The sequence below is a fragment of the Primulina eburnea genome, chromosome 2 (genome assembly GCF_022965805.1).
Source record: "Primulina eburnea isolate SZY01 chromosome 2, ASM2296580v1, whole genome shotgun sequence".
Classification (NCBI taxonomy): Eukaryota; Viridiplantae; Streptophyta; class Magnoliopsida; order Lamiales; family Gesneriaceae; genus Primulina; species Primulina eburnea.
The window spans coordinates 37,095,855-37,167,943 of record NC_133102.1 but is presented as its reverse complement, the minus strand read 5'-3'; the positions used below and the strand labels follow the sequence as shown (position 1 = coordinate 37,167,943).

Genomic DNA, 72,089 nt, shown 5'->3' with positions numbered 1-72,089 from the left:
GCTGCTGAAGAAATCTACGTCAGTAACCATCGGTTGAGATCGCGTGGTGGGGCTGTGAGGAGCAGTCTGTAAAATACGGTTGATATAACCCGGTGGTACTTGATCGAGCAAAACTTGCACAGTGAATAGTCCCAAAATTTATTTTATAAATGAAAGCTCGATTTAAATATCGCAAGTGCACGATAGTCAAGTTATAATAAGCGTAAGTGAATACGAGTATTGTTCCACAAGGACTGCGTTACACTATTTTTATTTTCAAGTAAAATTTCTTTAGCAACGACAAAATGAGTTGATGATTAAACTAATGTAAATTAAACGACTAAAATAATTAAAATGCAAAGAAAACGTATTCAAGAAAGCAATGATTAATTTGGATTAAATCAATTAAGAAATGAATTTGTTGGGAATTAGCAGTTCACCTACCACTCGTGTTTAAATAATTACACTCGACTTTTACTCGTGCATTCGACGGAATTCCCTAGACTAATTAATATACTCTGTCGAGCTATATTAATACTAATCATAAACATGCAGTACTCAAGTGTCCTCAATTATTTAACAGTTCAAGATTGCATTACATTCTATGGAATCCACTAGCTTTCATCCGGGTGAACTATCACTATCGATACGTACCCAATTCCGTATATCTTCTAAAATTGTAAATCCGTGGTTTATACTATTTGATCCTATTGTTAATTCTATCGAAATCATCAACAACATGAAATAATCAAAGGAAGTTATCTAGGCTTCGATTGAAACAAGAAAGAACAGTAGCATAAACAAATCACTAATAAAAACGTCGAGAAATAATGTTAAACACCGAGTACGGGGTAGGATCCCCTCAAATCCCAACAAATCTAGAGTTTAGCTACTGAAATTCATGATAAAAACCAACAATCAATGTAAGAAATAAAATACTGAATAATGAAAATACTAAAGATGACGATGGACGACGGCCACGACGCGTGGAAATCTCGAGGTCTTCGAAATCTCCTTTTTCTAGCCTCTCCTCCAAGAAAAATGATGAAAAATATGATAAGTCCTCCTAAAAAGGCTGTTGATCTCGTGTATTAGGTTTAGGTGTCGGATAGAGTCCATAAAAAGTTGGAAACAAATCTTCCCGAATCTCGCTTCTCACTAGGGCGGTATATTTTGACCGCCCTAGCGAGAGGTCCTCGCATAAATTTCCTCGAGCATGTCCCTGGTTTCGCTGGGGCGGTCACTTTTGACCGCCCTAGCGAGACACTTGCACATAAAATCCTCGGCCAGACCAAAATTCTCGCTGGGGCTGTCACTTTTGACTGCCCTAGCGAATCCTCTTCGTTATTTTGACAACTTTTCTCCCACTTTTTGGTTCAATTCCTACAAAATAACCACAAAATACACGAGATCAATCACATGCTAGATAATGCTAAAAAATGCAAAATTAAACTAAAACAAACTAATATGATGCATGAATGCGACTCAAAACCAACACTAAAAACACGTAAAAACGAGTCCTATCAGTACTCTGGTCGAAGAGGTATAAGATTTTAGTATAAGATTTTATTTTATTTTACGGAAGCATGATGGGCCATTATTTAAAAAGAAAAAATCAATTATTTTAAATAAAGAATTAAGGATATTTTGGGAAATGGGGAGTAAAAAGAAAGATGGTGGGGCTTTGGGTACTGAACAACAATTTCCCCATGTTCTAACCCTAAACTAAAATATTCAAAAAAGCAATGGCGGCAGCTTCCCAGCCTCCAGCCATGCTCTTTATCGATCATTAATTAGATGGGATTTTCGGTTTCTTTCTCTTGAAATCGTTCAAATCCTTCGCCAGATCTTCTCTGTTTGGACAATTTAATCCCAAATTCTAAGTTGTTTTCTTTTTTGGATTTGAGTATGATTAATTACGTATACTACTAAAGATTCACATCGCTTAATCCAAATCCTTCTTTGTTCTTATTCTACTTGTGTATGAGAATTTAAATATTGGCTTTCATTATAGGCAAAAGCTTGTGTGAGACGGTTTACGGGTCGTATTTGTGAGACGGATCTCTTATTTGGATCATCCATGAAAAAGTATTACCTTTTATTCTAAGAGTATTACTTTTTATTGTGAATATGAGTAGGGTTGACTTGTCTCACAGATTAAGATCCATGAGACGGTCTCACATAAGATCCACTCTTATATGTTGTTCTTGAATCTAGAAGATATAAAATAATATGAGAACATTTTATTACATTTCATTAACCAAATATATATAGACACACACACTCACACAAACAATTGGAGATTTAATAATAATTACTAATTGGTTATCAATATATGATAGAGAAGATCAAGGAGAGATTATGGGAGGAGGAATTGCATTGGATGTTATTTTCTTTTATCATATCCCCTCAAGATGGAGTTCCGTGAGTAGAGTCCAATCTTGTCACGAAGAAGTAAAAATCGAGCATGCAAAATATGCTTTGTCAGTGCATTGACAAGTTGATCAGAAGAAGGGACATGAGTAACTCAGAGAAGGATGCTCAGCGTATTTGTATTTGTAATTGTACTCCTTTTTACATTATTTAATGAAATTATTTTCATTAAAAAAAAGGATAAAGTGATAGTCAAGGGCAACATGCCTCGTGCTAGAATGGAACACTGGATTAGAACAAAAGTTTATTGCACCAACATTGTCACAATAGATCAAATGTTGTTGTGGCAGAAATACACCAAGCTCGGTTAGTAGAGAACGTATCCATCTGACTTCGGTAGCAGTAATGGCAATTGATTTATATTCCGCTTCGGTAGAGGAACGAGCAACACTGCGCTACTTCTTGGAGCTCCAGGAAATTGAATTGCGACAAAGGTAAACAATGAATGCACCAATATAGGTAAAGTCATCTTTGTTGCCCGCCAAATCAGCATCAAAGAGTGCATGAAGTGTGACAGGAGAGTGCCGATGAAGGACAATACCATGATCTGGAGTACCAATAAGATAACAAAGAAACCTCTTAACGGCACACAAGTGCTCGGTGGTTGTATAGTGCATAAAATGAGATAAATTTTTCATCAAGCAAGAAATATTAGGGGGAGTAAGAGACAATTACTGAAGAATTCCTACTACAATGCAATACTCTGAAGGATCATAGCGATATGTGTCGGCAGTAAGTGTGAGAGTAGGAGAGGTGGCTAGCGGAGTAGCCCTAATCATATTGGTTTGGGTCAAGATATCTTGAATAAGTTTCCGCTGCGATAAGAAAAGCCCATGTTTGTGAGGGATAAATTCACTGTGAGAAAATAGTGTAAGGCGCCAAGATCCTTGATTGAGAAGCAATGAGAGTGAGAGGTTATGAAGTCTTGAATGGCTAAGTCATTGTTTTCGGTAACAATGATATCGTCAACATAAACCAAAAGATATATAGTGCAACTGCCACTGTTGTAGATAAAAAAAGAGGCGTTTGGTGAAGAATTGCAAAAACCAACAGAGACTATGTGCTATCGTTGTTGGAGTAGGTGTACATCGAGCTAAGTGTTGGCTGAGTGTTCACAATGAAACTCTATGTATAAACAGTCTTTATTTTAATAATATTTGAAATTATTGTTTTGGCACTTCTTTATCTGTATACCCATGCAAGTTGCATAGATAAAGTCCTTGAATATACAAATAGTAGAAAGAATATGAGATGCTCATATGATGAGTATCATGAAACTCATATTTGCAATACTGTATATTCTAAACAGTTCCTAGTCGATTTAGCCGCCGCTAAGAAGGATATAGGCCGCTCGAGTTCGAGACTAGTATCTGCGATGTGAGTACCATGTTTCATTGGTAGGGGACATTGTGATGTCCGAACATGCAGATAGGTGCTCCTTGTAGAGTGCACTGAACAACCCTCCATAAAGGACATTCCAAGTGGTTCTCACTTATCGAGTGGAAACGTCCTAGTTTATGGTTGCACACCATTATTCCTTATGACCCGGGACAACATTGAGACTCTATATGCTAGCATTGCACTTTGACTTGTTTACTGACTCTCATGGGGTCATCAGGTGGCAAGGTTGGGTATTTTGTCGAAACATATAGGAGTCGATGCATTGTAGTCGGGGATTCACCGCTTACCTTCAGGTATGGATATCCTATGTGATCTCATGTGTATGTAGTTTGAAATCTCTGATCAGAGTATGGTGGTAATTAAGAAAGGGGTTTCTTAGATTACACTATCGATGCAACTACGACATGACACATAATATCGATTCATTGACAACTCTCGATATACCAATGGTTGTCGAATCGATCGGGATATATGAGTTGAAGGGACCGTACTGTACGCTGACCATAATTGAATGGTTCTTGCAGGCACTATCATTTGATACCTAGGGAATCATATAAGCAATGCTGCTAGGCGTTTAACATGATTGGTTGGGTACTATCAGACTTGAGTTCTGACGTTCTTGTTATCAAGGAATTAATAATTAAGAATGGAGCAATTGGGGTATGATCATATAAGGACATGTTTAGTCCGAATCACAGGGAGATGTGAACCCACGGCTAGTTGTATCAATGAACCATTGAGGATCACACAAGTGCTAACTTTCTAGATCCCATTGAGAAGTAAAATAGTTCAATGTGTTGAACGGCTTGTAAAAGAGTCTGTAAGTGTAAATAAAAGAGAAGTATGACTTCTATAAAGAGAATGTAACTTTTAATTTGAGGAAGTGTTCCTAGATTAAAAGCTGGCCAAACGAATAATGTATTTGAAAATTGTGATTTTCATAAACATTATTATGGAATAAATTAATTTAATTAAAGTGTTGAATTAATTAAACACTAGTGGACCTAGTAGAGTCCTAATAATTAAATTAATTCAAGTGTTGAATTAATTAAACAACATTGGGCTTTGTAGAGCCCAATTAGAAATAATTATTAAACTAGTGAGCTTAAGTAAATCAAGTAAATGTTAAATGGTCTCAAATATGTTTGAGACATTTAACTAAAAGTCAATGGGCCTTGTAATTGTTACAAACCCAAGTAAAATATATGCTTGGAAGGTGAAGGGTTGGAGACAACTTTTTAATTAATGGCATGACATGCAAATGCAACTTTTTGATTCAATTTTTTCCACAACCAAGAAAAACACTTCATTCTCTCGACACAAGCATGTTTGGAGAAATTTTGAGCTTCATTCTCCAATTTTTCTTCTTCATTTGGTTGAGGAAAAATATACTCTTCTCAAAGAAAAATGCTCTAATTTTTCTAGTGCAAAATTAGAGTTGATCTACCTTGTTAGTGGTGGACCTAATTTGAAGAAAGTAGTCCAAAAGCAAGGTGAAGCTTGTAGATTGTCTACCTTCAAGAGCTAAGTTGTTTACAACTTAGTTGGAGCCATAATCAATCCTTGTGATTGATAGGTAAAAATTCTAAACACCCTATGTATGACATATTTTGTGTTTTCGTATTTGCTACACATTATAGGCTTAAGGTGTTCGATTTTCTTGTTGGAAAACAATTTTTGAAACTTCCGTTGCGCATTAGGGCACTTTAATTGATCCCATTTCAATCGTAACTCATAATATCAAGCACGAAGCGCTTTATTGAGATCATAAATGGCCTTTCGGAGTTTTCAAACAAAGTGAGGGGAATCTCTTTCAACAAAACCTGGTGGTTGAGTCATATAGACATCCTTAGATAGAGTACCCTACAATAATGCATTATTAACATCAAGCTGGCGAAGTGACTACCCTCGACTTGTTGCAAGATTGAGAATGACATACAAAGGTGGGCTTGACAATGGGACTAAAGGTGTCATGATAGTCAAAACCAAGGCATTGATGAAAACTTTTGCAACTAAGAGCACTTTGTACCTGTGAATAGATCCATCAGATAAACGTTTAGTTCAAACTGCCACTTACAGCCGAAAAGATTTTACAAAGGGTTCGGTGGTGCAAGTTTCCATGTTCGATTATGAACCAAGGGCATCAGATTGCTGATGTTCTAGTATCATGGTGTTGGATTTGGTGGTGGGATTGGAAATGTCAATTGTCGTTGAGGAAGAGATCAAGGATTCAGTGGTCATTGCTGTTGTTGGAGTGTTGGTGGCCGGGAGAAAGAATGCATTTGGACATCATCTAGATATGGTTTGGGAGGATGAATGTTTGTGAGACAAGTGAAGAGACTGAACGGGAAATATGGTCCCGACATGTCGTGATGTGTAGATGCGGCCAAACAATGGTTAAAGATACAAATATGCACTTTGTGCGGTGGAGCATCCAACAAAGACACAAGGTAAGGAACAAGGGGTTAACTTATGGGTAGTATAGAGTCAAAGCTATGGGTAGCTAAGACACCTAAAGCTTAGAAGTTTACTGTAATTAGGGGGTTGGCCTAAGAGTTTGACGTATGGAGATACTAGTTGAAGAGTTGGAGTTGGGATACGGTTGATGAGGTAAACATCAGTTTTGAAAGAATTGGACCAATAAGTTAATGGCATTGAGGTATGCCAAAGGACAGAAATGTCAATTTCCACAATATGACGATTTCGACATTCCTAATATCCGTTTTCCTCAAGTGTATGTGGGAGGGGTCGTAAAGTAAGAAATTCAATGAAGTGATAAACATATGCAAGAGCTTGATACTCACCTCCATTGTCAGAATATAAGGTGACAATTTTTTTTTTTAATTGAGTTTCAACTAAAGCTTTGAATCGCACAAAATATCATGAACATTGGATTTTTGTTTGAGTGGATTAATCCATATATATTTTGTAAAATGATCGACAAAATTAACATAGTATTTAAATCCATCAATTGAGTGGACAGGAAAAGTCCAAGCATCAGAGAAGAAAAGTTCAAGTGGTGAGTGTGAGACAAGAGATGAAACAGAAAAGGGTAATCTGTGACTTTTACTAGATTAACAAGAGTTACAATTAAAATTAGATGACTTGAATAGTTCGAGATTAAAACTAGACACAATATGCTTATAAATAGATAAGGATGGATGTCCTAATCTGTGATGCCAGAATGTATAAAAGGAGTAAGTACTGGAGAATGCAATTATTGGGGATGGTTTTGATGAAGAAACCGGTCACTCGTACACTCCATCTTTATCTTGACTGTGCAAGAGAGTTGTTCATATGGTGAAATCCTTTACACAAAAAGATGAGGGTAAGAACTCAACAAAAGTGTTATATTGATGACATAATTCAAAAACTGAAATACAATTTTTTTTTATCATGTTAGGAACACAGAGAACATTGTTTAACTTGAAGAGGTTAGAGGGTGAAAGGATAAATGTAGAACCGGTATGATTTATAGGGAAATCCGTGCCATCGCCGATCATAATGTCGTCAGCCACATCATAAGGAGTGTGGAGATGAAGATTTTCTAGATCCGGTGTGACATGATGAGAGGCCCCACTATAAAGAAACCAATTAGATGGTGTGTTGTGAGTTGTTGTATGGGCTTGAGGTTGCCAAGGAGATGGTGCCCGTGGTTGCAATTGTGGAGGAGCACGAGGAATCGATGGTGGTGTAGCAGTTGGATAAGATTTCTTGAAGATATTAAATTCCATAATTGTGTTACCGGGACACCGAAACCATTGGCAGCGACCAAGAAAAGATCGAGATTGTGAGCGACCATTTCGAGAGCTATAGAAGGCATCTGCTGGTGGTTGTGTGGGTGCACGAGATCCCAACACAGTAGGAGTTTGTTGATGATGAGAGCCATAATTTCCCGATATTGGTCGTTTTGTAGTGGGATTAGGATGCAGAAATCGGAAAGGAAGAGGAATGCTCTAGTTGGAATATGATTTCTTTGTTGATCAATATATCATGTAGTTCATTGAAGGATATTGGAGTGCACACCCATTAACCACATCAATAATACATTGGCATTCACTGCATAGGCCATCGAGAATCTTTTCCAACACGAGCTTTAATGAATTGCATATATTCTGAGATGGTCTTGGTGCCTTTGGTCGTTAACTTGATTTTTCCTTGATTTGCTTGATGTGGCCTCAAGATGGTCGTGCATAAGTGTTGGAAAGGTCTTCCCATCGCTCTTTGGATGTACTTCATTGAGAGATCAAAGGAATGAGAGATGGAGTGAGAGACCCAACAAGTGCTCCAAAAATAAGTTTATCTTGTCGAAGCCATAATTGAAATTTTGGGTTGGTGATTTACGATTGTTGGTAGTGACAGTGGAGGGTAGGGGATGAATTGACCCATCTATGAATTTTTAGAGATTATAGCAAAAAAATAGGGTTTCAACTTGAAGTTTTCACGACAAATAGTTGGTAGAAGTAGTTTGAATAAAATGTTTGGTGTTGATGATGATGAGAGCTTTTGTGGGCTCCGATGGTAGGGTTATGATTGATAATTCTCGTCAGCTATGCTATATTGATATGGAAGTGGAGATGGAATTACAGAATTTGGACCGACTCTTGATGCCATAAAAGATATAAAATAATATGAGATATTTTATTGCATTCATTAACCAAGTATGAATACATATATATGCACGTTTTCAGAATCCTTCATGGCACAATTGGAGATTTAATAAAAATTACTAATCGGCTATCAATATACAATATAGAAGATCAATGAAAGATTATGGAAGGAGGATTTGCATTGGATATTGAGTTTCTTTATCTCATGTTTGGTGATATGTTTTATGTTCCCATTTCTTCAAAATAATTATGATGATTGGGTGATAGAAATTGCTTTACCTTCTGTTAATAGTCTACCATTTTTTGTTTGCTTTGTGTGTTATATTGAGCATGAGTATATGACACTAGTCATATATATATTTTATTGTTGTGTAGAAGCCTTGGAATGAAAAAAAATGTCCACTTAATAGTCCGCAGGTCCAACCAAGTTTGGATTTGCCAGGTTTTGGTGGTGGGGCAAAGCTAGTCCAAAAAAAGGGCAAGGTGGCGGTGGCTTCTAGGTCTCAGATCTCTTTTTTTTTTTTTGGCAGGGCTTGTTCTGGGTCTGGTTAGATCTGTATTTTTTTGGCACGACTTGTTCCCGGTTTGGTCAGATCTGTCCTGTTACCATCCCTATTATTTCATTTGTTGATTTTTATTTATTTTTAATATGACTAGCAAGAAGCACGTACGATGCACGTGAATATTAATTATTTAATAAAAATTAAAATTTTTTTTTTAAAAAAAAATTAATTTGAATCATTTTTTTATTTATATTGTGTTGGTAGAATAAGATTTACAAAACACGCATTTAGTAAAACACATTTTTCCTATTTTTAGTTTAGTATAAATAGTTCCTTTTCTTCTTTTGGATACAATTTTGGAAGCTCATTTCTCGCTGTAAGCCGAACAATGAAACCTCTCCATTTTCTGAAGTCTTAACATATTGGTTTAGTCTTTTGTCATATTAGACGAAAAAATTAATTAAGAACTTATATACCTTACTTTCAAAAAAAAAATTCAAATTAAAATTCAAGCAATTGATTTTATGTTATATAATAAATTATAATGAGCATAATATATAGAACAAATTGAACTGAAATAAATTTTGAAAATATATATATCTAAGCACCACGTATAAGTTATAATAACCTAAAAATCAACCACATTATGGATTTTATAAATATATAAATAATAATTTATATAAGTGAAGCACACTAAAGACAAATAATTATCAATTTAAAATATTTTAAATAACTCATCAAAATATGATCAAACTAATTAAACAATAATATTGATAACAACATATAATCTATAATATTTAATTTAAATATTATTTAATTTCATACAGAACTTTTTTATCTTTTGCTTTAGAATTATATATTATAGATAAATTAATTTTCATATATATTAGTTAATAAATAATTTTTTTAAAAGTATATAATATATATTTTTCATTAAGCCATCAATTACAATTATATATATATATATATATATATATATATATATATATTAATTATGTATTTGTATGTGTTTCGTGATTGTATATTGTTGGGATCAGAAAAGAATTTAGATGAGGTGAATAAACTCTTTTAAAAATATATGTTATTAAAATTTGTGTTCAATCGTTTTTAGGCTATTGAAAGATTTTCTCAAACGGTTAGAATATGAACCACGTGAAAAGTGTGGAAGACGATTCAATATTTCTAATGATATTTTCAACGGTTGAAATGTAAAAACCTGTGAAAAGTAAAGACACAAGAATTTTATGGATGTTCGGAGAAAAACGCTCATACTCCATTCTTCCTCTGTAGGAAGGATTCCACTAAAACAATTGTCTGATATATATTTATTTTAAAAAAAATTTCTATTAAAATATTTAATTTTTTATTATAGCTAACTCTCTTAATTTTTCTATCAGATTCATATTTTATGATATTATTAGTATATTAACATTCATGATTATTGATATAAATTATATTAAATAATTTATTAAATTATTTACTTTCAATTCTTAGTTAAAAAATTATAAATATATTATTATTAAATTTCATACTATTATATACTTATCATGTTATTGTACTATGATATATATAATTATTTTTTTCTTATATTTTCTTGTAATACTATGATTTATTATTTAATTAGAAACTACACTAAAATATAATTACAAAATTGCATTAAAATCAGAAAATAACATGTAGAAAGAAAATTAAAAGAATAAAATATTTAAAGTTAGTAAAAAGACGAAATAGTAGAAAATTTACAATGAAAAACATTGTTATTCTTTTTACACTTTTATAAGTATAATAGTTAAATATATATTCTTTTAATTTTTTTATGATTTTTTAAACTAAAAAATATATTCTTTTAATATTTTTTCTAAGAATTATGTAGCAAGAAAATGTTATTAATATATTTTTATTATCAAATATCAATTCAATTTTTATGTAACATTATTTTCAAAATTTCTTATGTTGAAATTTTCTATGAAAAAATTAAAAAATACTATTATGATCTTCATGTATTTAATGATTGTGTAGAAAATTTTTCATGCAATTAATCTAACAACACACAATTTATGAGAATAGTAGAAAATTTTACAATGAAAAAATTTGTTATTTTTTTTACACTTTATAACTATAATATTTAAATATATATTCTTTTAATGTTTTTAATAAAAAAATATTTTTTATTAAAAAAAGCTATTCTTTTAATATTTTTTTGTAAGAATTATATATGAAAAAAATATTATTTCTCTAATGTATTTTTTATTATCAAATATCTATTCAATTTTTATGTAATATAATTTTCAAAATTTCTTATTTACAATTTTCTATTAAAGATTTTTTAAATTGCAAAATTATAATAACTGATTTTAGAATTGAAACTAAGAAAAGATTTAGTCTGATTTTGCTTCTACTGTTCTTGAGAACCATAGTCAGGTTTAGCTTTAAACATTTAATGTCTAAATATTAATCCATCTTAGTAGATATTTTAAATATCACCAAATTTCTGTGTAATGAATTTATAAATTTGTTGTATATATAATTTTTTTTAAAAGTGCTACTAAAATCTTTACTTTTCTTACTATAGTCAAACACTCCAAATTTTTCTAAGAGCTTCATATTTTATAAAAATTAAAAAAATAAAACATTTAAATGTTGTATAAAGATCAATTATTTGATAAATTTAATATAGGAGTTACATTTTATTATTGAAATGATATAAATTACTACAATCAATGTATGTTGTAATGACAATAACATTTGTTACAATTTTACAAATATATCCTTACATGATTTTTTGAATTGAAATGATATAAATTACTACAATCAATGTATGTTGTAATGACAATAACATTTGTTACAATTTTACAAATATATCCTTACATGATTTTTTGAATTCAAAATAATAAAGAAGACATTTGTGTCTTTTCACAATTGGAAAACAAATGAGTGATCCACACTTTTATAGGTACTAGCAAGAAGCACGTGCGATGCACGTAAATATTAATTATTTAATAAAAATTAAATTTTGATTTTTTTTAAAAAATAATTTGATTCATTTTTTTATTTATATTGATTTAGTCTTTTGTCATATTAGACGAATAAATTAATTAAGAACTTATATACTTTACTTTCAAAATTGTTTCTCAAATTGAAATTCAAGTCGTTAATTTTATGTTATATAATAAATTATAATTAGCATAATATATAGAATGAATTGAACTGAAACAAATTTTGAAAATATATATATCTAAGAACCACGTATAAGGTATAATAACCTAAAAATCAACCAGATTATGGATTTTATAAATGCATAAATCATAATTTATATAAGTGAAGCACACTAAGGACAAATAATTGTCAATTTAAAATATTTATGACTAACTCGTCAAAATATTATCAAAACTAATGAAATAATAATAATTGATAATAAAATATAACCTATAATACTCAAAATTTGCTTTTAAAATTTGTTTTCAATCATTTTTACACGGTTGAAAGATTTTCTCAAACGGTTATAAATATAAAAATATATATATTTATAAGTGCGACTAAAATATTTAAACTTCTTATTATAGCTAACTATTTTAATTTTTCTATCAGATTCGTATTTTATGATATTATTAGTATATTAAAATTCATAATTATTGATATAAATTCTAATAAATAATTTATTAAATTCTTTCCTTTCAATTTTTAGTTAAAAAATAATAAAATATATTAGTATTAAATTTCATATTATTATATTATTATATACTTATCATGTTATTGTACTATTGCATATATAATTATTTTTTTCTTATATCTTCATGTGATACTATAATTTATTACTTAATTAGAAACTACACTAAAATATAATTACAAAATTGCATTAAAATAATAAAATAACATGTAGAAAGAAAATTAAAAGGATAAAATATTTAAACTTAGTATAAAAATGGATTATTTGAGAAAGTTAATTTAGGAATTACATTTTATTCTTGAAGTGATATAAATTATTACAATCAATGTATATTGTAGTGATAATTCATTAGCAATTGTTAGACTATTAATTATATATGATGTGGAATAATTAGGCTACTAATTAATTATATATTAGGTGGAATAAATAAAAAAAATTGATATTTTCTTTTTACACTTACAACAATTAGAAATTTACAAATATATCTTTATTGAATTTTTGGATTTGTATTGATGAGAATGTCATTTTTATCTTTTGACAATTGAAAAAATTGTCAATTATCTACACTTACGTAGGTTTATAGATAAAAAAAATATATTTTTATTATCAAACATATATTCATTTTTAATGCATAGATTTCCCATAAATTATGTAGAAAATTTCCATGCAATTAATCTAACAACACACAATTTAAGGGGATGGTAGAAAATTTACAATGAAAAAATTTGTTATTATTTTTACACTTTTATAAGTATAATAGTTAAATATATATTCTTTTAATATTTTTAATGATTTTTTAAAATTAAAAAAAGCTATTGTTTTAATATTTTTTCTAAGAATTATGTATCAAGAAAATATTATTTCTCTAATGTATTTTTATTATAAAATATTTATTCAATTTTTATGTAATATTATTTTCAAAGATTCTTATGCTGCAATTTTTTATTAAAAAATAAAAACACTATTTTAATCCTTATGTATTTAGTGATTGTGTAATTTTCATGCAATTAATCTAACAATACACAATTTATGAGAATAGTAGAAAATTTACAAGGAAAATTTTGTTATTCTTTTTGTACTTTTATAAGTATAATAGTTAAATATATATTCTTTTTAATATTTTTTGTAAGAATTATGTATGAAGAAAATATTATTTTTCTAATATATTTTTTATTATTGAATATCGATTCAATTTTTATGTAATATTATTTTCAAAATTTCTTATTTTACAATTTTCTATTAAAAAAATAAAAACACTATGATCCTCATGTGTTTAATGAGTTCAAAAAAATAAATACCTCAATTAAATACATAATCAATACATTACAAATCCATTATCCCAAATTTGTCTCTAAATTTTATATATTTTTTCCACCAATGTCCATGCAATTAATACAAACCATGCATAGTTTTTGGGCAATGTAGTAAAATCACAATCAAAAAATTTTGCCCATCATCCACACTTTTATAGGTACTAGCAAGAAGCACGTGCGATGCACGTAAATATTAATTATTTAATAAAAATTAAAATTTGATTTTTTTTAAAAATAATTTGATTCATTTTTTTATTTATATTAATTTAGTCTTTTGTCATATTAGACGAATAAATTAATTAAGAACTTATATACTTTACTTTCAAAATTGTTTCTCAAATTGAAATTCAAGTCGTTAATTTTATGTTATATAATAAATTATAATTAGCATAATATATAGAATGAATTGAACTGAAACAAATTTTGAAAATATATATATCTAAGAACCACGTATAAGGTATAATAACCTAAAAATCAACCAGATTATGGATTTTATAAATACATAAATCATAATTTATATAAGTGAATCACACTAAGGACAAATAATTGTCAATTTAAAATATTTATGACTAACTCGTCAAAATATTATCAAAACTAATGAAATAATAATAATTGATAATAAAATATAATCTATAATACTCAAAATTTGCTTTTAAAATTTGTTTTCAATCATTTTTACACGGTTGAAAGATTTTCTCAAACGATTATAAATATTAACCACGTGAAAAGTGTGAAAGACGGTTCAATATTTCTAATGATATTTTCAACCAGTTGACAATCTAAACAGCAAGATATAGTTTGAAGAGTTAGTCTCATGTGAGACCGTCTCATGGATCTTAATCCGTGAGACGGGTCAACCCTACCCATATTCAAATAAAAAGTAATATTTTTAGTATAAAAAGTAATACTTTTTCATGGATGATCCAAATAAGGGATCCGTCTCACAAATACGACCCGTGAGACCGTTTCATACAAGTTTTTGCCTAGTTTGAAATGTAAAAACTTGTGAATAGTAAAGACACGGGAATTTTATGGATGTAAAACACTCACACGTCACTCCTTCCTCTGTAAAAAGGATTCCACTAAAAGACTTTGTCTTATATATATATATATATATATATATATATATATATATATATATATATATATATATATATATATATATATATATATATATAAGTATATATATTTATAAGTGCGACTAAAATATTTAAACTTCTTATTATAACTAACTATTTTAATTTTTCTATCAGATTCGTATTTTATGATATTATTAGTATATTAAAATTCATAATTATTGATATAAATTCTAATAAATAATTTATTAAATTCTTTACTTTCAATTCTTAGTTAAAAAATAATAATATATATTAGTATTAAATTTCATATTATTATATTATTATATACTTATCATGTTATTGTACTATTGCATATATAATTATTTTTTTCTTATATCTTCATGTGATACTATAATTTATTACTTAATTAGAAACTACACTAAAATATAATTACAAAATTGCATTAAAATAATAAAATAACATGTAGAAAGAAAATTAAAAGGATAAAATATTTAAACTTAGTATAAAGATGGATTATTTGAGAAAGTTAATTTAGGAATTCATTTTATTCTTGAAGTGATATAAATTATTACAATCAATGTATATTGTAGTGATAATTCATTAGCAATTGTTAGACTATTAATTATATATGATGCGGAATAATTAGGCTACTAATTAATTATATATTAGGTAGAATAAATAAAAAAAATTGATATTTTCTTTTTACACTTACAACAATTAGAAATTTACAAATATATCTTTATTGAGTTTTTGGATTTGTATTGATGAGGATGTCATTTTTATCTTTTGACAATTGAAAAAATTGTCAATTATCTACACTTACGTAGGTTTATAGATAAAAAAAAAAAATATTTTTATTATCAAACATATATTCATTTTTAATGCATAGATTTCCCATAAATTATGTAGAAAATTTCCATGCAATTAATCTAACAACACACAATTTAAGGAGATGGTAGAAAATTTACAATGAAAAACTTTGTTATTATTTTTACACTTTTATAAGTATAATAGTCAAATATATATTCTTTTAATATTTTTAATGATTTTTTAAAATTAAAAAAAACTATTGTTTTAATATTTTTTCTAAGAATTATGTATCAAGAAAATATTATTTCTCTAATGTATTTTTATTATAAAATATTTATTCAATTTTTATGTAACATTATTTTCAAAGATTCTTATGTTGCAATTTTTTATTAAAAAATAAAAACACTATTTTAATCCTTATGTATTTAATGATTGTGTAATTTTCATGCAATTAATCTAACAATACACAATTTATGAGAATAGTAGAAAATTTACAAGGAAAATTTTGTTATTCTTTTTGTACTTTTATAAGTATAATAGTTAAATATATATTCTTTTTAATATTTTTTGTTAGAATTATGTATGAAGAAAATATTATTTTTCTAATATATTTTTTATTATCGAATATCGATTCAATTTTTATGTAATATTATTTTCAAAATTTCTTATTTTACAATTTTCTATTAAAAAAATAAAAACACTATGATCCTCATGTGTTTAATGAGTTCAAAAAAATAAATACCTCAATTAAATACATAATCAATACATCACAAATCCATTATCCCAAATTTGTCCCTAAATTTTATATATTTTTTCCACCAATGCCCATGCAATTAATACAAACAATGCATAGTTTTTGGGCAATGTAGTAAAATCACAATCAAAAAACTTTGCCCATCATCCACACTTTTATAGGTATATAGATATAGATATAGATTACTTCTCAACATTCTTTCAACTACCTACTGAGGGTTAACTGACTTCTCCTTGGTTCCTTAAGAAGTGGTTGACAACATGAAACTTCAATTCTCTGCGACTGATGAAATCATAAAAACTTCTGGGAAGAAGAAATAGCTAAAACTGAAATATCAACCACTGCTAATGTCATATCTAAGCCAATCCTGACAAAGGCAGGATCGTTTGATGCGTACACTACTGAGAAATTTTTGGTGATGATAGCAAGGGATGAAGATCAACTGGTCAGTTATCCTATTCCAAATTTTGAAAGCCATGATTCAAACTGACAAATAGTCAATTGGCTTCGCAATCCCACTCAGTAGGTTGTTCGAAGACTCAGGAGCCCTATTGAGTAATTCAGTAACACTGCACAAATACAAAGCCATGTTAGCACCCAACATTCTCTCTCTCAGACTAAGGGTCAAGCGTTGGATGTTTCTTCAACTGAAGTTACATTCGTCAAGAAAGAGAAAGCTATAGAGCTGTCCATTGGAAAGAAACTAACTGAAAAGAAGAGTAGCTAGATCATTAGACCTACTCCCAAGGGAAATTGATTATGCAATCCTGTGATTCTGAAGCAACTACTCCTTACTCTATACCAAAGAAAGCCATGACTACCGAGGCCAGACCAACACCTACACCGGTTAAGGCCAAGACAATTTCTCAGCTGCCAATGGCTCCTCCTACTGAAATTACTTCTGCCCAGCAGTCAGCGAAAAAGTTGAAGCTCATAGCTGTGGTAGATCCTTGAAGAAAAATCAGCATGCCATCAGCTCTCCTTCCTCCTATACCAGCTAAAGGAATAGTCATCCGAGATACAATTCAGTCAGTTCGGTCTGGGTTACTTTCCTCCTAGTCCTCAGCTGTTGACAAAGGAAAAGCCAAGGAAACTGAACCTGTTTTCTCAATAACTCATTCGGGTATTCAGACTCAAATAGAACTATTGATGGATGAGGTCAATGAATTTATCGAGGAAAAATATTAAATTCTTTGATGAATGGATAGACTTTCGAATAATCACCTTTGCATCCAAAATGAAAAAGAAAGAAGTACTGAAGCGATTCATAGCTCTTGAAAAGACTGTTCTCAAACAAGTAAAGACAATTATTATCACAGAAGCACTTCAATGATGCGGGTATCTTCTTGATTTGCCGAGGATTCAAAATCTCTCCATATTTGTGCCGAACAGATATCCAACTATGATCCTCGATTCCCAACTTATTTTGACGATTTAGCAGTAATCAATAAACTGGACATGGATCTGGTCTCTCTATTGATGAAATCAAATTTTGTGAGAATGATAATAAGTTATTTGAATCGGTGACTTCTAAGAGTCAGAAATTAGGCAGCTCGTCAGGCCAGTTAGCTCCTAAAAGGCCGACTAAAACTGATTCCCACTAACTCCCTCCATTTAAACCATCAATTAGTACCTCATCTCCATCCATGATGAACATATCCCTAACCAATGTAGATGAAGTGCACAACAACAGCTTGAAGATACAGACAACGGTATTCTGCTCATTTCACTTCTTTCTGTTTGCACCTCAAAGCAACCTGATACAACTGATCATGTTGAGGACATCACCTCACCAAAGGATATTATGCTATTAGAGTTTGCTGAAATTTCGTTTATTAGAGAGATCACTCAAGATATAGTTGAGATAACAATGAATGAGCACAACAAGCCAGCATCTGTAGAACTTCTTAGTCAACCACTAGAATAATCGACTGATTTGGCAGTTGCAATGGTTGATCAGGCAGTACCCCCTGCTAGCAACGCTCTTGAATTAGATGGTTCGATCGGTTCGTCTTCAAAATAACTGCCTCCGATCAAACCATCCTCCCCTGATCTGGACCTTACTGATGAAACAATATTAGATCACATCAGCTCCAGCTTGATTGCTATCTTCTCTTCTATTACAACTATGAAACGTTGTATTCTCAACATTGAAGAAGCTATGGAGTGCTTTAAAAATAAGATGCTAAAAGATGTGTTGAGTTTCTCTAGAAGCTTAATTGATATATTTAGCCAGCTGGATCAGATAAAAAGGCACAGGCAGCAACTGCTACTCATTTTGGTGGGCAAATTCAAGCCAACAAGTTTCAGCTTTGCACCATAGAGGAAGTTCAGGCCAATTTCAACTCTAAGCTTGACATAGTTAGCTCTCGACTAACCTCTATTCTCACTCATCTCATGTCTCCGACTGTTGTTGACAAAAATGGGGAAGACAAATAGAAGAAATCAACTAGCTCTAGTCAGTTTAGAAGATGATTTGTTCTTGTTCATTTAAGTCAGTTTGTTATTCAAACAGTTTGACAGTTAGTTTTGAAGGTAAATGAACAAATTGAATTCAGTACTTCTTCTACTTTGTTTTTGAAATAATTTTGTCAACCACAAAAAAGGGAACTTGTTGGAACATTTAGTTTTGGTGATTGGTAAAAATATCCTAACTAAATTCAAGCAAGAAACTGAAATCAGTAACCTAACAGATCGCTAGCCCAAACTGATATCCAGTGTTAGAATCAACTTACCAAACTGATTAAGGATCTACTGATTTAACTCAACCGACAAGCTATCACTTTAAACAAGATTAGTTCAAGGACCATACCGATCAGTTATTAACGATCAGAACCTAAAGTAATACAGCTTTTTTGTTGCTACCGATCGGTGTTAAGGATCAGAATGACAGTCTCTGACAGAAGTCAATTGATATTAGAAAGGACGATGACTCATGATAAAGTACACCTGCAGCCATGAATGGATATCTTTTATACAAGTTGCCGTTGAAGATTGAGACTATACATAGGATCAGTTGAATTAGCCAAAAAAAAGATCTTCAACTAAAAGAAAGTCAACTCTCTGTGCAAAAATATTACAAGAAGTCAGATTAAAGAAGAAACACACACTTATTCTAATCATATCAAGGATCATATTCGTGCACATAATTTTTTGTTTAGTTCGTATAAGCTATGAGCAAGGAACTCTACTGCTCTAAACATTTCAGTTTTAGTTTTACTAAGTGTTTCGGTTAGGCAGTGTTAAGTCATACTGAAGTGGGTAATTTCAAATCATTTATAATTATAAAAGTATTTTATTACAAACCTTCCTTGAGGAAGAAGATGTGACGTAAGAGTATTGAAGTATCCGAACATCCATAAACATTTATATATTCATTTATCATTTAGTGTATTTTCTCTTAATCACACAACTGAATAGTAATTTGTTCAAATAAGTTTCAGTAAACCAACTTCCGCACAGTTCACACTGATTGACTTGCTGAGAACTCTACTGACAAAAATAAAGTTTCAGCATTGTCAACACGATCGAATCAACTCAATAAAAATTTATTCACACCCTCTAAATTTCTAATATCGATCCTAACATATCATCTTGCTGATCAAATCCTATCATGCTTAGGCCTTGTGTGATACATGGCATGTACGACTCAATAATATTTGTTACTGCATTATCTTTGATTGTCACACATTTAAAATATAACTCTATGCACTGCATATTGGAAATATGACCCAACATAAATTATAATGTATCATCATCAAGAGCAACATGTTCTTCTACTAAATGCGATTTGTCCATTCCATATATGAATATTTGGTTGAAATGTTCAACCTAGATTCCATGTCATCGATGTCTAACTTCCGATGAGCTATTTCAATCAATTCAATAATGTCGTTGATCTAGATATATGAATTAACTGCACACCTTTAATACTATAATTGAATGTTCAATATCTTATGATAACCTTATCACCAATATATAAAATTATAGAAACAATGTTCATGCCTGCATTTAATTATATCAACAAATAAAATAAAAATTTAAATTAAAACATGCTGAGTATTACAATTAAAAATAAAATCCACAGATTTTAAAAAAAATATGATATTATCAACATATATTGATATAATATATGTGTTATATATATATAACAAATATGTTATTTTTTTAAAGGAAAACATAAATATTATTAAGATCTAAGAAATTACAGTTTTCATTCAAAATATCAAAAATAAAATCTAGAAGAGTATTCCAGATTGAGGGACGAGAATGAAAACAAGATACCCTAGCAAGATTGTGGGCAACCTTGTTTACTTGTCTACATTTCTTATTGATTTAATAGAGAGCAGAAGATCTAAAAACCAATAATTCATTCCTTTGGCTAACAACAGAAAGCCCGGACCTATATTTTACATAATATATTTATTGTTACATACATTACATTAGTTGATATCCTTATATATAATAGTATAATGTACGTGTGTGTATATGTTAGACTTAATTTAATTGTTGTGATGAGAATCAAACCAGTAGGTCGTGATAGCTAAATCAGAAGACAATATAATAAGCAGAAGCTCTCGTATCGCTTAAACAGAAGCAGTATTTTTCGAGTACTTAACGGCTTATAAAAGCAGAAGCAGAACTTAGCTTAAACAGAAAGAAGAACTTAACGTCTTTCGTTTGATAGTTACAAGTCTTAAATGTTACCGTTACTTTACCTAGTCCTAGTATTAATTGCACCATTAATGTTGTACGAAGACATTTAACGCTCCTTACTAGTTTTGGTATGAAACAAAGACTGATTATTCTGAAGCTTTTTGCAGGACCCTTTTCAGTGATATCATTGATTTACTCAGAAGTCAAAGAATTCATTTTTTTATAGACGTTAGATTTAAGGTTTATATATATTAAAGGATCAATTCAATATTGAAAACAACGCTTACCATTTTCAAAGAACACATTCTATATCCAACGTTGTTTTGAGCAATCAGTAACTACTACTTATCTTCAAACTCAACATACCGAAAAGCAACACACTCTTTATAGCAATTATCTGATCTTCTGAGATCATCTTGTGCTGCTGTTTCGTTATCTCTTCACAAGCTATTCACTTTACTATATCTTATTGAGAAGAGTCTGTAATCTGGAAAAGAGTCTTTCCAGAATTTTGTTGTGTTCATTCTATTGTGTTCTGAAACTAAGAGTTTCAGTAGACTAAGGGTAAGTCCTACTGAAGTGGGTGTGTACAAGAGTTGTACTGTAAAAACCGAAGTCTTTTAGTGATATTTTCTGGAAATAGAAGAAGGGGGGACGTAGAAGATTTCATCTTTGAACTTCCAGAAACAACCACTGTCTATTGCCTACTGTTTGTTATTTTTAACTCATACCATCAGATCGTTTCCGCACTTATTGTTGTGATATGCTGGATATTTATTCGAACAAGATATGATATAATCTCTAACAGGATTCTAGCACCCATCGCAAAAACGTCCAACAAAGGAACGAGTTTATTCACCCCCTCTAAACTCTATATCGATCCCCAACAAGTGGTATCAGAGCAGCTTGTTCTGAAAATTTACAACACAAATGGCACATTTCAGCAAAGTCCTTATGTTCTCAAAGGAGGATTTCGATGACTGGAAGATCAGGATGAAAGCCCATCTTGCAGCTCAAGACGATGACATGTAGTTTGTCATCACAGATGGTCCATTGAAAATTATAAAGCCTAATACTGCTATTGTTGTTAATGATGGTGCACCAAAAATGCTTGAAAAGCCAAGAAATTAATGGACAAGCGAGGACAAGAAGAAAGCAAATTTAGACAATGTCGCGATTGATATTCTCTACAAAACACTTGAAAAAAACACCTTCAGCAAAATCAAGATGTGTCCTACAGCCGGAGAGATCTGGGAGAAACTTATCCAGATTTGTGAATGAAATGAAAAGACAAAAGAAAATAAGATGTCTGTGGCATTGAAAAAATTTGAAAATCTCAAGATGAAAGCTGGAGAAACTCTAAGCTAGTTTGATGAATGATTCAGCAGCTTAGTAAATGAGCTAGCAGCTCTAGGAAAGGAACTTTGCAATAGAGAAGTATCACTCAAAGGGATTAGAACTTTACCCAGGGAATGAGACGTCAAGACAATGGCGATGAGAGTCTCAAAAGATCTGAACAAGTTGGAACTACATGACTTGTTTTCAGATTTGAAAGCTTATGAGTTTGAACTGGAAGTAATAAGTGGAGAAGAGCCCTGATCGACCAAAACTTGCACAGTGAAATCCCCAATAAAATATTATTTTGTATGCTCAAAAATTGATCGCAAGTGCACGATGTCAAGTTATAATATAGTGTACGTGAGTACGAGTATCGTTCTGCTGAAGACTGTGTTTAACAATTATATTTTCAGTTATTTAACATTTAGCAACGAAAATTGATTTGTGTGATTATTCATACTATACTCAATTAAATATGCAATTAAAATGACTCAACAAGTAATGAATGAGAATTTATATCTAAAATGATTGAATTAAACTCAATGAGAAATGGATTTGCTGGGAATCTCGGTTCACCTACCCCTCGTTAATCAATTAATTCGTTCGATCGTGATCTACGCTTCCGACAGGATTTCCTAATCTATTGAACACACTCTCTCGAGCTATGCCAAACTAATTCACTCAATGAAGTAATTAAATGTCTTTAATTATTTATCAAGAATGAATCACATTTCGATTGATGAAATCCCCTAGTTTTCGACCCTAAGGACTATGACTATCGGCACGTATCCAATTTCATATATCTATGTAAATTGTAGATCCGCGAATTCTACTACTCGATCCTATCACTCGTTATTCTCTCGAACTCACTCGTGATATAAAAACGTCGTTAAAGTTAGCTATTCTTTAATGACACGATAAAACAGTAGTAAAATCAAGAATAACGCACAATCAAAATATAAATTAATTCGATTCAACGTTCGGGGTAGGATCCCCTTTAATCCCAACAAATATGAAAGTTTAGCTACTATAATTCATAATTAAAATAAGCAAAACAATATTTAAATAAATGAAAATAAACTAGAAATACGAGACGTGACGAAATCTGCGAAGAACGATGCCCGGAACCCGTCGAATCTTCAATCCAAGTGCAAAAGCTCTCCAAAACTCCTTGTGGTAGCTTCAATGTTGTCTGAATCCTCCCCAAAAGTCGACCAATAATCTTTCCATAGCAGCCACACCCAAAGTTAAGGTAAGAAATCGCGCACAATAATCTTCCAAAAATAAGCGGCGCTCGGGTGGTAGAAAAGTACCGCTCGAGCGCCACACTCTCTGTAACTCTCCTTGGCACATGCAGCATTCGCGCTCGGGCGGTAGAAAACTACCGCTCGAGCGCCGACCTTTCTGTCTTCGGATGCACCTTCTCGCGCCCGGGCGGTAGAAATGTACCGCCCGAGCGCGAAACTTTCTGTCTTCTTCTCTTTGCTAGTCATATTTGGCGCCCGGGCGGTAGAAATCTACCGCTCGAGCGCCGCTTATTCTGTCCAAAGTTCCTTGTCTTCGACACTTTGCTTCATTCTTGGTTTTTCCGACCATTTTTCCTGCAATTTCATCACATACAAGTGAGACATGATAAAATGCAGACAATTACTCGAAAATGAACAAAAAGTAAAAGAAATGCATGCATGCACAATGCAAACACAATTAAACCAATGCAATAAAACACGTAAAAACGACACATATCAACCCCCTCATACTAACCTTTTGCTCGCCCTCGAGCAAAATAGGTTAACGCACGAGATTTTAAACAAACACAACGAACACAAAACACTCAAACAAGAAATAACCAACACAAGTAACTGTCAATGGTGAGTTAACAACTTTTATTTCATGCCTCAGTGAACTTTCCCACATACCGATCATAATCAAGTCAAATCGCAAACGAGTGCTCATTCTCATCTACACATAAATCTTGACACTCATTTGAACGTGTGTGTGTGTCATGATGGGTCTAGTCATTCGTATTTCAAATAGATCAATTATCAAATCATGCGAGTCACTCAATTAACACTTCAATACAAGTCTCACTAGCATGCACCCCCGTGTCCATTTATCACTAGCCATAAACTGACTTTTATTCAACTTTTAAGTGCAGATAAGGGTGTCGAAAAGAAGGAAAATAAGCTCAAGTGGCTAAAAGTTGGGAGTACATCGATCATTTTCATTGTGCAATCGTCAAGACTTTTCGTCTGACTTTCCTCGTCTCCTTACATCTCCAACTTTTAGCCTAGGAATAGAATTTCATTCCTTTTATTTCGGATCCCCCTCACCTTACATCTCCTTCTTTCTTCTCTTTTTCTCTTTTTTTTTTTTGAATGCACAATTTTCACAAATGTACTCCCTAGGCTAAGAATATATACTTTGGATTACAGCTGGTTAGGAGTATGACATTTTAATTCAGTGCATTGGAAAGGAGGTAAATGTAAAGTTCAAGGCAAATCAAATTTTCTCATTCGAGGTCCCAATTAGCGACTTATTTTCACGGGTTTATATGCTAAATCAACTCATAAATGGTGCCTTTCAAGTTAACCACAAAAAACTTTCAAATTTCACCATAATTCCTACAAAATTCTAGTCCCCACACATATGTGCTCGAAAAGTTCAAATTTTGTGCCAAAATTCATGTTTTAACAATCAAGAGTACCGTTCATGAAATGACCCAATCAATACTTTTGTATACTATCAATCCAACCTCATCATTGGCGCATAAATTATGTCTTCTCACCATAAACGACACTAGACAACATAGATGCAACAAATAACTAAGCAAACATAACAATCTACCCCCCTCATACTAGAGTTGTGCAATGCCCTCATTGCACAAAACGAAACAGACACTAACAACAGAACAACTCATGAATGTAAATGCAAACACAGAAATGCAAACACAAATATGCAAACACCAATGCAGACTAAATAAACATGAAAGCTAATACACATGCTAGACGGAAACAATGATAAGAAAGAAAAAACAGAAAAGCGGTAAAGGAAAAAAAAATGCGAAGTAGGGGAAACAGTAAACTCCCCTGATCAAGTGTCATCCTCATCCTGCTCCGGCGGTGGCACTCCTGCGGCCTCCCCATGCTGAGAGTAATCATACTGGAACCGGAATGGGGGAGGGGGTAGCGGAGACGGTGGGATGGTCGATGGGTCAACGCCCCCTTGCACAAGCAGCAAGCGCATCATGGAGTCAATGTGAGACAGATGGTCGGTGACATACGAGTTGAATTGACCCTGATGCGTTTGGAAGGCGAGATTCTCAGCCATCATATCGGTGTGAGTTCTCCAGCGGGGTGGTGGTGGGAGGCGGCGTGGGATGGCAGTGCTAGATCCACCGGTGTCTCCCTCCCGAGAGGGAAATTCACTGATTCGCTTAGCTCGTTTCCGCTGGAGGTCTTCGACACAAATAGGCTTCATGGGTTGCAACCACTCCTCATCATCGCAAAATACGACTCCCGCTCTAGCGCACAACTCGGAGATAATGGTGGGGAAGAACAGGCCCACATGACTGTTGTGGGCACTCAGTGTGATTTGTGATGTGATGAGTGTGCCCACGTTGATGGCGTATCCCTCGGTCAACGCATAAAGCAGCACCGCCCGCTCTTTCTGGACCTCGCTCTTATGCGAGACCGGCATCATTCTCCGAGCCACAAATAAATACCAAAGGGCAACTTTGGTTTTCAAATACTTCTCGTCAAAACAACTCGGCGAGCCGCCCAATGGTTTCCATATTGCGCCCGGATGGCACAATGTGGCGAGAATCGTATCATAATTCGGGTTAGCAACCAATGTCTGGAAGTGGGAGTCGTCGACCTCCGCTGTCCCTAACAGTGCATTAATCGTCACCGAGTCATACGGCACCTGTTTACCCCTAACAAACACCAAACCATTTCGCCCCTCCGCTGCATTGGCATAAAATTCGCGAACCACAGACACTACCGCCGCCTTAGGTTGCTCACCGTATTGTTCCCAACCACGCCTTTGCAAATCAACAATAATATCCAAGTATCTGTCCCCTAACTGTCGCCGGACTCCCCTCTCGGCTATTGGGTTGCGATGAATTTTCGCATGCTCGTATCGAGCCCTAGCCTCTATACTAACAAACCGTGCCCTATCAAACGACGATGAAGAGGAGGAACCTGGGTTACCTTTTTGCTTTTTGGGAGCCATTGTGTTGGACAAGTTGAATCTTTGAGTTGGAGAATGGTGTTCTTGCTTCCCAAGGGAGTTTGTGCCTTGTTGCCGGAGACTAGAGTGGATATTGAACGCCTGCACCACACAATTGAAAGAACAAAATGAGAGTAGTGAGGGATTTTTGAGAGGGGAATTTGGGGATTATGGATTTTGAGAGAGGAAATTTCGTGCAGAATGAAGAAAGGGGAAGGGGATCTGCGCTTTAAAAGGCTTCGCGCTCGAGCGGTAAAATATTACCGCTCGAGCGCCGAGTCCTCGGGGAAAAGGTAGTGGAGGTAAAATATTACCGCCCGAGCGCCAAGCTCTCTGGACTTCTGTATTAGCTTCGCGCTCGAGCGGTAATCAATTACCGCCCGAGCGCCGTGTTCTCGGAAAAATTCACATTCCACCCTTTTTTTTTTTATATAAAACAACAGTAAAACAAAATAGGCTGACACGAAAGAAAAAGAAAATTAAATTAAATGCAAGAGAAGGGAAAAGAAGTAAGTTCTCAATTTATCGTCGAGAGCTAGACTGTCGGTCTGTCTCAGTTCGGCGTGTCTTGGAACCGAGTGATTCCAAGTTGCGGCTCAATTGTGCCACCCATGTAGTGCTTCAGTCGCTGGGCATTGACCGTAAATGCCCCATCCTTCCCATCTTTCAATTCTACAGCTCCCGATGGATAAACTTTCGAGATCAAGAATGGACCGGACCATCGTGACTTCAATTTCCCGGGAAATAGTCGCAACCGGGAGTTGTAGAGTAGGACACTTTCGCCTCCTTTGAATTCTCTCTCGATGATCCTCTTATCATGAGCCTTCTTTGTTTTCTCTTTGTATGACAATGCAAGATCATAGGCCAGATTTCGGAACTCCTCCAATTGATCTAGTTGAAGCAACCGTCATTCACCTGCATCAGTAAAGTTAAAGTTTATTGCTTTGGTTGCCCAATATGCGCGATGCTCTAACTCTACAGGTAAGTGACATGCTTTACCAAACAATAATCTATACGGTGTCGTGCCTATTGGTGTTTTGAAAGCAGTCCTATATGCCCAAAGAGCATCATCTAATCTCACCGACCAATCCTTCCTACTGACACCTACCACATTCTCCAAAATTCGCTTTATCTCTCGGTTAGACACCTCAACTTGCCCACTCGTCTGGGGGTGATAAGGGGTAGAGATCTTATGTGTGACACCATATTTGCTTAAAAGTTTTTCAAAGAGTTTGTTGCAAAAATGAGTGCCACCATCACTAATGATTGCTCGTGGTGTTCCAAAGCGGTTAAAAATGTTTTTCTTCAAAAATTTTAGAACCACTTGAGCATCATTAGTGGCGTATGCTTCCGCCTCTACCCACTTAGACACATAATCCACCGCCACCAAAATGTATTTTTTCGTGAAAGAACTGGGAAACGGTCCCATGAAATCTATTCCCCACACATCAAAAACCTCACACTCAATGATATTATTTAAAGGCATTTCGTGACGGTTAGAGATGTTACATGTCCGTTGGCATTTATCACATGCTAGCACATAAGAACGAGTATCTTTAAAGAGGGTTGGCCAATAAAAGCCACATTCGAGTACCTTAGATGCCGTCCTCGTTGGTCCAAAGTGACCACCTACCTCACGGTCATGGCAATGAGTAAGAATCGATCCCATCTCTTCCTCCGCCACACATCTCCGAATCATAGAATCTGCACAAATCTTAAACAAGAAAGGTTCCTCCCAAAAATAATATTTCACGTCCGAAAAGAATTTCTTTCTTTGGTGAAATGTTAGATTTGGGGGAGGTGAGCCTGTAACAAGAAAATTCGCAAGATTTGCATACCATGGACAATTTTTTACCTCAAACAACTGCTCATCCGGAAACCAATCATTAATCGCATCAGTCACACAATCATTACTGATAAATTCTAATCTAGACAAATGATCTGCAACCACATTCTCAACACCCTTCTTATCTTTTATTTCCACATCAAATTCTTGCAGTAATAAAATCCACCGAAGTAAGCGTGGCTTTGCATCTTTCTTTGCAAGTAAATGTTTGAGGGCAGAGTGATCAGTAAACACAATTACTTTCGACAAAACAAGATAAGCATGAAACTTGTCAAGTGCAAACACTACTGCAAGTAACTCTTTTTCGGTGGTGGCATAATTCAATTGTGCTTCATCTAGAGTCCTACTTGCATAGTATATGGTGTGAAATACCTTGTTTTGTCTTTGTCCGAGGACAGCACCTACCGCAGTATCGCTGGCATCGCACATGATCTCGAAGGGTAAATCCCAATCCGGTGCCACCAAGACAGGAGCCGTCACTAAGCGCTCTTTCAACTTCTCGTATGCCTGCAAACAATCAGAATTGAAATCAAAAGGCACATCTTTCATTAGTAGAGAAAATAAAGGTTTTGCGATTTTAGAAAAATCTTTGATGAAACGTCGGTAAAAACCGACGTGGCCTAGAAAACTTCTAGCTCCCTTTATGGACGCCGGCGGTGGTAAGTTCTTGATAACTTCAACTTTCGCCTTATCCACCTCTATTCCGTGCCCCGAAACCTTGTGCCCTAGGACAATTCCCTCTTGTACCATAAAGTGACATTTTTCCCAATTAAGCACCAAGTTTGTCTCCTCACATCTCCTCAACACTACCTGCAAGTTCTGCAAACAATCATTAAAAGACGAGCCAAAAATCGAGAAGTCATCCATAAATATCTCAAGAAAAGTTTCAATCATATCATGGAATATAGCAGTCATGCATCGCTGAAAAGTGGTAGGGGCATTACACAAACCAAATGGCATCCGTCTAAAAGCAAAAGTGCCATAAGGACAAGTGAAAGTGGTTTTCTCTTGGTCCTCGGGTGCAATCATGATTTGGTTATACCCAGAATACCCATCTAAAAAACAATAGAACTCATGACCCGCTAACCTCTCAAGCATTTGATCAATAAAGGGAAGGGGAAAGTGGTCTTTACGGGTAGCATCATTCAATTTTCTATAATCAATGCACACACACCATCCCGTAACAGTCCTAGTGGGTATCAATTCATTATTTTCATTTGTGATAACAGTAATCCCACCTTTCTTTGGCACACACTGAACAGGACTTACCCATGCACTATCAGATATAGGATAGATAATACCTGCGTCGAGAAGCTTAATTGTTTCAGCCTTTACTACCTCTTGCATCTTTGGATTTAATCGTCTTTGAGGTTGCACAAGAGGTGAGTACTTCTACTCCATCAAGATCTTGTGCATGCAGACGGATGGATTTATTCCTTTGATATCTGCCACCTTCCACGCAAATGCACCCTTGTGCGCTTTCAAAACTTCCAACAGCTTGTCCTCCATCACATCTGTCAAAGCAACAGAAATAATGACAGGTAAAGTGTTATTCTCACCTAAGTATACGTACTTGAGGTGTGGAGGCAACGGCTTTAGCTCAAGCGTTGGTGGATCCTCGATGCTTGAACTTTGAGGGGTCAAATCTCTTCGTTCTCCTAGATCCTCCAGTCGCATCCTCATTGGCCTTCTCCATGGTTGGTTGGCATTAAAGTGTGCCACAATTTCAGCTCTTTCTTCGTCTAACTCCTCTTCTCCCAATTCAGTATTGATAGTGGCCTCCAAAGGGTCACTAAGAGCATCCTGCACATAGTTGGATACAAGAGAGTCAAAAGCATCAATTCTAAAACAACTGTCAGAATGCAGTGTGTGTTTAAGTGCATTAAAAACATCAAATGTAATCTCTTCTTCGCCCACTCTCAATCTCAACTTTCCCTCTTGCACATCAATAAGTGCCTTGCCAGTCGCAAGGAATGGTCTCCCCAAAATGAGAGGCATCTCGGTATCCTCCTCCATGTCGAGCACCACGAAATCGGCAGGAAAAATGAATTTGTCCACCTTCACTAGCACATCCTCAACCACTCCGTGGGGGTACTTGACAGATCTGTCAACCAGTTGCAAAGACATCCTCGTCGGCTTAGGCTCTCCCAACCCAAGTTTCCTAAACACAGAAAATGGCATCAGATTAATACTTGCACCAAGATCACATAATGCTTTATGAAAAACAACATCACCAATCATGCAAGGAATAGAGAAACTCCCTGGGTCTTTTAGCTTAGGTGGGATTTTGTTTTGCACCAAAGCGGAGCACTTTTCAGTTAAGTTGACTGTCATATGATCCTCCAACTTCCTCTTATTTGCTAAGATATCCTTCAAAAATTTAGCATAACTAGGCATTTGCATTAGAGCATCGGCAAAGGGAATATTGATATGCAACTTTTTAAACACCTCGAGAAACTTACCAAATTGTGCATCTAGTTTTGCTTTTTTCAATGCAGCAGGAAAAGGAGGAGGTATAACAATTTTTGGGTGTGTAGTGGGTGCTAGTGTAGGGTTAGAAGACTTACCTTTAGATGTCGCATCTTGTTCATCCGGCACTTGGCTTTTCTCTTTTTCCCTAGGCTCCAAAACTTTTCCGCTCTTCAACTCAATGGCCTTCACTTGCTCTTTTGGATTAGTCTCGGTATTACTTGGCAAGGTGCCCGGCTCTCTACTTGCTATCATCTTGGCCAACTGTCCAATTTGATTCTCAAGTCCCTTAATCGACGCATCCTGATTTTGAAGTCTAGTTTCAGTGGATGAAATAAACTTAGACATCATTTGCTCCAAGTTGGACTTTTATTCTCTAGAGGATCGGATCTGTACATCGGTTGTTTGCCATATTGTTGTCCTCCTTGCGGTCTATTCTGACTGTTTTGACCGCCCCACGAGAAGTTGGGATGTTGCCTCCACCCAGGATTGTATGTGTTCGAATAAGGGTCATTCCTTGGGCGGTTTTGGACTCCCACTTGATTCACCGGTGCCTCATTTTGCACACAGAAGGGATTTCCATCTTGACAGTCTTTCACATAGTGCTCTCCTCCACACTTTTCACAGAATATCTCTTGAAGACGCATAGCCGTGCCACCCACATTCAAGCCGTCTATTTTCCTGTTTAAAGCGTCAAGTTGTGCAGTAATAACAGAAAAATCAGTTACCTGGTGAACTCCGGCACTTCTCCGCTGGTTGTTCCTGTCAGATTGAGGATGATAGCTGCTAGCAGTAGGGGTGATCACGGTGCGGGTTTGCGGTTATTTTGAAAAAATTCAAACCGAATTGCCATATGCGGTCGGTTAGTATTTTGAAAAATTAATTGCGGTTTTACATGAAAAATTAGCCTTGCGGTTTTGAGCGGTTTCAAGCGGTTGCGGTCGGTTTACGGTTTTTTAAATGAAAATTAAAATATTAGAACATATATTTTAATTTATTTGAAAACAACGACAATATATTGTCTTCAAATATAAAATATAGTACAAAACATATAAAAATCAAAATAGATAAAACAATAATCAAGATTCAAAACCAAGGTAATAATTTAACAACACAACACATTCACAACAAAAATGACATTTATACTATTTTATCTTTTTTTTACTTTCAAACTTCAAACAAAATATTGTAACAAAAGAAATAAATATTTAATAAAAGACTAATTTGAAGAATAATTAAGAAAAAGATAAGTTTTATTTGTAAAAATAATAATTTTGAATAGAGTTGTGATATAATGAATGATGACTTATTTATAAGAATATGTTATTTACAAATTATTATAATTTTAGGCCTAATATTATGACAAACGATTTCGGCGGTGCGGTTTGGTGCGGTTTTTGACCAAAAAAATAACCAAACCGCGTATGCGGTGCGGTTTATGATTAATATTTTTAATCGCGGTTTTTATAAAATATTATGAAACACGGTGCGGTAAAATTCGGTTCGGGCGGTTCGGGCGGTTAGTAAAAAAATTTGATCACCCCTAGCTAGCAGCCATTTCCTCCAACAACTCATATCCTTCTTCCGCAGTCTTCCTCAATAGATTTCCACAAGCAGCAGCATCTATCATAGTACGATTAGGAGTAAGTAAGCCATAATAGAAGGTTTGAACGACTAACCCAAGTGGCAACTCGTGATGTGGGCATCTTCGTAATAGATCTTTGAAACGTTCCCACGCCTCATATAGTGACTCTTGATCGAACTGAGCAAATTTTGTGATGTCTGCCCGTAGCTTCATGGTCTTCGATGGAGGGAAGTATTTGATGAGAAACGCATTCGCCATGTCCTCCCATGTAGCGATCGAACCTACAGGTAAACAATTCAACCAAGCTTTAGCTTTATCACGCAAAGAGAAAGGAAATAAACGCAGTCTAACAGCATCATCAGAAACTCCATTAAATTTAAAAGTATCGCAAATCTCGAGAAAATCCGCGATGTGTGTGTTTGGATCGTCCACAGCAGTTCCTCCAAATTGGACGGTGTTCTGAATCATCTGGATAATGGCTGGTTTGATTTCGAAGTGATTTGCCCGCACGATAGGTCTCACAATGCTAGGGCGTGCACCCTCCAAAGAAGGTTGGGCATACTCCAGCATTGGTATGCGGCGTGGCATCTCCATATGTCTCTCCTCACGCTGTTCCTCCTCACGTTCTGGCTCGTGTCTCTCCATAAGTTCTTTAAGCCTCTGCTGTTGTCTCTTCCTGCGGAAGGTTCTTTCAATTTCAGGATCGAATTCAAGCTCCACGTCAAGTGACTTTGGCATGCACTGGAAGGGATATCTGTAAGAAAATGTGAAGTGTTATCTCAAGAGAAATGAAATAATGCTAAAGGAAATAACTAAAAATAAAATTGTAGATTAACAGTCCCCGGCAACGGCGCCAAAAACTTGATCGAGCAAAACTTGCACAGTGAAATCCCCAATAAAATATTATTTTGTATGCTCAAAAATTGATCGCAAGTGCACGATGTCAAGTTATAATATAGTGTACGTGAGTACGAGTATCGTTCCGCTGAAGACTGTGTTTAACAATTATATTTTCAGTTATTTAACATTTAGCAACGAAAATTGATTTGTGTGATTATTCCTACTATACTCAATTAAATATGCAATTAAAATGACTCAACAAGTAATGAATGAGAATTTATATCTAAAATAATTGAATTAAACTCAATGAGAAATGGATTTGCTGGGAATCTCGGTTCACCTACCCCTCGTTAATCAATTAATTCGTTCGATCGTGATCTACGCTTCCGACAGGATTTCCTAATCTATTGAACACACTCTCTCGAGCTATGCCAAACTAATTCACTCAATGAAGTAATTAAATGTCTTTAATTATTTATCAAGAATGAATCGCATTTCGATTGATGAAATCCCCTAGTTTTCGACCCTAAGGACTATGACTATCGGCACGTATCCAATTTCATATATCTATGTAAATTGTAGATCCGCGAATTCTACTACTCGATCCTTTCACTCGTTATTCTCTCGAACTCACTCGTGATATAAAAACGTCGTTAAAGTTAGCTATTCTTTAATGACACGATAAAACAGTAGTAAAATCAAGAATAACGCACAATCAAAATATAAATTAATTCGATTCAACGTTCGAGGTAGGATCCCCTTTAATCCCAACAAATATGAAATTTTAGCTACTAGAATTCATAATTAAAATAAGCAAAACAATATTTAAATAAAGGAAAATAAACTAGAAATACGAGACGTGACGAAATCTGCGAAGAACGATGCCCGGAACCCGTCGAATCTTCAATCCAAGTGCAAAAGCTCTCCAAAACTCCTTGTGGTAGCTTCAATGTTGTCTGAATCCTCCCCAAAAGTCGACCAATAATCTTTCCATAGCAGCCACACCCAAAATTAAGGTAAGAAATCGCGCACAATAATCTTCCAAAAATAAGCGGCGCTCGGGCGGTAGAAAAGTACCGCTCGAGCGCCACACTCTCTGTAACTCTCCTTGGCACATGCAGCATTCGCGCTCGGGCGGTAGAAAACTACCGCTCGAGCGCCGACCTTTCTGTCTTCGGATGCACCTTCTCGCGCCCGGGCGGTAGAAATGTACCGCCCGAGCGCGAAACTTTCTGTCTTCTTCTCTTTGCTAGTCATATTTGGCGCCCGGGCGGTAGAAATCTACCGCTCGAGCGCCGCTTATTCTGTCCAAAGTTCCTTGTCTTCGACACTTTGCTTCATTCTTGGTTTTTCCGACCATTTTTCCTACAATTTCATCACATACAAGTGAGACATGATAAAATGCAGACGATTACTCGAAAATGAACAAAAAGTAAAAGAAATGCATGCATGCACAATGCAAACACAATTAAACCAATGCAATAAAACACGTAAAAACAACACATATCAAGCCCTTGTCGAATCCACCTACAAGGCTCTTGCAGCTACTGATACTGCTACCGATTCAGTTGTTTTAAATGTTTCACTTGCTACTGCTATTGAAAGCACATCTGACAAGACAGCTGAACAAATCAACTATGATGCAATGTCGAAATTTTCGAGATTCATGAAGAAGAATCACCGAGCATACCAAAGCCCAAACCGAAACTTCAAGAAAGAAAAACCACCCGGTGATATGACTTTAACTGAGGAAAAATCAGACATTTTATTGCTGATTTCCCGAAACCTAAGAAGGATAACCAGAAGAAGAAGGAGTACAAGCGGAATGATAAGAAATCCAAAGCAATGATTGCTGAAGAAAGTAAATGAAAGTGGGCGGATTCTAGCTCTGAGTGTTCTGACTCAGATAGCCATTCGAATGGTAGTGATGAAGAAGAAGTCAAATGTCACATGGCGAACACTGAATCACCCTCGACATCTAGAGAGGTATTCGACTTTGATTCTGATGAATTTACACGTAATGATTTGGTTAAAGCACTGCATGACATGATAGAAGTGTACTCAAGACTTTCTTAGTCATTCGAGGAATTTAAAATTGAAAATCAAAACTTGAAAGATCAAATCAGCAAGTTTACTTGCTTGCAACGAAACAACTGCAGTGATCTAGAAGTTAAGATAAGAATAACAGAGTAAATGTAGATTACCAGACGATGAGGTCTGAAAATCAGAAGCTATCGGTTCTGGTGAATGCAAGGAACAAGTCTTCTGTTTCATTAGAGAAGATGCAAGAAATACAGATACAATCAAGAGACATGAGTGGTCTCAGATTCAGTAATGATGAAAGCACTTTTGAAACAAGTACAAAACCAAAACTGGATATGAGCAAAGGCAAATACATTCACTTTGTTAAATCCAGTGTGGTACAAGAACTAGTAGTACCAACTATTCAAGTTGAAAGGTTTTTAGATCAGGCGAACAAAATTAAACATTATGGTTTGGGTTATGTTGAAACTAAGAGAAAATTCCATCAGAGTGCTGGATCCAGTAGAGGATTCAACTCAGGAGGAAAACCCTCTGTAAAGGTTAGAAACTACCAGTACTATAATTGCAGACCAGTTCAGAAGAGATACAGACCAGTCGATAAAAACATAAGGGAAGAACAACATCCTAAAATATATTCTGTTAGAAATAATAGCTCTTCTGTTGCACAAACCTCTGGGGATATCCGAAGTACAAGATTACCTAGAATTGTACAAATGTAGGTTCCTAAAGGACTGATAAGGATTGGACCCAAATAGATTGGGTATTAGTTACTAAAATTTGTGCTTGTAGGAACATTAGAGGAAAGCCAAGATAAGCAGCTCTACATGGTATCTATACAGTGGATGTTCCAGACATATGACTGGACAAAAGAGTCTACTTTCAGAAATAATGAGTTGTACTGGACCAAAGATAACTTTTGGGGACAACTCAAAAGGTAAAATCGTGGATAAGTGTAAGATTATCCATGGTAATATCACTATAAATGGTGTGCTCTTGGTTTAAAATATCTGTTACAATTTAATCAGTATTAATCAACTGTGTGATAATGGATACTCAATAGTTTTCAGAAGTACACATGCACAGTTAAAGATGTCAATGAGTCTAAATTCTTAACCGGAAAAAGAGAAGGCAACACTCACAAAGTATCATGGAACAAAGATCATGTTAATGTTCCTATATGTTTAATTGCCTCCCTAAGTGGTAAACATTGGTATGGAACAAGAGATTGAATCACCTTAACGTCAAGTCAATCAATAATCTCAAGGAGCAGAATATAGTTGATGGTTTACCTGATATTAGTTTCGTTAAGAATCATGTTTGTTCTGCATGTCAACTTGGTAAACAAGTAAGATCAAGCTTCAAGAATAAATGTAGTAAATCAACATCAAGATGTTTGGAATTATTGCATATGGACTTGTTTGGTCCAATCCCTATCATGAGCTTAGGGAGAATGAAATATATTCTTGTTGTTGTTGATGACTTTTCTAAATTTACTTGGGTAATCTTTCTTGCTGGAAAAGATCAAACAAGTAGCCTCCTGATCAATTTTCTGACTTTACTAACAAAATTCTTGAGTTATATTTGGATGAACATGGTATTCATCATGAATATTCAGCTGTCAAAACGCCTCAACAAAATCAAGTAGTTGAGAGGAGAAACATAACTTTTAAAGAAACTGCTAGAACAATGCTAGCAGATGTAGACATCTCTCAGCGCTTCTGGACAGAAGCAATCAACACAACATGTTATACACAAAACAGAACCATGATCAACAAGAGGCATAATGTAGTAGCCCGAATTCCAAATTGGGTAATTAACGGATTAATGGTGATTAAGAAGGTTTAATGTGTAATTTTGACCGTGGTCATGATCGGACGGACCGAAGATGGTTCGGTAGCACCGAAGAGTTCGGACGATCCGAAGTGAGTTCGGTGGATCCGATCATGAGGTGTCAAGAGTTGATCGACACGTCAGTTTGCATGCAAGTTCGGATGATCCGAAGTGTAGGTTCGGTGGATCCGATCATGAGGTGTCAAGAGCCGATAGACACGTAGGAGTTCGGACGTTCCGAAGTGGGTTCGGTGGATCCGAACATAGCCTATAAATAGTGCTCGGATTTCCTCATTTTGCATTGCAAATTCTTGAGTTGTGTCTCATATTTGAGAAGTTTGGAAGTTTCTAGGGTTAGTTGTCGGTCGAGCGATAGCCAAGAGCTGCCAGGATTGGTAGCGTAGCGACGCCTGAGTTACGAGGCAATTGACATCAAAGGGCTGTCGACGGACGAAGGTAAACCCTAAACCTTTGGTAGTACTGGTTTTGCTAGTCGAGCATGGTAGTATTGTTCATTGGGTATGCTTTTGATGCGTAGGCTTGTTCTAGACCTGATTAGCGGTGTTGCGTAAGGCTAGGCTTGCTGTGATAGAGGTACGAAAGTACTATCCGAGATATCCTGGTCGAGTATACATCCTTATATGTGTTGCATGATTATGTGGTGCATTGATATATGTCATATGATGCATGCTATTATGTCACGTTTTATGATGCATGTTGCATTTCATGTTGAGCCGTATCTCCTTCGAGATAGCCTTTACTGTTGAGCTGTATCTCTTTCGAGATAAGCTATATCTTGTGGGGCCGCTCAGCCCTGTCTTGTCTTGTGGACGCATGGACACCGAGAGTACACAGTGGCCGACGGGTCCGGAGGGCTTCGGTGATCCGGGACATTTTAGGTCCACGTCTGTTCTTGTAGTGGATGCAGTGACCCAGAGGAGTACCGCGCGGCACTATCCACTTGGCGCCTCTAGACTGAGCATATTGAGATCCTTTGTTACTCCTGTTTCTTGACTACCCTGGTATCATATCATAGCATGTGCATTTCATATAGGTTTGTATACTCATGCTTTTGTACTGGGCGTTCTTATCGCTCACGTCCTCGGTTTTGTTTATCTTGGACACCCCATTCCCACGGGGCAGGCCTCAGGTTGGACAGCTCAGGAGGAGGAGGAGGAGGACGTGAGTAGCTGGTTGGTTTAGTTTTCAGTACTATTCTATTCGATATGGTTGTACCGAATATATTTTGAGTTGTTCTGATTTCGATTGGGTTGTATAACTATTGTCGTTAGCCATATTTCCGCTGTTATCTCTGATTATTATTAATTAAGTTAATTGCATGCTTAGTTCTTCATTAGTAGGTGATTCTGGAACGGGTCACTACACATAATCAGAGTCCATATGAAATATGGAAAGGAATAAGCCTAATATATCATATTTTCATGTGTTTGGTTGCAGATGTTTTGTGCATAATAATGGTAAAAATTATTTTTCTGTATTTGATTCAAAATCAGATACTAGATTTTTTCTTGGATATTCAGCAGTAAGCAAAGCATATAGAATTTTCAATAATAGAACTATAAATGTTGAAGAATCTATTCATGTTGTCTTTGTTGAAGATAGCATATGTTCTAGCGCCTTCGAAGGCATTTCACACATAACAATCTTCAATGAGCTTCAATAGCTCGTGTTCTAAGAATATTAACACTGATGAATTAAATCGAGTTTGGTTTTAAACCAAGCGGAAGAAACTCGAAGTAATCCTTCGTAAAGAAAGCCGAAATGTTAGAAAATATAGACAAACTTGTGTATACTGACTAATAGAAATAACACATATTAGTTTTTGCATTCCTATATTCTAGTTATGGTAACAACTGAACACATGAACACTCTAACTGATCAAAACAATTTTAATACGATAGTTAATCAGTCAAATACACTAGATATGTTTATGGATGTTCGGAGACTTCAACTGCTCCTACGTCACCCTTTCTATCTCCACGGATAGGATCCACTAGAAGACTTTGATTCATACAACTACTTGTACAAGCCCACTCAGCTAGGACTTATCCACTGCCTAAACTGAACTCCTAGCTATGACTGAAAACAGCAACTTCCAGTCAACAATTCTTTAATGTCTATGTGAGAAAAACTACATACACAAGTTTAACGTCTTTGTGCAAAACTATTTTGGGTGGTTTTGAGAGTAAGAATGTTTGTGAGAATTGAACAAAAATGTTTTCACATACTGAGGGAAAGTGGCTTCTTAACTAAGCTGATACAAATATGAAAAATTCCATCTGGGCTTAAGTGTTTCTGAAAGCTGATATTCAACTGAGCGTGCCCTTTTCTCTCTAGTATTGTATATGTGCTTTTTCCCTTCTGTGAGTCTTCACCGATCTTCTCTTTATATAGACGGAAGAAGCTGATCGTACAGTGAGACTCATTTATTGTATCCATTGCATTTGAATCGACTTCTTGGACTTAGTGTCTCGTCTTTTTGACTGTCCTTCTGAAGCATTTTGTCTTTAATGCTCTGATGCAACATCCATTATTGTCCTTTGACTGGATAATGGCTTTGTACCTTCTCGCACAGCTAGAATCCACTTGAAAGAGTTTATCTTCATCTATAACTGAAAGATTCTAACTGATGCTTCGAACTGGTCAGTTTGAACTGATCTTTCAGTTGGGCTGGTGAAATCAGTTGACTCGTCAGTTGAACTGATTTCACACTCGTTCAGTTGGACTGATCAGCTGGGTTTCTTCATCAATTTAACACTCCTTCGGCTGGCCAAGCTTCTGAGGTTTTCCTGAAGAATCACCTATCAACTGGTCAATCAGCTGTACTGCTCAAATGACGTAGCCGGTCAGACTGATTCATTTTGTGCGATCATTTGGGTCTTCAGTTTTGCGAAGTAAACATCTCGTGAGTGATCCTAGATGCTGCACAACTAAGGTAGATCATTAGTAACACAATTAACAAGTTTTGTTATCATCAAAATCAAGATTGTGATTTGAAAAGTTCCAACACAGTGCTCCTGGAATTTCTAACATGTCAAATCTAAGTAACAAATTAGACAGAATTCATCTGGAACTGGATAGTGAAGATGATGCAGTACCAAGTGTCAAAGATGCTCAAAATCCAGAACCAGACATTCCTCTGGTAGAACCAATTATTCAGACACAGGATGTACCAGAACCAGCAGCTGACATTCCAGAACCGGCTATTGCTTTAGCTGAGCATGATCCGAATCCATTAAATTAGGAAGAAATCCCTTTAAACCCTTTTGTTTGGAGAAAATCACACCCTCCATCTTTGGTTATTGGAAATCCAGCTGCTCTATTAAGAACCAGAAGGCAAATGATAAATGAATATATCCATGCTGTTTTTATTTCTCAGGATGAACCAAAGAAGATTGAAGAAGCTCTTCTGGATCCTAGTTGGATTGAATATATGCAAGAAGAGCTGAATCAATTTTAAAAAAAATGAAGTGTGGTTTCTAGTACCTAGACCATCTCATCAAGCAGTTATTGGAACTCGGTGGGTATTTACAAACAAGCTAAATGAAGAAGGTATCGTGGTTAGAAATAAAGAAAGACTGGTGGCTCAAGGTTTCAGACAAGAAGAAGAAATAGACTACGATGAGATCTATGTACCAGTAGTAAGGCTTGAAGCAATCAGAATATTCTTAGCCATTGCTGCTTTCAAGAACTTCAAAGTTTATTAGATGGATGTGAAAAGTGCCTTCCTAAATGGTCTAATGCAAGAAGAAGTCTACGTTGAACGACCTCCAGGTTTTATTTATCATTTCTTACCGCATCATGTTTTTAAATTACACAAAGCCTTGTATGGTTTGAAGAAGGCACATAGGGCTTGGTATGACACTCTCTCACAATTTCTTGTCAATCATGATTTTACCATCGTCACAGTAGACAAGAATTTATTCACATTAGTTAAAAATAAGCACATTCTGTTGGTACAGATTTATGTTGATGACATTATCTTTGGATCAACTAACCCCAAATTGTGAGAAACATTTGCTAAGATAATGCAGAAGTAATTCGAAATGAGCATGATGGGAGAACTGAAATTTTTCCTAGGACTGCAGATCAAGCAACTCAATACAGGAATCTTATAAATCAGGCTAAGTACACAAAGGAACTACTGAAGAAGTTTGGCATGGAAACATGTTCTGCTGCTTCCACTCCAATGAGTTCATTTACTAAGATTGACAAAGATGAAAATGGAATTTCAGTAGAGGTAACTCAGTATCGTGGTCTTATTGGCTCATTGTTATATCTTACTGCCAGTAGACTTGATATTATGTTTGATGTTTGTATTTGTGTGAGATTTCAGTCTAACCCTAAGCAATCACATTATATTGCTGCTAAAAGAATTCTGAAATATTTAAAGGGTACTCAAAATGTCGGTCTATGGTATCCCAATGATTCCTCTTTTAATCTTATTGGATATTCAGATGCTGATTATACATGTTGCAAACTTGATAGAAAAAGCACCAGTGGGTTTTGTCAATTTCTTAGTAAAAAAACAGACTTCCATAGCCATATCTACTGCAGAAGCATAATATCTTGCTGCTGGAAGTTGCCGCTCTCAATTACTTTGGATGCAACAACAACTTAAGGACTATGGGATTCAAGCATCTGAATCACCTATATTCTGTGACAATATGAGTGCTACAACAATTACACACAATCTAGTACTTCATTCCAGAACGAAGCACATTGACATCAGACATCATTTTATTAGAGATTATGCGCAGAAGAAGGACATTCGTCTGGATTATGTCCCTACTGATCAACAAGCAGCATATATCTTTACAAAACCTCTTTCTGAGAATAAGTTTTCTTATTTTCGTAACGTTCTTGGTTTAATTGATTTATCGTAACTACTGATCAACAAGCAGCAGATATCTCAAAGAAGCTGTTTTGTTTATAGACGTTGGATTCAAGGTTTCTATATATTAAAGGATCAATCCTATATAGAAAACAACGCTTATCATTTTCAAAAAACACATTCTCTATTCAACGTTGTTTTGAGCAATCAATAACTACTACTTATCTTCAAACTCAACATACCGAAAAGCAGCACACTCTTTATAGCAATAATCTGATCTTCTGAGATCATCTTGTGCTGCTGTTTCGTTATCTCTTCACAAGCTATTCACTTTACTATATCTTATTGAGAAGAGTCTGTAATCTGGAAAAGAATCTTTTCCAGAACTTTGTTGTGTTCGTTCTATTGTGTTGTGAAACTAAGAATTTTAGTAGGCTAAGAGTAAGTCCTACTGAAGTGGATGTGTACAAGAGTTGTACTGTAAAAATCAAAATCTTTTAGTGATATCTTCTGGAAACAGATTAAGGGGAGTCGTATAAGATTTCATCTTCGAACTTCCAGAAACAACTAATGTCTACTGCCTACTGTTTTATTGTTTTAACCTCATACAATCATATCGTTTCTGCACTTATTATTGTGATCTGCTGGATTTTTATTCGAACAAGATAAGTTATAATCTCTAACATGATTCTAGCACCCTTTGCAAAAATGTCCAGCAAATGAACGAGTTTATTCACCTCCTCTAAACTCTATATCGTCTCCAACAGTATATATATAATATTGTATATATATAATTATTTATACATAAAATATTATATACATATATAAGTTATTATTAAAAAATATTTATTTAATAATACTTAAATATAAATTTTGGTATATAACTCAATAATTGAAAAGTTACTGACGATATATACTTCATCGGTGACCAAATCTTAAATTTCTCATCAAATATATTCATGAAAAAAAAAATTTTGAATGATATATATGAAAAATATTTTTGAGTTGCATGTAATTTAAAAGAAATCATTCATATTATTAAATTTCAGAAATTAGGATATATATCAAGAACTAGAAATCATAGATGATTTCTTTGCCTATAAACAATTTCTCCTCAAATCTAACGAAGAAAAACAATTAATGGATTTACATCCAAATTAAGAGATATCTTCATATAGATAACCAAGAACACCAAGTGCATAGAGTTGTATGCATTTTTTTTAAAAAAATTACGTCCTCAATTTGCATATAAAAAATGGGTGATTTGCATAACAATAAAAAAATAAATTATTTTACGAAAATTATGGGATTCACAAATATGATAAAAATAATATTTTGATACATCAAATAATCTTTAAATTGGATGTGATCGATCAATAATGTATCTTTTCAAAGTTATATCAAATCAAAGTTCGTCTTTGGTCTATCAATAATTTAACTTTTCAGAGTTATATCAAATCAAAATTTTAATTTAATAAAAAATATCATCCGCCTAGTCTACAGGCGGGAGAGTGGACTTTTAATTTTTTAAAACAATTTCACTCTCTCGCCCTTTGTTGGGGTGGGGGAGTGGAAGAGTTAAACCTACTGTAACGGCTCAATCTACTTGTGATATTGTCCGTTTTGGTCCATTGCCTCACGAGTTTAAAACGTGTCACAAGAAGTTGATACACGCTCATTTAAATATCCAACATCTCTCCCATTGTTTAGCGATGTTAGATTTCACCTAAGAGCCTTCACCCTTATTTTCGGGACTCAGTGTCCTCGCTGAGCCTTGCCCTACTATCCAAACTCACGTGGAGTCGGTCTAATACCAAATGTAATGTCCTAGCCGACTTGTGATATTGTCCACTTTGGCTCGTGGTCTCACGAGTTTAAAACGCGTCACAAGGGGTTGCTATATATCAATTTATGTACTCAATATCTCTCTCGTGGTTTGACGATGTGAGATTTCACGTTTTCAAGACATGAGGCCACGGGCCAAAGCGGACAATACGATGAGTGGGCTGGGCCATTACATTTGGTATCAGAGCGTCTCCGTGTGGATTTGGGATGATTGGACAAACCTCAGCGAGGACGCTAAGTCCCGAAAGAGGGCTGGAGGCTCTTAAGAAAAATTCCACATCGCTAAACCACGAGTGAGATGTTGAGCATTTAAATGAGTGTGTATCAACCCCTTTTGACACGTTTTAAAGTCGTGAGGAGACGGGCTAAAGCGGACAATATCACAAGTGGGTTCGGCCGTTATATTTTGTATTAGAGCGACTCCACGTAGGTTTGGGATGGTCGAGTGGTTCCCGAAAAGGAGGGTGAAGGCCCTTAAGCGAAATCTCACATCGCCAAACTACGAGAGACATGTTGGACATTTAAATAGGCATGTAGCAACTACATGTGACGCGTTTTAAACTCATGAGACCACGGGCCAAAACAGACAATATTACAAGTGGACTGAGCCGTTACACTCACTCCCCCAGAACACACTCCACGACCTTTATAAGAGGCGGGGAGAATAAGTTTCCTTCCCCCGCCTCTGCCACGGGCGGGGAAGCACCTATCAATTTTTTTCGATTTTTTTAAATTATAATTTGATAAATTTTTATGAGATACCACATTTTGATAACATTATGATAAAAAGAAAGAAAAAGTATTATATTTTGATAAAAAAAAATCTGGAATTTGTTGGAATTTATTATTTCTAACCGGGATTTATTCTATAAAAGTTCTTGTCATGATGATCCACAATGAGTCAATTTTCATTCGTAAAGAGTTAAAAATAGCTCAATTTACATCAACATTTATTCTATAAAATTTCTTGTCGTGTTGATCCATAATGAGTCAATCTTCATTTGTAAAGAATTAAAAATAGCTCCTCTTACATCAACATGATTTCTAATTATATATATTTTTTAAATAATATTTTACTAACTATATATATTTGATAAATAATATTTTAATATACAATTTATAACAATTCCAACATACATACAGTGTATTGTTTCAAAAAGAGAGAGGGGTGTTTGAAATCTGAAAATGATTTTTTTTTTTACTTTTCTATTTCAAAACAAAAATCAAATTTTTGGATTTTTAATCCAAAATTTTGTGTTTGTTTATCATCTTTTTAATTCAAATCTTGAAGCTAGTCTCAATGTTTATTTTTAAAAAAATGATAATGATATTTTAATAAATAAATGAAATTTTTTTATAGACACTCTCCAATATTTTTGTTAAATCCAAAGTTTCCATTTACAATCATTTATAGTTCACATTACCATCAGACTGTTGGGTGCAATAATTGTCTCTACTTGGTAGAACGATCGAATCGTGGTGCTTGAGCTGGTGTGTGGTTTAAAAGATTTGAGTTGCACCATTATTGTGGGGACCCGGACGCTGATCTTTATTATTAATCATCTTTGGGATTTAATTATCAGTTCTAATAAACAGGGTCTAAAAATTTTTCTTTTTAAAATAAAGTGCGGAAGGTAATGGCATCTACATAATATACATATCTGTATAAAACTATATTTCAGTATAAAGGTACAATAATGTACAACAGTCTTTTCAATTAATCTAAGGTGCAACTACTAAAGTTTAAGTAATAAAACCAAATCTATCCAAGTCTGGAATCACCACGCTAAACTCGTCTTCTCTCATCATCTTCTCGACCCCGATCTTGCCCCACCTGTTGTCATGCATACATACAAAACAGGACAACAGCCGGATACTCCGGTGAGAATAAATCCCAGTATAAAACATGGTAAGCATGTATAGAAACAATCTAAATCATAAAACATGCTATCATGATCATATTCAAAAGTAATAGATTTCATAATCTATGAAATCAAATCAAAATAAGCATGCAACTTAAATCAAATCATATAAACATGCTATCATGACTGAAAGCAATAAAAATGGGTTTCATAGTCTATGAAACCACATTTATAAATGCATGCAGTTCTAGTCAAATCATGTCTAGACTCGACTCATCTATAACTCTAGGGATCCCGTTGTGAATAAGACGATCTATCACCTACTCTCCAATCGGGGTGACGGTACGTCTTATTCCTAGACTTCGGTCTGATCTGTATCCACATCTACCATAGGAGAATGATCTTCCCCTAAAGCTGTGATATCACCGAACGTCTAGAAGTCTCACTGATCTGTCAAGACTTTCCTATCTTAAATGCAATGAATATTAATCTTTAAACAAAGCAGAATCATATCAAAACATAAATAATAGTCTAGTATGTGATTTTATTGGGAACTCAAATGAGATCTCAAATGAGTTATGTCTTCCCGAATATCACATGAATTATACCTTTGTCGTCCAGGTCTGACGAAGACGAAGTCTCGAAGTCGAATCTGTCCATATCAAATCTGAAATGACAATATCAAATACACTGTATCAATGTGTAATTCAATTCACAATCTGTTCTGATCAATACTCAACTCAGTATATAATCTGATCAATATCTGAACAAGATACATTCTGAGTCATATCATTAATATCACAATCTAATCGAAATCATATCTGAATCTGATCAATCTAACTCAACTGATGTTTCGACGACATAATAATACAATCTGAATAACCCCGTCAATCTGAACATCACAAATATAATACTGGACTTCATAATCTGTGTTAATATAATTCATACTCTGAATACTAACACAATTCTGATATAGAATCTCAGTCAATATCTTTCCAAAAATCATAACAATTACAGAAACGGTCTGTTCTTTAATCTGACTTCAATTCGATACTGTCTACTGTAGCAGAAACATCATATCTGATTCATATTCAATTCTGACAATATCATAAATTCAAATCTTGTCTAAACGTAATAAAACTTACGTCCAATTGTAGCATGTGTTGATAGAAACACAGTACTGAAGTCGGATTCAAAATCTGACGGACGGATTTCTCACAAAAGGCGTAAGGATTTTCTGCTATCTTCCTCGGCCCTTTCTTCAATTATGAGGAATGAGTTGCTTAAGGAATTCTGAAGATTTGCATGTGTATATATATATATATATATACATCCGTAACATGCACTGAAGCAAGTGGCTCATTCTGCCTATTCCACGTCTCGCGCTCGAGCGGTAAGAAAGTACCGCTCGGGCGCGACACTTTCTGTTCGGTGCGTGGCTCCTTATTCCATTGGCGCTCGAGCGGTAAATCTTTACCGCTCGGGCGCCAGCCTTTCTGTCCGAATTCTTGTGATGCCTTGGCGCTCGGGCGGTGCTTTTCTACCGCTCGGGCGCCACATATTCTGCCCGAAATCTTGGCTCACAATGCAACAACGCCCGGCTTATCCTTTCACGTTTTATTTGGCTCCTGTGATATTTACTACTCACAATTCTGACCATTTAATCTTCGTCTGATTACAGTAATTAAATCTCGGGCCTTACAATTACTGCTAGCTATAACTTTTGGTAAAGCGGCAAGCGCTGGGTCCTACAATTGGTATCAGAGCCAAGGTCACGGGTTCGATTCCCATTGATTGCAAGGAGTGTATTATTGGGAGGGAGATTGTTGGGTGCAATAATTGTCTCTGCTTGGTAGAGCGATCGAACCGTGGTGCTGGAGCTGCTGTGCGGTTTAAAAGATTTGAGTTGCACCATTACTGCTAGCTATAGATTTTGGTAAAGCGGCAAGCGCTCGGTCCTACACAGATCATATTTTTTGTAAAAACTTCAACAATTATATTAATTTTTTTTATTTAAAAATCAGTATTAAATCACTTATTTACTAAACACTGTATCTAAAAAAATTTCAGCTTTCCAATTTTATTTTTCAAACACCACCTACTTATGATTTTTCTCACTTCTTTACAATCTATAGGTACTGTATTTGCAAATCCTTAAAAAATTGAATTATAATTTTTCCTTTAAAAAGTTTTGCAAATTTATAATGAAAAAGTTCATAATAATTTTTTTAAGCATTTGCAAATACTATCTTAATCATTATTGTTATTATTTAGAGTTGTTCATGCATCTTACACTACCACTCAGCAAAATGACGGGTCAGTCAATTCAACTCACCAAATTACACATAAAATTGACTAGGTCCGCCTTGCCACCAAAAATAGGTGAATTTGGTTCTCGACCCGCCAGAAAGAAGGCCCGCACCGCTAATGGAGGGTTATATTTGGTTGAGGGCTTGCCCACATACTAATTTTTTTGACATGTCTACTAGTATCTCATCCTTACGATTACGAGATGTTATTATATAATTAATTATTAAAATTAGAAAAGTAAGAGCATTTGCATAATCACTTAATTATTCTCTCGTGTAATGAATATATTTAATTTTTTTTAAATATTATTATAAAATGTTTATAATATGAGATAACACTCAGAAGAGTATATCAATTTTCTGCCGTCAAATTGACTTATTTACCACTGCATTCGATATATTGAATGATTAAAATAGTTATTAATAAAAAATATATATATAAATCACATATTATTTTTTCTATCAAAAATTTTAAATAATAAATAAATAATTTTCAAAAAATAAAAATTATGGTCATTTATTAGATGAATAAATTTTTATTACAAAAAGTAATTATTTTTTGGAATAGTTAAAAATATTTATTGAAACGTCCAATTCTTTTAAACTTTAAAATCTTTTTTTTTTTAAATTCGAAACTTGCAATTTAAAATACTCAACGATTAGAACATCAAAAAATTAATTCAACATTTAAACTTTCAAGTGCATAAAAATCACAAATCGTCGATTAACAAAAATCTTATGTCAACCATTAACATGATCAAAACTAAACTTCAAAATAAAGTATAAAAATCTCTAAATAAATCATTCTCAAAATATTTATTTCAAAATTTAAATTATAATGCTAATGCGGAAAATAAATGTTGGAACATTTCATGTTCGCAATCATAATTTTGATGCCGATAAAACTTTTGTCCAGTCAAAGGACAATAATGGACGTTGCATCAGAGCTTAAGACAAAAGTGATCCAGAAAGAACAAGACAAATTTCGAGGAACAGATTCAAAATGTAACAGATACAATAATTGAGTCTCACTGTACGATCAAACTTCGAGCCTATAATTAGAGGATAAAGATCAGTGAAGACATATACAACACAAGAGAGAAAAGAAAAAGGCACGCTTCAAAGTCATATAAGCTTAAGAGAGAAGCATTCAGCCCAGTCGGGGGAACACTTAAACGTGTTATCTGCTTTAGATTAGAAGCATATTTCCCTCAGTGTGTGAGAACACTTTCGGGTAGTTTTCAGAGATCGGTTCTCACACACACACATACACACACACCACCACTCAAATACAGTATTGTACAAAGACAATAAACTTGTGTATGTATTCTTTCTCATATAGACGTTAAAGAAGTGTTGACTGGAAGGTGCTGCTTTCAGTCTAGTTTAGGAGTTCAGTTAGGTAGTGGGTAAGTTCTAAGCTGGGTGTACAAGTATTTGTATCGATCAAAGTCTTCTAGTGAATCCTACCCGAGGTGGTAGAAGGGGTGACGTAGGAGCAGTTGAAGTCTCCGAACATCCATAAACATATCTTGTGTATTTAACTTTTTAACTCTTGTTTTCAAATTGTTTTAACTAGTTAGAGCATCTGTTGGTTCAGTTCTCATCATAATTGAACTAATGAATACAAAAACTAATCTAGTCTTTTGGTTATTCAGTTATACAAGATATACAAATATATCAGTGTTTCTTAACGAAGGATTATTTCGAGTGTTTTTCGCTTGGTTCTATGCCAAACTCGATCTAATTCATCGGTGTATACAGTCTTAGAACACGAGGTATTGCAGCTCTTGGAGAATATTTTGTTTGAAGCACCTCAAGGTGCTCTGCAAACGTTCCTTCAATTGGTATCAGAGCTAGTTGTTCTAAAAAGGACATTTGAAAACTGATATTTTAAAATATGTTTCAAAATAATATTTAAAATGGATTTCAAAATCCTCTTAAATATTTTATGTGTTTGTTATGAGGAAAGAGAAGGTTCTTGGCTCAGCAAATAACATTGTAGCCACTTCTCTCGATTCATTAACTTTGTTGTTTTAAGTAGCTTGCAGGGTTTAGAGTTCAACTGACATCAGTTCAACTAAACTGCTCAAAGGACAATATTTCAGTTGCAAGTCTATACAAGTCCAACTGATCAACAAACAAAACCCAATTACCAGCTGAAACTGATGAGTTAAGTGGAGCTTAATCATCAGTAGTGCCGCCACTTTATTGCCATATCAGATCAAATTTAGATGATCGATGCGGTTCAGCACCAGTTGAGTTCAGTTTGAGTCAGCTCGACCAGTTAGCCAGCACAGAGATCAAGTCCAAAGGAAAATTATCTGATCTTCTGAAAAAAGAAACTCAAAATCTTTGCAGCATTCAAAGCATTCAAGACGACCAGTTGTTATTATATTCAGTTCTATTATGTGTACACTAACTGATGTTTGATGTTATTTAAAGTCTGCTAGTGATGTAGCAATTTCCCTTAAACTGGTTGATATGCGTAGATGTATAATACAAGGGACACTTATTTGATTAAATAAACATCTTGTTCATCTAGTTAGCCTTTACATATCTGAACTGTCATTTTAAGATTTGTTGCCTAAAGTGCTTGATTGATACCAAAACTTCATTAATTGCATAAATGATTATATTTTTGAAAAGGAGTTTTTCATTCAGTTTCTGAGGGGGAGTTTTGTTTAGAATTATCCCTTGAATTGAAAAAATGTTTTCAAATTATTTCATTCTATTGTTGAGGGGTGCGTTTCTTTCTGCTATTCCTCGAACTGAAAAACTTTTCTTCTCTTAAAGGGGATAATTTCTTTTTAGTTTTAATTGTTCAAGTTTTGTGATCATCAAAAATGGAGAGATTGTTGGAACATTTCATGTTCGCAATCTTAATTTTGATGTTAACAAAACTTGCTATTTTGTTTCTAAAGATTTACTTTAGTGCGCAGGTAGATAGGAACTAATCAGGCTTCTAACTGATCAGTTAAGCGAGGTAAAACTGAAGCTGTTGAAGACGCCAACTGAAAGCATCAACTGATCCACTAAACTGAACTAGTTCAACTGATGTGTCGTAAATGAGTTCAACTGAATGTTCAGTTGATATGTGGTTCAGCAGGAGAACCTCAGAAGCCCGGCCAGCCGAAGGAGTGTTCAACTGATGAAGAGCCCGACTGAAGACCAGTTCAATTGAACAAAAGTGAAATCAGTTCAACTGGCGAGTCAACTGATTTCACTAGCTCAACTGAAGACCAGTTCAGAACATCAGTTAGGAGCAATCAGGTGCAGATCAAGACAAGCTGATATAAGTTGAATCCTGCTGTGCGCAAAGGTACAAAAACTTTTGTTCAGTCAAAAGATAATAATGGACGTTGCATTAGAGTTTAAAAACGAAAGTGTTCCAGAATGAAAAAGAAAAATTTCGAGAGACAGATTCAAAATGCAACAGATACACTAATTAAGTCTCACTATACGATCAAAATTCGCGCCTATAAGTAGAGGGTAAAGATCAGTGAAGACATATACAACACAAGAGAGAAAAGAAAAAGGCACACTTGAAAGTCATATAAGCTTAAGAGAGAAGCATTCAACCCAATCGAGGGAACACTTAAACGTGTATCAGCTTTAGATTAGAAGCATATCTCCCTCAGTGTGTGAGAACACTTTCGGATAGTTTTCAGAGATCAGTTCTCTCTCACACACACACCACCACTCAAATACAGTCTTGCACAAAGACAATAAACTTGTGTATATAGTTTTTCTCACATAGACGTTAAAGAAGTGTTGACTGGAAGGTGCTGCCTTCAGTCTAGTTTAGGAGTTCAGTTAGGTAGTGGGTAAGTCCTAAGCTGGGTGGGTAAATAAAAGTATTTGTATAGATCAAAGTCTTCTGGTGAATCCTACCCGAGGTGGTAGAAGGGGTGACGTAGGAGCAGTTGAAGTTTCCGGACATTCATAAACATATCTTGTGTATTTAACTATTTAATATTGTTCTCAAACCGATTTAACTAGTTAGAGCATCCGTTGGTTCAGTTCTCATCATAACTGAACTAATGAATGCAAAAACTAATCTAGTCTTTTGGTTATTCAGTTACACAAGATATACAAATATATCAGTGTTTCTTAACGAAGGATTATTTCGAGTGTTTTCCGCTTGGTTCTATACCAAACTCGATCTAATTCATCTGTGTATACAGTCTTAGAACACGAGCTATTGCAGCTCTTGGAGAATATTTTGTTTGAAGCACCTCAAGGTGCTCTGCAAACGTTCCTTCAATAAATGTCCCTCAGGAGTGTACTACCAAACTCGATCCACTCAAGTGTCAGCGCCTCCCTCAATATCATCATCACATGCAACCATCCCAACCTTGTAAATCTAATGACTCAGCAAGTTCTAACCATGAGTAACAATAATACATATACAGGCACATGCATTAAAAATCATACTTTTATTTAAAATAAACTTGTAATCATAAATCATTTAATCGTAAAAATTTCCATCATCATATATAATTTTGGGTGAAGTTTGATTCTTAGAAATGACTAGTTGTATCATGTGATCAACTGATCAATCATAGCTAAACATTGTGCATGGGGACAGATAATAAGCACCGATCGTTGGGCTTTTTTTGGGGCCTTCTCCCTCACGATATCCACAATAATCATATATCATATCATATTTGTCACAGTCAATTAAAATCCTTCAAAATATTTTTATTTATTTTTTATTCATAAAATATCGTGTCTTTTCTAAATTCGTAAAATAACATTTTAACAATAAAAATTGTACAGCTTTATCATGTATAATAAAATTTCATATTTTCATCATAAACCTTTTAAAATATCATTTAGCATGTATCATGATTCTTCTGGATACTACCACGCCTTTCGTACTACTCGGGATGTAAAATGATCATTTTGCCATTGAGCTCTAAAATTTTCGATTTTGACGTTTTCTTACTTTTATTGACTCGAGCCTATCGCAAACCATCACATAAGCTTAAAATTAATTTCCTATATTTTCTTAGATGTAAACCCGAGTCTTTCGATTTATTTCCTAAATTACTAAACCGTGAAGCGTTTTAATCCTAAATAAATTCAAAACTTAATATTTTCTTCCCAAATTTTAAGCATAACCTTTTCATACCTAAAATACCCCCCCGAGCCACGACCCACACCTCGTGGACCATGGTTCGAACCACTTTCCATTCTAAGTCCCAAAACCAAGCCCTAGCCATTAACCAAGCCACGTTCTCCCAAACATCGAGCCACCCTCGAGCCACCTAGGACCAGACCTAACCCTGACCCTCCTGGACCCTACCTGAACCCTCCTGGACCAGCGCACCAGCCCCCAGCCCACGCGAACCATCCACGCCCAAGACTCCTTGGTCGCGACCTCCCTCATCGTGCCATCCTCGGTTAAGCCCTAGCCCAGCCTACAACGGACCCCTGAACATCGACATGGGACCTTTTTTGACCACCCTGTCCAGCCCTTAGCATCGTTGAAGCATGGTTCCAGTCTTACCGAGCCACGTGTGAGCCCTAGGGTCTCCTAGGGTTTGCGCATGGCTTCTCCTCACCCAAGCCAACACTCCAGCTTACCTAGGACTCCTCCTAGCCTCGAGTTGCTGCCAGCACAGTCCCTGCCCGAGCCCTGATGCAGCTGCCCCCTTAGCCGAGCCCTTAAATCCAAAAACTCCATGAACCCTAGACTTTAACCCAAACCATGCATGGCCCTTCCATGCTCGTCCAGCCCTCGTGTTGTCTCTTAAACGACACTTTTCCTAGCCGCCCTTTAACGTCTTATATCGGCAGCGTGTCCCTTAGATTTCATAACGTATTTTAAACAAGCGTGAAATCATCAAAAACGTTGAAAATAATCATCCAAACGATAAATGATTTGTACTCAAATAATTTTTATGCTAAAATAAAACAATCATGCATAATATGATTTTAATGGTGCATAAATAAAGATTAGTAGTGTGTCTTTGCGTTTAAAACGCTCGAATATACGATCATTGACGTGGTTGCGAAGGGAGACGAACGGGCGACGAACGACCTTGATATTTCTCTCCAAAATCTCGAAATTTTTTGTGTGAAGTGTGTGATGGTGTGGACGACTGAATGGAGTGGGAAGGCCCTAGGATTCTTTTTTTAATGATTTTCGAAAATTGTATGTATAATGGGTTAGGATTTTGGGCTTTTTGTTTAGAGGATAGTTGGGCCCTTCAATCATAGGTAAATTAGTCCCAATAATACCCATCTAATTTTAAAATAAAAGTTTATAAAATCTGTTTTAAAAATAATAATTTTTGGGCCTTTAAAAGTCTTTCGTTTGACCAAAACCGGCTTCTCGGATAAAATTGAGCTCGTCTAGTAAAATAATTTGGGCTCCAGCATTTGTAGAAAATTTTAATCATATTTAATCATTATATTAAGTCTCAAAAATATTTATTGAAAAATATTTTATCTTGTCGTCTTCGGTCTCTTTACCCAGCTTATTATCGAATATTCAGATAAAATCTTCAATTTTCATAAAATCATGCAATTAGACCTTCAATTTAAAATATATAACATTTAAACATTTAAAATCAATTAAATAAAGAAATTAAGCAATTAAAATCATTTGTATGCACGCGGTTTACGTGAGTTGTCTTTTGGACTTTACATTTATATTAAATTAATAATAATAATAATATCAATTTAAAAACAATTATTATACCAAAAAATCACGAGGTCACTGTTTATTAAAAAAATGAAAAACGTAATATTATGTAAAAATTATATTTAATTTAATATTTTAGAGAATAATAAATATTTAATATATAAAAATAACACAATAATCATAATAGTGCATATGTTTAAATAAAGTTTATATTCTTAAACGACGTCATATTCAAATTTTAATTTTAAAACGGAAATCGAAAAAAACATTATATTAATAACCTATTTATTATTATTATTTATTATAAAATTTAATACATTATACGGAAAATATGATTTTTTTTAGAAAATCTGTTTTGACGGAAATTTTCTGAATTTGCAAATATTTCTTATATTCCAACTATGTACCTTAACGGATCCTCTCTCTAGAAAGCCCACTTCAATCCTATACAAGCCTCAAAGCCCAGTACTTAGACAAGGCCCAACATCAAGAAAGCCCATTTCAATCCAGTGCCCTTCTACAAACCGAGATGCACGTTTTCGCGTTCTCAATCCCTTTCCTTCACATTTGAGCTGAAAGCAGCAGAACGTTGAAATGAGGAAATTCGATCCATGGCCAGTGTTCTTCAAGAGGGAATGGAATCGAAACTGGCCATTTCTGGTGGGTTTCGCCATTACGGGTACCTTAATCACCAAGTTCTCCCTCAGCCTCACGGGTCCGTGATTTTCCCCGAATTTTTTTTTTTTCATTTTTTTGGTCATAAAACGTGATATCTTCCTCATCTTATTCGTATTTTTCTTATTATTTTTAGAGGAGGACAAGAAGAATTCTAAGTTTGCGCAGAGGCACATGAAGAAGTAGGTTTGTTTTCCTGGTTATACACCTTGGGACTGATTTTGTGAAGTTCAGATCTATGTCTAACTTGTTTGTATTTCTGGACTTGACCGTGTTGATTTCAATTTCTCCATGGTATCGCGTAAAGGTTACACGGTTTTAACTTCACTGTTGCGTGGTTAGCGTTCTATGTATTTGATCTATGCCTGCTTTGTCTATTATGGATCAAAGGGTCATAGTTTAACTGGTTTTGGCATAGAATAGATCAGCTTATCACCTTAGGTTCAGGGTAAACGTTATTAATACTACTAAAGATTTTTGGGACATTCATTCATAGGGAAATCAAGCAGTAGTTTTCTAGTTTCATTTACCTTGGTCATCTCATCTGTATACTACTTGCTAAGTTGTTCGTGTTAGAGTATGTGTCCAGTGACCCAACTTGTGGTTTGTGCTTTATTGGATCTAATGAAAAAACAATTTTTATTTTAATAATATTTTAAGGTTTTATAAAATTTTGACATTTATTTTATATGTATTCTCATGCAAGTTACATAGATAACGTCATTGAATATATATAATAAGTACCACGAGGTCTGCTTTTTAACGTAAGATCATGAAACTCATTAGGAAGTGTACCATATATTCTAAACAGGATTTTGGTTGAATCATCTGTCTAAAATAAAGATAAAGGTCGCTTGAGCTTGAGACTAGCATTGATGATGTAAACGTTATGTTTCGTTGGTAAGAGTATGAAAATGTTCATTTATAAAGATCGGTGATCATTTGATGATGCACTGAACAACCCTCATCCGGACTGTCAAAGTGGTTATTACTTATCGAGTAGAATAGTATGCGGTTATGGTTTGACTTTGACACCATTAGTCATTTGATTCGAGACAATGTAGATGCTATACGTACTAGCATGCACTTTGATCCGTTGCTCGACTCCATTGAGGGTCATCAGGTTGCGAACTTGAGTTTAGTTTTGAAATACGTAGGAGCAAATGCGTTGTAGTCGGAGATTCACCGTTTGCCTACGGGAGAAGATAGGCCGTAGATATCCTATGTGATCTGATGAGTTAATAGTGCAAGAAATCTCTGGACAGAGTAAGACATGTGCATTTGGGAAAGATGTTTCCTTAGTTGCGCATACTATGTCACTATTAGTACTAAAAAATAAATTATATTGTTATCGAATTCATTGCAATTATTGGTATACCAATGGTTGCAGATTTGATCGGGATATATGAGTTGAAGGGACCATACCGTACGTTAACTATAATTTAAGGTTCTTGCAGCACTATCAATGATGTCTAGGGGATGGGGCGATGATACTAGACGCTCTTACCATGATACGATGAGTGCAATCAGAAATGGATTATGACATTTTTGATCAAAGTGTTGATGAAAATAATGACTCTAATTAGTGTAAGCTTCAATAAGAATAAATGTTATTCTGAATTACATGGAGATATAAACCCACAATTAATTGTATCTATAAACCATTGAGGGCCACACAAATATCGAATTCTGTGTTCCCGTTGAGATAGTCAAAGTCCAAAGAGTTGAATTTGACGACTGTAGTTTGATGAAGATCAAACAGAATACTTGTAAAGGAGTTTATAAATTTATAAGATGAAAGAAATAGAAGTTAACTCCTAATTGAGCAAAGAGAGTGGAACTGTTTGTTTTGTTGAAGTCGTTCACAAAATTGGCAGCTGCAAAAAATATATCAGTAAAAATTTGATCTTCGAAATTTTCAATTTTCATTATATTAACAAAATTTGTATCCTTAGTACATTGGCGCTGTTAGATCGTCTATCGGAATTATAATGAGTTCACAATTATCTATTTAGTGAATTTGAAATTTGCTTATTAAAATAATGATATTAGTAGTAATGACTACTAATATGTACAAAATTCTCATAAAATATTTTAGAAGGGTCTTGAACTAATTAACCAATAATTTAATTAAAGAAATTAAGTTATGGTTATTTAATTTAATTAATATGTCTGTGCATATTTTAAATGTGTATGTGTCGATATATATATACACACACACTTTATAAGGAGATATAATGTGTATATAAAATATATATATCACGCATTATCAAAAGTTGAATAATACATGATATAATATTAATATGGTTATTTTAATTGGTGAAAATTGAGAGTCGTAACGACACTAGGATTCCTAATTCTAGTGACATAGGACTTGTGTATTTTTAATAAATATGTTGCCAAAGGATAACGAACAACCCAACATAAAATTACACACAACACAAAACAACACAAAAATTCTCTTTCCCTTCTCAAACTTTCGGCCAACATAAAGTTTTTGAAAGAAATACTTCGGCCGAAACCACTTCCGCCGCCGCACCGACTCCGAATTTCTGAAATTCGTGAGTCTTAGTCTCAACGTAGAAATTGCTTGTGATTTCTATTGCAATCCAAACAAAGAACAAAGTCTCCGAACATGGACTGAAATTGATGATCAAAGGCGGTAGATCCGTTCGAAGAGATATACAAGAATGACCAACTCCGCTAATCCCGGACTGGTTTGATGTCCAATGTAATATATGCGAAGATAATAATTCTAAACAACATATGATTGTTTAAATTCATACGACGCTTAGAAAAGTTTCGAGCGTCGAACAAAAATATTTAAATTTCCATTGCGCCTTGTCCCATCGATTCGATCATCAGTTGTTTATAGTACTTTTATGGCGATCAAATTTAAATTGTTGTATTGGGTGCTTCATGTGGATGTAATTATACCATCAACGAGAGAGAGATTTGAGATTATGTAACAAATTATGTTACCCGGTTTTCTTTTCCTTCCGACGTGAATCCATGATTTCTTTCTTCACAGTTTTTAAGTTTCTTCTTTGCCGTAAAGACACTCAATATTGTAAATGGCGAGGCGGTCGGTGAGCGCCTAGGCGGTTGAATTTTTTTAAGTAATTTTTTTTTTTATAGATAATCATATATACTCATGCAATATAATCACAAATAGTTATCCATTTTTATGTAAGACTATAATTAAATAATTTTTAAACATAAAGAAGTTTCATACAATATAATATCATCTAGATAATGTACAAATAAATATATAAATGCAAACGAACAAGATAATTAATAAAAATTCATCATCATATTAATGCTATTATGTTAACAAAATAATATTAATACTTTTACCAAAAAACCAAGTTTAAATTTCAAAATTTCAATCCATCATTAAAACAAGTACTAAACTAAACATAACTAATCTTCCAAATCATCTACATATGCACCATCTACTACATTCATAATCCTCTCATCACAGGACTCAAAATCAACATTTTCTTCATTCTCTTCTTTTGATGTATCTAAATCTTCGTCAAGTTCTCTAATGGGGATGTTCCTTCCACTCCTTGGTTGAAGCACTTCATCCGGCTCCCGAGGCCTCCGCTACCATTCTCCAAATAAGTCCTGAATCTGGCTCGACCTCATCTTCATCACCACCATCAACAAGCCAACCTCGAGCTTCACTAGCTTGAGAAGAATAGAAGCAAATCTCCACCCTTCTCTCTTTTACTCTTCTTCTTCATAAGATTGGCATTGAATTTGACATATACAAGATGATTCAATCTTGATGTCTCAAGCCTATTCCTCTTCTTAGTATGTGTATAAAAATTTTAAACCATTGTTATTAATAAAAAGAAATGATAGATAACATAATTTATGAATTAGTTCTCAATCAAATTGATTTCAATTTCATTTACACCCCGATGAACTACTTGCCAAAGTTGCTTTTTTTTGTAAGTTTGGAGTGTCACCACCATAATTGAACCACATCCAACTTAAAAAAACAAAGAGGAAAAAAATAATTAAACCTAAGATGGGTAAAAAAAAATACGTGTACACTGTACTAACATGAATAAAACAAAGGAAAAAGGATTTACTCGGGTCGAAGTCATGGTACACATCCACCTTCTCATATGCTGCGACGGTCATTTAGAACACTGAATTTGTTGACCACAACTTAAAAAATGTTGACTGTCTTACCTGGTCTGCCTGCTCGCCATCTGATCCGCCTGCTCACAGCCTCCACCCCTCTCGACCGTCTTCCCACCGCCGTATAGCTTGTCTCATGCGTAGGCGGCGCGGTCGAGGGACCTAGCGGCCGCCATTTTATAACATTGAACACACTTAACAATTTTGTTTATGAGATAATCATCAAAATGATGGAGTGCCAGCAATATTCACGAGAAGCTGGGGACCACAAACTATGGTGCAATGAATTATTTGCAATTTGATTCTGTTATTGGCCGTGCCATATTTTTAGAGTTGAGGGTACTTTGTGGAATTGATTTTTTTATTATGGACTCAGCAAATTATCTTTTAGAAATTTGGCAGGAACCTTTGTAGTGACTATTTTCAGATTTATAAGAAAATTTTACCAAATTATACTGCTCAAACTTCCATGTAGGTCTCATTTCAAGTTGATAGATACTCTTTAAAATGATCTAGTCTTTTTGGATGTTGGTGCTCAATAAGTTGCTTACGTTGAACTACTTTGGCTAATTATGTCCTGCTGATAGTTTGTTCTTTCATTCGTGTGAGTGAGCTTATATGTTTTATGTCAATTGATGGATTCGAATATCATGTGTTGGTATGTCTATACTTATTCCTTTGAGTGGGGATGCTTGTAAATTTTGCATGATTGTACGTCTAGCCTTTGTTTCCTCCTTCGTCTGACTGTTCTATCATGCAGAGAAAATCTCTCAATTCATCTCTTGTAATTTTACAAATAGCTAAACTTCCTTTGAGGTGGAGCTAACTAAATCCTGGCTTTAAGTCATAATGAATGTGTATATGCCAAAAAATAGAAGATGCTGGCTTAGTTTTGCAGGACAGTTTCAGTTTAGTTATCCTATATTTGGATTGAGTAATGACTGTGTTTGGTTCGATTTTACATGGCAGATGAAATGCTAGTTCCTGATTTTGTTGGTGAATGAAGAACTCCTTCAGGGTGGAGAGAAATCTTTCGTTCTTGCTTCTTAATTTCATATCAGTTATTACCTCTGATTGCATAAAAATGCTCTGGACTATCCTTCATGGTGGAACCCCAAGTTTACATCTGTTGTTGGTAAACAATAACATCAAATGTTTTTAAGTGTGTGTAAAACATGATTTATCTGACAAATAATGCCATGAATTTGTAGTTTTCTGTTTTTTTATATAACATTTATAATGTCTTTTTCTCTGAGGCTCTCTTTTATGGGGAATAAGATTAAAATATCCACGTTAAGTAAATGGAAAGTACAAGAAAGCTATTGTTTAATTGGTTCGAACTTCGAAGGAAGATAAATTTGTGTACATTATGTAATTGTGAGCACAACGAATTCGCGCCTATTTTTCACATCTTTCGGCCACAATCCCAACCGCACAAGTATTTATGAGAAATAGTAACTTGATTAAGCTCAAATTAGGCGACATTTTCTATGATTAAAAAGCAATGGATTTTGAAGTTAAGGGAGACATAATTCTTTTAAAACAGATCACAAGTTTAATTAAAAAAAAGTTCACTTATTGTCGAATAATTTGTTTCTTATAAAAATATTTGAAGAACTGGTAAACTCTTAAATAGTTATGTAAGGTCGTCAAAACATGCTAGCAGGTGTTAAACTATCATTTGGGCTGGTTTAGAAATTTTTAATTGAATCTGCATTTTTGACATGATGGACCTAGCCGGTTTTTAGTTATATTTGACGGATAATTTTATTTGTCCAATTCATTTTGACAACTCTAATTTTTAACTAAACAGCGTGAAATTCTAACAAGTTATATTATTTTTGACTTTTCAAGTGTAGGAATTGAATTTTATAGTTTTATGTTCCCTGAAAAGGTAATTGATTAAATTTTAAAAATTTAGACAATAATCCTCAAAGATAATATATTTTTATCGACAGAAGTAAGAAAACTGAATTTTTTAAAAGAAACAAACAATAATATATATCTCTGACAAAATGTTATATGTAATTATATACTATTTATTTATATTATAAAGAGGATCATTTTAGAAAAACTAAATTAGTATGATCACTTCGAAATTGGAAAACAATCTTTAATTTTATTTTATTTATAATTAATTATGCAATAACTTATAAAAAAAATTCGAAAACTGCTCACAAAATTACAAAAATAGTTTTACAATTAATTAAATTAATCTTTTTATATAACTATCTCGATCAACTTTCAATTCTTTTTAAAAAAAATTGAAAAATTTAAGAATCCAATAAAAAAAGGAAAAAAATTTAATGTCAAAATCTAAATTTCATTCATTAAACATCATTTATACAAAAAAAAAAAAAAAAAAAACGACCACAAGACGCAGCGCGTGCATACTATCGTCTAAAGTTGTTAATTGATTTTTACCCAAAAGAAACGTGTGTTGGAAACTACGACTCACTCACTCCATCCACTTTGAAAGGAAAGGCTTTCCGAGTTCTCATCCTGAAGCAACAATGGCGTCCAGAGTTCAATCCTCCATACAAAACAGCCTTCGCTTCTTATCTTCATCATCGTCCCCGGATTTCCAAATTTTCTTAAATTGTCGACCTTTGCGTCCTTCAAGAAACCCCAGATCCAGAACCGCTATCTATTGCACTTTGAGTAATGCCGCGGAACCATTTGTCCTCACTACTCCGCTTTACTACGTAAATGCACCACCTCACATGGGCAGCGCATATACCACCATTGCCGCCGACGCCACCGCGCGCTTTCAGGTATCTTAAGTGGGCTTTTGGTTGAAGAAAAGTGGCAACTTAAAAAAAATTTAATTTGCTTATTTCGATCAGTAATCAACGTGTGCCAACTGCTCAATTTTATGGACTTGCTGTTTGCAACGCGTATCAGTGCAGTATTGCCTTTTGGATTTCACCAAGTCCCTCTTACCTGATTGGATATTTAGTTGAAGGCCTCCCTTGCTTTGAACTAATATTGGCCAATACAACAACTATTTTTTGGCTCACTGCTCGACTGAAGCATTTGAGACTCTTGATAATATAGCTCAGTATCAAGGTTCTAGTATTATTCTAATATTGTACTAAAGCATTTTAGGCCTATAGACGCAATCTCTCTGATGTTACATCGAGTTTACTTTGGCACTTATTGATGAGCTTCCTTAGCTGAATAGTTGACCGACACTTTCATACCTAGAATATTTAGTTGCTAGCCTCCATTCTCGGGTTTCTTGTCTGCACGCTACTTGACCCACTTTTTTAACCTATTTTATCGTAAAAGCAACAGCATGCCATATTTTTTGAGGGGCGGGGATGGATAGGTAGATTATGCTGTTAATGTTTCTTGAATATTCAATGAATCTTAAGAAGTTAAACAAGAATCAAATTTGTGAATCCAGTTCTCAGCAAATATCACGTTCGAAAGCAGTCTGTCAGAGAAAACAATGGAGTGACATGCTCAATCATATGCTTTACCTGTTTTTTTTTGTATCCATGAGATTTATTACACTCTTTTGATAGTATTTTAAAAAACTACCAGTTAACGATAATTGAAGTTATTGTTCTACATATAGAGGTGTGGATGATGGTCCTGAATACAATAGTACATTTGTTTCTCAGAAGGTGGGAATTGTTTTCAAAATCCATAAATGGTGAATGCGATCAGAATAGATTCTTTGTGTGGGTGTTTTTTTTACTGCAGAGGCTTCTTGGGAAAAAGGTTATATTTATAACTGGCACTGATGAGCATGGAGAAAAGATTGCTAATGCTGCAGCTGCCAGTGGTTCCAGCCCTAGTGAACACTGTGATTCCATTTCACTGGCTTATAAAGCACTATGGAGAGAGGTATATTCCTTCTCATATTTGATTATTGTGAATCTTCAAGTGGTTATGCTGCTATCTTTGATTTCCTGCTTGTTATTCATTCATTGTGGCAGTTAGACATCAGTTATGACAAGTTCATCCGTACAACTGATCCAAAACATGAAAACATTGTGAAAGAGTTCTACTCTAAGGTTCTTGCCAACGGTGATATATATCGTGCTGACTATGAAGGATTATACTGTGTTAATTGTGAGGAGTACAAGGTATTCTCCTGTGCTGAGACAAGTGTTTATATTGTTGTTTCCGTTCTCTGTCTTGTAAGTATCATATTCTGTCATTACCTGTTCTCTGGGCCATAATTATTCGTATTTCAAGGATAGCAGCTTGCTCGAATTTATATGAGCACGGGAAGGAAAAAATGACAAGGGGAAGGTTATGAAGTAGTGATGAAACCGAAGAGCAGAAGGGGATGACTGATATAACTTTGATTTAAGCGAAGAACGTAGAAAATTGGTATTTTGTGATATGATTAAGGAATATGTATGATATCTGATTGTGTGTAGTCTCACGGAGATGTTTTGAATGCATTATACCTTTCTGGATAATCAATAGTTTATGATGTTAGTTATGATTGTTGTATGCAATCAAGAAATGAGAAACTCTGGTTGACAATCAATTTGTGAAGACGGAATCCAGTTTGTGTGGCATAGTAGTTTTGAACCAGTTCATTCAGTCACATCATCTAGTTTCCCCTTGAAATTTTGCATTAAATGTCTGCAGGATGAGAAGGAATTGTTGGATAATAATTGCTGTCCCATGCACCTGAAGCCATGTGTCCAAAGGAAGGAAGACAATTATTTCTTTGCCCTTTCAAAGTATCAAAAAAAATTAGAAGATGTTTTGACAGATAATCCAGATTTCGTGCAGCCGCCATTTCGTTTAAATGAGGTGCTCTAAGATAAATTTGCAATATTTCTTTTATATCTTAAAGACATTAATTTGTAATTTTAGACTTGTTAGATGCTAGGCAAGAAAAAAATGTTATTTTAGACTTATTATGATGCGTTGTTACTTCATTGATTAAGATATTAATTTTTTTTTAGAAATTACGTTATTTATTAAATAAATATTTGATTAATGCATCACTTTGTAGTGAATGATAGTCTAAGGGTGGGTAACTCATTGAGTTACATAGAAATTGTTTAGTCATGATGAGAATAAAATATAAATTTGCAGTGAATTTAACACATTTTAGTTTCAGACTTCTAAGTTGACAGGGTAATTGAATCTTTTTGAACAATGCTTTGGTCATTACTGAAAGTTTTATTTCATGACAAATACAGAATTATACAGGTGCTTAACCCATTGTGGCATGCACCAAGTTCTATTACATTCAGTCTAGAAGTATTCCGTAAAGTTTGGGAAAAAATTAGAGGTTAGAAGAATAGTGCTATTTGTTATAGGAACTTCTAGAATATGATTTTTTCGTGAATTGCAAGGAATACCACAAATTCTCTGTTTAGTTAATTTATATATTGCAAGCACTTTATGTCATGTTGGACTAATGTCATTGTGATTAAGTTTTGTAGTTCCCTTTCATATTTTTTGTTCTGCACCATGTAACTGAATTACTCCTGCTTTTGCAATATTTACAGTATTTTACACTTGATCAGAAATGTCTGATGATTCTTTTCAAGGTATGGTTGATAACTTCACTTTCTGGTATCATGACTTCTGTAAAAATACTCCCAGGTGCAAGGTTGGATCAAAAGTGGCCTGATAGATTTTTCGATTTCCCGGTCATCTGTGGATTGGGGCATTACAGTGCCAAATGATTCTAAACAGACTATATATGTCTGGTTTGATGCTTTGTTGGGGTAATTTACTTCATCCTATGTTGTGTACTAATCTGGTTCTCTATAATTTTGTCAAATTTATGTTATAAACAAAATGATGGAGTTCAATTTGTTTTTTTGTCTTACTATATTGCTCTACTCGTGATCTTCTTGTGTCTTATTCCGTTCTTCCCTCAATTTGATTTCTATCATAAGTTTTCCCATTTTTCTTTTTTTACTTCTTCTTTATTTTTTGTAAATTGTTATGTATTCAGATTTTCTTATGGCATGTCAATCATATCTTTTCTGATTGCCAGATTTGTCCTCTCATTATGTTAAAATGATTAAATATGTTCAGATATTGGCCAGAAATTCTATAATTCTTCTTTAATACAGCCAACCTTGAATTTTCGACTGTGAATCTGCTTTGGCTTTGAATTAAGCAGAACCTAGTCCCTCCTCAGGCAGCTGAACTGTTAGAAAATTACACTTTCAGGACTATTGAACTAGGAGCCTCTACACGCAAAGGATTAGGAACTGTGGGTTACCCATTTTTCATTCATTGGGAAAGATAAAATATGATCAGAATATATTGAGTATAGTTTTAGAATTATATACTGAGAAAAATGAATGGATTTTCTGCATACAGCCTTACTGGTTGGTGGTTGTGGTGGCTGTGCTAAACATTCCGGGAAAATAATGGTGGAAATATCTTGATATCAGCGAAAATATAATGTGTTATTGTGCCACAATGGACTGGGTTTTGATAAAATACACATTATTTATCTATATTCAATGAGGTATATTATCAAGTTTTACTTTGAAATGACATGTAATGATATCACACCATTCAGTTGGTCAAGCTAGTAAGGCTACTGATTATATGTCTGTGTACCTTTTAAAGCCCTATATTATTCCGAGTCAAGATCTGCATAAATAAATTTTGCAAAAGATTGGTTGACCAAGGAAAAATCCTCTTTTAGGCAGCAAGTGTTTTTAAATGATAAATTTGCAGCTATAATTTGATATTCTAATGTTCCATGTGGTGTATTGTACAATTAACATACTTCGTCCACTTTCTTTGCTTTGTTTATTCATATTCATGTGACAAAAAATGTCACTAACTCTATTCTCTTTTTCTGTCTAGCAGTTACATATCTGCTCTTGCAGAGGAAAATGATCAACAACCTAATCTACAAACTGTCATTTCTTCAGGTTGGCCTGCATCACTGCACTTGATTGGGAAGGTATAAGCGCTAATTCCTTCTTTAATGGAATCTGGTACCTGCATCCATTTACTTTTTCCTGATTTACTGGATGGAATTTGAGATGATGAAAAAACTCTCTAAATTTTACTTGGTTTGTATGTCAAAATTCAGTTACACTTCATTTTGAAATGGATGTCTTTAAATAGATGGTTCTGAAACTCTGGATGAAGCTTGATATATGGGGGTGGTTCGACAGTTGTGACTTTTTATGTTTATCTTTTCTGCGTTTTGAGTGAGGTTTTAGCCTCATATTGTCCGTAATGAATGAAGACTTCTATCCTAATTGGTCAAAAGTGTGGTTGGATTAACTAAATCCATCATCTTCATATTGTGGCGATGATTTTAATAAGTATCTGATAAATATTATGCAGGACATATTACGGTTTCATGCAGTTTATTGGCCTGCGATGTTGATGTCAGCTGGGCTACGCCTCCCAAAGATGGTTTTTGGCCATGGATTCTTGACAAAGGTATACTAGTCAGTCCCAATGGTGTTCCAGTTTTTTCTTTGGCTTATATTATTTTCTAACTCGTTATTATTTGTTGAAACAGAAGAGGGAAAAAATACAGTCGTTTTGCATTGTCTATTTGTAATAAAATGCGTAATGATGTATTGGATTTTAAAAAAAAATTGAGGAAATTTTAGATGGAAGTATCACACAATTGTATATAGAAATTATTAAGTTTCTTCATGTTTAAGACTCCATAACTAATAATAAAAAAATTCAAAAGAAAAATAATATTTTAGATAAGGAATTGAATTAAGCATTTTAATGTCATAGATGTCAATATCAATTGGTTTCAACTTTCAATATACTATTCACAATCATATTTTCAAATTAGAAAGTATCTCAATCACTTGCAAGAAACTAATGAAACAAGCTTTCAAAAATAACAAAACATATTATCATATCCCAAATTTTCTCACAAGAAGTGTACTTTCAAAGAAATCTTTCAGAAATTTTGAACTGGAAATTACAGAATGTCCAACCAAAAGCAATATATGCTCCCATCTAATCATTTTTCCTGGAATAAATAGTATTTCGAGTTAAGATCCAAGCATTGCGAATAATCAACCTAAATCACTTGCCTAATGCATTGAATTCGTTCAATTTATTGTATTCTTGTCTCTTGAATTCCACATCATGAAATGCCCTAAGGATTCAATACTGTGATGATTATCGACGTGAACTTTTTCTATATGTCTGCTAATATTCTATGTAGTCTCATTTAGATTCCCATTTATAATCCTGGTCTGAATCTGAGGGATGTTGTCCACTTAAACAAAGTACTCATCATTATGCATTTGTTCATAACTCATGTTAGTAATTCTTATTTAATTTAGAAATGCTTTTATTTTTTAGGATGGTTTGAAAATGGGAAAATCATTGGGAAATACTCTTGAACCGACTGAGCTGGTGCACAGATTTGGACCTGATGCAGTCAGGTACTTCTTCCTTAAGGAGGTGGAATTTGGTAGTGATGGGGACTACTCAGAGGACCGATTCATCAATATTATTAATGCACATCTTGCAAATACTATTGGTACTTCATCATCCCTGCCATAAATAAATTTATTAGTCACATTTCTGGTCAGTTTTTTTAGATGCCCAGACAGTAAAATGATAACATGACAATGACTGCACAGCTATTGAGATGAACTCGGTTGAACTTAATTTGGTTATTTATGTTTGATCGCCAATTAGTTTATTCCAAGAACCTTTGTGCATGGATAGATATGTTAGAAGAGAGCTTACATATTAAAATACTAGAAGCTAAATACAGTTAATTGGAAGAGAAATATAATGAATCATTTGGAAAAATTCCTTTCATTGATAAATTAGAAAAACATTTTATTTGTAAGCCCTTTATTCATTGATTAGAGTTCCATGTGAATCTAGATTAGAATCATGGTTTCAAAATTTTCACACATAATGGGAAACTTGGGAGGTGAATATTTTGTACTAATCTCAATAATGTGCTTAAAAAAGGATAAATTTTCAACTGAATATTTTGAAATTCAAAATTCTAATTTATTTCATGTTTATTTGGAAAATGCTTACTGATAAATTCAAATTTACTTGACAGTAGATGATCCGATGTAAATAGTTTAGGATTTCTCTGTTTCGTTAATGAATATGTCATAAATTATTGATAACTGTATACATCCACTTTTATCTGCTAAAATTTTTCACTTCAACTGTACCTTTCATCTTAGGTAACCTACTTAATCGTACGTTGGGGCTTCTGAAAAAGAATTGTCAATCAACTTTTGCTGTTGATTCTAGTGTTGCCGCAGAAGGAAATATGTTCAAGGATACCGTGGAGAGGCTGGTAAATCTCCCATCAAAAGTTTCTATTTTGTTGGGATTTTAGGAAAATGGGGAACAGAATAGTCCTAATGCCTTAACACTGTTAATTCCATCTCTTTTTAGAAAATGCATACAACTATTGTCAAACTTTGGTTTACCTATGGTTGTCAAGTCAAGATGCCTGGGCGATATAATTAACAAGCTTTACCCGTTGCTTAGGCAATAGGCTTGTTTAAAAAATTGTGAAACTAATTATATTATTTAGAAGAGTGACAAGATAAAGAAATTGAGCTTATCTTTGCTAACCATGCTTTTATTATTTTTTTATTTTTTACAGTTTATATTTTGTGTTTATCTGACACCAATCACAAAGAGCAATAATGCACACATGCACAAACTTTTCCATGTGTTGCATAATTAAAGTAATGCTTTAAATTTAAAGTAGGAAATATGTTGCCTTGGTGGCAATGTCTAGGCGCTTGAGTGGATAACTAGGTGTTATAATGACTTCCTAGAATATTAGGCTGAGCTTTTCCTGCTTGAGCTCTAGGATATATATTAAACATTTTGTCTTGTTAACTAGGATTTCCTGCATCCACTTTTCTTGAAATTTAGTCTAATTACTGATGCCTCCAGTTTGAAAATCCTAATCCCAACATCTCCTGAGACAAAACTTCATATTTGCCTACTTCCTTAAAGAAAATCTAATTTTTTTTCCTTAAAATAACATTTAGTTAGTTATGTTCAGATTCCTTAAGATTTGTTGATATCTTCTGATATATAAAGAGTTTTCATTTACTTAGATTGATGTTTTAGTGGAATGATGTTTATTGTATTTGAGTTTTGGGGTTCCATATTAGGTGGTATAAGAGCATTGGTTAGGTATCTGAGTGGTGTAGGGAATTTGAATGGTGAATTGTTTGTGTATGTTTCCTAGCTAGAGTTTTACCCTGTTTAAGTGGTGGTAACTTGTAAGTTAACCGCCATTGTTTTTATGCATAGGGGAACCCCCTACAAAGAATTATTTAATGTACTGTCCATTATTACCGTTTAATGGACTAGTTGGAGATTAACTTGAAACATATGTAACGTGAGTCATACAGTGAAGCATGCACAATTGTCTCATCCCTCCAAAACATTATTTAAGTGAGCTTCAAAGCTCGAGTTTTCACTTTTTTTTTTTGTTTTATTGACTTTTATCAACTTGAATTTAGCTAAGAAATTAGATTATCGGAACCTTGAAGGCAGTTACCTGATCCTTTTAGAAAGCAAAAATACATCTTTGGGTTATGTACTGTCCATTATTGCCGTTTAATGGACTAGTTGGAGATTAACTTGAAACATATGTAACGTGAGTCATACAGTGAAGCATGCACAATTGTCTCATCCCTCCAAAACATTATTTAAGTGAGCTTCAAAGCTCGAGTTTTCACTTTTTTTTTTGTTTTATTAATTTTTATCAACTTGAATTTAGCTAAGAAATTAGATTATCGGAACCTTGAAGGCAGTTACCTGATCCTTTTAGAAAGCACAAGGCTATACATCTTTGGGTTAATGGAATTTATTTTAGTTGATGATGTCATTGATTTAGCAGCACCTTTGGTTGCCAGTACCAAGGATATACATTGATCTAACTTTGACTCCCATACATTGAAGGTCAACAAATCCCGGACCCACTATGAAAATTTAGAAATTTCTTCAGCTTGTGAGGCTGTGCTAGAGATTGGTATTGCTGGAAATGTATATATTGATGAAAAAGCACCATGGTCTCTATTTAAGCAAGGAGGTTCGGCTTTTGAAACAGCCGCCAAGGTATCTTTATGTGCAATTGTGTCTGTGTGCATGTATGTATATGAGAAGAGTTTATAATGTTTATTCCTGCTTTGTATAAATGATTTCTTGCTTTTGTAATTGTGGATAGGACCTAGTAATTGTTTTGGAAGCAATAAGGATCGTAGCAATCGTTTTATCTCCAATAACTCCAAGTTTATCTTCAAGAATATATACTCAGCTTGGTTTCTCTGAAGATCAATTCAATGGTGTCACTTGGGTAAGTCTTTATTCCTCCATAAACTCAAATGCAGCAATTCTTTAAAATAACGATCCCTATTATGCCTTCATTGTAGATTTAGGACTCTGAGGATCTTGAATGAAATGGGGCTGTTGTGTGTTACCCAATACCATTTAACTCCGATTTATAATAAACTTGAGATACAAATAATTGTAGAAGTATCCCCTAGACAGCTAAAATAGGAATATCAGCTAATAGGTAATTACATGCATTTACATAATTAACCCCTTTTCCTAAATTCTCATTATTTACTCCTTAAATTTACACATGTAATATTTGGTTTGATTATTGCTACAGAGTGATACCAGATGGGGCGGGCTAAAGCAAGGTCATGTCACGGCTGAGCCAAAGCCTGTTTTCGCGAGAATTGAGCTCCGGACCGAAGAAAACAACGTAGGTGGTGAATTTCAGAAAGCTAACAAAAAGATGGGGAGGCAAAAGACTCGAAAAGTAGTTGAAGCCTAGAAATATATGCATGTTTTTTTCCCAAGATATGAGATCAATTGGTTAGTGGGCAGGGTGTGGAAAACATGACTAGTAAACTGTATTATATGCTGAGAGATTTTGGGATATAACATTCATTTGATTTTTCTATAACAAATTTTTTGCTGCTGGCTTGCATTTGTTCAGATATCTTCTCGTTGATCCTTGTGAACTGAAGTGTGAATAGATGTGGTGTTGAGCTTGAGGGATTTTTGTATGTTATATCTGAAGTATTTACGAGATGATTTTGTGGCCTTAGATATACAAACTTGAGCTTGAGGTTCTTCCTGACCTGCTCAATTTAAGGTTAAAATAAGTAAACTGGCGAAATCAAAATATCTGTAAAAAAATTTAAAATTGTTTCATCAATTCCATCACTTGATTCGTTTAAACCTAAATTAAATCGGTTACTAACTTACATTCATATTCTAAGTCCAAAATATTTGAAACAGATTTTAATCTAATCTCTGAAAATGTAAACTCAAAAGTTCCTAATTACATAATTTAACTCCTGCTGAATCTCGAGTTCTTTCCTATATATACATGT

At 34.4% G+C, this 72,089-nt stretch overlaps 2 protein-coding genes and 1 non-coding gene across 5 annotated transcripts; all 3 read left to right on the top strand.

The window, feature by feature from the left end:
* The first annotated feature begins 32,773 nt into the window (after positions 1–32,773).
* On the top strand, positions 32,774–32,879 carry LOC140824868 (small nucleolar RNA R71). The gene has a single exon (XR_012116486.1). It is a non-coding gene; the product is annotated as a small nucleolar RNA R71 (small nucleolar RNA).
* A 22,561-nt stretch (positions 32,880–55,440) lies between these two features.
* Positions 55,441–60,970, top strand: LOC140823084 (ATP synthase small subunit 6, mitochondrial-like). Of its 2 annotated transcripts, none has more exons than XM_073184209.1 (3): positions 55,441–55,624; positions 55,721–55,766; positions 60,709–60,970. In XM_073184209.1, exons 1-3 carry the CDS (start codon positions 55,504–55,506, stop codon positions 60,710–60,712), a joined length of 171 nt encoding a protein of 56 aa, XP_073040310.1. In that variant the 5' UTR covers positions 55,441–55,503; the 3' UTR covers positions 60,713–60,970. The 2 variants fall into 2 exon arrangements, with proteins under 2 accessions (XP_073040310.1, XP_073040311.1); XM_073184210.1 differs by having other exon boundaries at positions 55,721–55,770.
* A 1,204-nt stretch (positions 60,971–62,174) lies between these two features.
* Positions 62,175–71,733, top strand: LOC140823083 (methionine--tRNA ligase, chloroplastic/mitochondrial-like). 2 transcript variants are annotated; one of them, XM_073184207.1, is made up of 12 exons: positions 62,175–62,513; positions 63,451–63,594; positions 63,687–63,836; positions 64,354–64,521; positions 65,326–65,450; positions 66,559–66,655; positions 67,048–67,146; positions 68,041–68,221; positions 68,895–69,010; positions 70,645–70,800; positions 70,910–71,038; positions 71,357–71,731. In XM_073184207.1, exons 1-12 carry the CDS (start codon positions 62,253–62,255, stop codon positions 71,522–71,524), a joined length of 1,794 nt encoding a protein of 597 aa, XP_073040308.1. In that variant the 5' UTR covers positions 62,175–62,252; the 3' UTR covers positions 71,525–71,731. The 2 variants fall into 2 exon arrangements, with proteins under 2 accessions (XP_073040308.1, XP_073040309.1); XM_073184208.1 differs by having other exon boundaries at positions 62,373–62,513; positions 63,323–63,594; positions 71,357–71,733.
* The last annotated feature ends 356 nt before the right edge of the window (positions 71,734–72,089 follow it).

Excerpts from the sequence above, each read along its gene's own strand:
- LOC140823084 (XM_073184209.1), top strand. The coding sequence starts at position 55,504 with ATGAGGAAATTCGATCCATGGCCAGTGTTCTTCAAGAGGGAATGGAAT. Across the intron at positions 55,625-55,720 it reads GTTCTCCCTCAGCCTCACGG|AGGAGGACAAGAAGAATTCT; the intron begins GTCCGTGATTTT and ends TATTATTTTTAG.
- LOC140823083 (XM_073184207.1), top strand. The coding sequence starts at position 62,253 with ATGGCGTCCAGAGTTCAATCCTCCATACAAAACAGCCTTCGCTTCTTA. Across the intron at positions 64,522-65,325 it reads CGCCATTTCGTTTAAATGAG|GTGCAAGGTTGGATCAAAAG; the intron begins GTGCTCTAAGAT and ends AAATACTCCCAG. Across the intron at positions 69,011-70,644 it reads AGGATACCGTGGAGAGGCTG|GTCAACAAATCCCGGACCCA; the intron begins GTAAATCTCCCA and ends CATACATTGAAG.